At 33.4% G+C, this 71,409-nt stretch overlaps 9 protein-coding genes and 3 pseudogenes across 9 annotated transcripts; 7 read left to right on the top strand and 5 right to left on the bottom strand.

Moving 5' to 3' along the window:
- Positions 1-4,156: 4,156 nt before the first annotated feature.
- LOC131593398 (uncharacterized) lies at positions 4,157-6,976 on the bottom strand. Its single transcript, XM_058865884.1, has 4 exons — positions 6,765-6,976; positions 5,247-5,340; positions 5,035-5,139; positions 4,157-4,625 (listed from the first exon to the last, which is right to left on the bottom strand). The coding sequence occupies exons 1-4, from the start codon at positions 6,905-6,907 to the stop codon at positions 4,356-4,358; spliced, it is 612 nt and encodes a 203-aa protein (XP_058721867.1). The 5' UTR covers positions 6,908-6,976; the 3' UTR covers positions 4,157-4,355.
- Positions 6,977-11,366: 4,390 nt separating this feature from the next.
- LOC131593397 (pentatricopeptide repeat-containing protein At3g24000, mitochondrial-like) lies at positions 11,367-16,772 on the bottom strand. The gene is made up of 4 exons (XM_058865883.1): positions 16,125-16,772; positions 14,204-15,394; positions 14,002-14,072; positions 11,367-13,271 (listed from the first exon to the last, which is right to left on the bottom strand). Exons 1-2 carry the CDS (start codon positions 16,619-16,621, stop codon positions 14,374-14,376), a joined length of 1,518 nt encoding a protein of 505 aa, XP_058721866.1. The 5' UTR covers positions 16,622-16,772; the 3' UTR covers positions 11,367-13,271; positions 14,002-14,072; positions 14,204-14,373.
- Positions 16,773-23,240: 6,468 nt separating this feature from the next.
- LOC131593396 (uncharacterized) lies at positions 23,241-25,504 on the top strand. Its single transcript, XM_058865882.1, has 2 exons — positions 23,241-23,481; positions 24,599-25,504. Exon 2 carries the CDS (start codon positions 24,613-24,615, stop codon positions 25,147-25,149), a length of 537 nt encoding a protein of 178 aa, XP_058721865.1. The 5' UTR covers positions 23,241-23,481; positions 24,599-24,612; the 3' UTR covers positions 25,150-25,504.
- Positions 25,505-25,748: 244 nt separating this feature from the next.
- LOC131593395 (putative disease resistance RPP13-like protein 1) lies at positions 25,749-27,460 on the top strand (annotated as a pseudogene).
- Positions 27,357-28,684, top strand: LOC131659814 (putative disease resistance protein At3g14460; annotated as a pseudogene).
- Positions 28,685-30,205: 1,521 nt separating this feature from the next.
- LOC131659813 (F-box/kelch-repeat protein At3g23880-like) lies at positions 30,206-31,366 on the bottom strand. The gene has a single exon (XM_058928943.1). It carries the CDS (start codon positions 31,364-31,366, stop codon positions 30,206-30,208), a length of 1,161 nt encoding a protein of 386 aa, XP_058784926.1.
- A 7,768-nt stretch (positions 31,367-39,134) lies between these two features.
- Positions 39,135-40,490, bottom strand: LOC131659812 (F-box/kelch-repeat protein At3g23880-like). Its single transcript, XM_058928942.1, has 3 exons — positions 40,003-40,490; positions 39,466-39,811; positions 39,135-39,161 (listed from the first exon to the last, which is right to left on the bottom strand). The coding sequence occupies exons 1-3, from the start codon at positions 40,488-40,490 to the stop codon at positions 39,135-39,137; spliced, it is 861 nt and encodes a 286-aa protein (XP_058784925.1).
- Positions 40,491-41,167: 677 nt separating this feature from the next.
- LOC131593394 (F-box/kelch-repeat protein At3g23880-like) lies at positions 41,168-42,576 on the top strand. The gene has a single exon (XM_058865880.1). The coding sequence runs from the start codon at positions 41,186-41,188 to the stop codon at positions 42,341-42,343; it is 1,158 nt and encodes a 385-aa protein (XP_058721863.1). The 5' UTR covers positions 41,168-41,185; the 3' UTR covers positions 42,344-42,576.
- A 25-nt stretch (positions 42,577-42,601) lies between these two features.
- Positions 42,602-47,333, bottom strand: LOC131593393 (putative disease resistance RPP13-like protein 1). The gene is made up of 2 exons (XM_058865879.1): positions 43,809-47,333; positions 42,602-43,682 (listed from the first exon to the last, which is right to left on the bottom strand). The coding sequence occupies exons 1-2, from the start codon at positions 47,200-47,202 to the stop codon at positions 43,450-43,452; spliced, it is 3,627 nt and encodes a 1,208-aa protein (XP_058721862.1). The 5' UTR covers positions 47,203-47,333; the 3' UTR covers positions 42,602-43,449.
- Positions 47,334-52,429: 5,096 nt separating this feature from the next.
- LOC131659810 (F-box/kelch-repeat protein At3g23880-like) lies at positions 52,430-53,592 on the top strand (annotated as a pseudogene).
- A 3,770-nt stretch (positions 53,593-57,362) lies between these two features.
- Positions 57,363-58,849, top strand: LOC131593392 (F-box/kelch-repeat protein At3g23880-like). Its single transcript, XM_058865878.1, has one exon. The coding sequence runs from the start codon at positions 57,430-57,432 to the stop codon at positions 58,561-58,563; it is 1,134 nt and encodes a 377-aa protein (XP_058721861.1). The 5' UTR covers positions 57,363-57,429; the 3' UTR covers positions 58,564-58,849.
- A 650-nt stretch (positions 58,850-59,499) lies between these two features.
- On the top strand, positions 59,500-63,523 carry LOC131593390 (uncharacterized). Its single transcript, XM_058865877.1, has 4 exons — positions 59,500-60,371; positions 61,017-62,440; positions 62,535-62,934; positions 63,014-63,523. Exons 1-4 carry the CDS (start codon positions 60,333-60,335, stop codon positions 63,476-63,478), a joined length of 2,328 nt encoding a protein of 775 aa, XP_058721860.1. The 5' UTR covers positions 59,500-60,332; the 3' UTR covers positions 63,479-63,523.
- The last annotated feature ends 7,886 nt before the right edge of the window (positions 63,524-71,409 follow it).

The following is a 71,409-nucleotide window of genomic DNA, read 5'->3' as shown; positions in this document are numbered from 1 at the left end:
TCCATGAACAACCATGATATACAAATATGCATATAACTTAGTTTAGAAGCAAGTTTCAATAAATAAGTATTCTTTTTACTAATATTAATTCCTATATATATAATAGTTAACAAAAAAATCTAAGATGATTTATAAAAATGAAAGAAATTAAGTGTTCATGGGAGATTTACCATAGTTGAAGGTGTTGGCTTTAACTAACAATGAATTTCGTGGAGATATTAGGTGTTTTGGGTACATGCAGTGGCGGAGCCAGAAATTTTTAACAGCCTGGGCAAAAATAATTATTTCTACTGAACCATGGGTTATTCATCTATTTTAATTTTTACACCCTATCTTAATTAATTTTGTCCAAAAATCGATTTTTACACCCTATATATACCAATTAATCTTACTAATTATAATATAATTTAAAAATAATTTTAAAAAAAGCAGAGATAATGGGGCGCCTCCCCCTATTATATCTCTTAAATGGTTTTTTTTTGTTGTTTTTTTAAGGGAAAAAAAAAGAAATTAAATGGAATCAAATTGTTGCAAGAAAATAGGCATTTAAACAACCAATAAAAAATCAACACAAATTTAATCGCAAGAAACTTAATTAAGGAAAAAAAATATTGAAATCAACAAACATCATGTGATAATTGCCATCCTAGGAATTCTTTCTCCAATTATTATTTGAATTAAAAACTTAATTAAAACAAAATCAATGATAGAAACTCTCTCTCTTAAACAAAGCGGGTTCTCTAAGCTTCTTTCACCATCGCTATGCTTCTTCTCTAAACCTAACCAAAAAAAAAACTTGAATCTACGGCAACGGAACAATATCCAATTCTAAACCAAAATTTGGCCACAGATTAAAACAAACTCGCATCCGATATTGCAAATTGGTGTACGGATTTGCGAAGAAGCCAAGCCCCCAAACTCAGACAAAGCCAACGCAGAAACAATAGGCAACAACATCGAGCACAAAAACTCAAACAAACAGAAAAAACAGCATGGCTAAAAGGAAACACAGATGAAAGTTCCACAACCGAAGTCTTAAATTAGTTTTCACATCCTGTTTTTACTAATGTTGCCCCTAATTTTGTGTAAAAATCGACTATCAGATTGGAGAAAAAACAAAAAAAGTTAGGGTTGAGCCCGGGCGTGTGCCCAGGCTCGCTGGGCTATAAAACCGCCCCTGGGTACATGACATGGACATTTCCCAAACTTCATATCATTGATTTATCGTTCATGGTTCTAAGAGATATTGACGCCACATATTCATCCGAAACCTTACGACAATGGGGGTATGAGTCACGAGGTATGGGTCACTAGCATTGATCCTTAACTAGGATCCACTTCCACTCTCCTACCGAGCCAACTAGAGCTCTGATATTGTTGGCAAAGTCCAGGGAGCAAGATCTGAAAGTGTCAATGGGTCAAACATTCATGGTTCTAAGAGACCTTGATGCCACATATCCACCCAAAATCTTAAGGCAATGGAAGTATGAGTCACCTCTCTTATATACCAAACATTTCCTCTATTCCTAGTCGATGTGGAACTTTAGCACAATTTTCACACTTGAAACCCAACATAGCCATTGATATGTTAAGCAACAAAATTATTGGAGAGATACCAAAATTCCTAGGTGACTTGAAAGGTCTAATGTTGCTGAACTTGTCAAATAACATCCTTATTGGAAGCATTCCAAATACCTTAGGAAAGTTTACAAACCTTGAAGTACTAGATCTTTCTCATAACAACCTTTTAGGGAAGATTCACCAACAATTAACACAACTCACCTTTCCGGGGATCAATTGTTTTCTTTTTTTGTTATTACTGTCTCTAGTAAGAGTGAGCTTTGTTTGTAGTTTAGTTGTTGTTAGTATGAATTATTATGAAAGCTGATATGCTCAACAAAACGAATTTGCCAACTCAGACAAGGTGGGTTATGAAGGTTTCATTGATGTGAATGAAGGTTCTTTGAAAGGCTTGTGACAAAGGTTAGAAATTAGTCATAATTCAACTAGAGTTAGATATAAATTTGTGCCATACAGAGATCTATAATTGTGAGACTTTTGTTACCTCGTTTGGCATCTTTTTTAGTTAATATACAATGATATCAAATTAGTACAAATATGGTCTCTACCTCTCTACCTCTCTTATGAATATGAGTTTCCTCTCTTTGAAAAGAGAGCCATGGTTTTGTAATTTTGACAACTCGAACTCATATGATGCTAAAAAAGAGAATGCAATTTCTTTTTCCACCTTGGTATCTTCTCCCCCGCCCCAGGCGAAATATAAAGACAAAATATCATTTTTCGTCCCTTAACTTAGCCTCGTGATCCATTATGGTCCTTTAATTTTTAAAAAGTTCAAATCAATCTCTTAAGTCTTAAAAACAAAGCACGTAGGTCCTTTCCGTCTATTTTCCTCAAACAACGTTAATGTTTGTATACGTGGCAGCTGAGTTGGCGAATGACCTTTGTCTTCCTTGTTTTCCACTCTTTTCTACATTTGTGTTATGTAATTTCCTGAAAAATAAAATTAGGGGCTTAGGATTCCATCCAATCTCATTTCAAATTGTTCATCCAATTCTAAAAATTAAATGTTATAGTAACAAGAACACTCTCCTGCAAACTATTCCTCACATTCACATCATCACATGTTTATAAAACTTCAAACTATTTCTCCTTCAATTCCTTATCAAATTTCCCAAATTCTTCCTTCACTCTCAAACGCAACATCACGATACAAATTAAACTTTTCACCTTTTTTGTTATAACAAACCAAGCCATAAATACAACAAATTAAACTCTTCATCTTCTTGTTCAAACACATCTTCCTGTCTTTTGCACCAGCCCATTGGACCTATATTTTTCATGTGTTGGGTCGGACCAAGCGGATTTCGAAGTGGCCCATTGAAAAAAGATTTTGGTAAATTTTGTGGAAAAAAGATTGAGATAAGATATGATTGCATAAATGTGTTTTCAAGTGATAAAGAAAAGTTAAAGAAGATGAAGATATATTTTCAAGATGATGTGATCAAGAAAATGGTTGTGAGGTGAAGAGAAAATTTGATAAGTATTGGTGATAATATTAAATTACGTTGTATTTCACATACGTTTTTGTGGTATATATAGTACTTCATGTACGATTTTGTGGTATATATATATATATATATATATATATATATATATATATATATATATATATATATATATATATATATATATATATATATATATATATATATATATATGTGGGGATAAATATTTTAACCATAACTTATATACATTTATGATTTATATATGTTTATGACGACTCTCTACTTATGTTATGTTACATTTATCTATTACATCCCTTTTTATAAAATTAAAACTATAATATTGAAACACAGATTGGACTGGCCCATCGGACCGCACAGAACTTTGATAAATAGGTCGGGCTCATTTTATGTAGTCCATTAAGCAATCGGGTCGGACCAAACTAACCCATTTAAACATATTAGCCCACCAGGCCGAAGCAGACTCGACCGGGACGGCCCATTTGACAACTCTAGTCATGGCAATAAATACGTAAATACTAAGAATTTCCTCCCTAATGAAAAAAATAATTGAAAAATAGAAAAACAATTAAAATAAAATTATAAAAATCTGAAAAGTACAACTAAAAAACAAATAAAATAAATTAAGTGTCTACAAATTTTTTCGAAAATATGAAAAAAGAAAATAAAACAAAAGTTAGTTCATGTATAGTTGAAACTTAGGCTCCCATAACATATTGACTCTCCTTCACAAATTCTTACTCAAAAGATGCTTGTGTGAAGTGACAAACAAATCCAATAATGGATAAAGAATACAGACGGAGATGAATATGTTTTTCAGTTACACAGAATACAACTTCAAAGTGAAACAAATACAATTTTGCAACGGATATATTTACCTCTGAATAATGATGCAAAATTAAGAGACATAACTCATTATTTACCTAAAGTCCTAAACACTGAACACTTTAGACCTTGATCGTGATATATCGCCAAGTAGTTTTTCTTATTAACAAGGATAGAATCATAGCAAAAAGGCAAAGTGCAAAGAACATGAATTACCCTACTCATTTTTCGTAAAAACAAAGTACAGTCAACCAAAACTTGAGACGTTCGGATCAGACTACTCATCCAAATAACCATGCACTTCCATCAGGTAACAAACTCTTAAAAACACATGTAAATAAATTTTCTTGATATTCTTGTCTATTTTAATCTAAATTGCCTGTGACAAAACAAAATTCATGAACTGCATTTTAGGGTGCCTATGTACATTTCATCGATATTTGTTAGCACAGATCATTACAGAAATGAATCGGCAAAGGCGGCTCACTCTGCTTCAAGTGCTGCAATCTCATATCTGACTTCTTCTAGATGTTCATTTATGACCATCACAGCATCCTGGACACCTCTAATAGCTTCGTTGAGAGCATTATCAAACTCAGCATCCGCTTCTGCTTCTTCAGTCCCAGAAGCTTCAGTGATTTCCTTGACATGAACACACTCATGCTCTGTATGCTTTGTAAATTTGCAATTGTCATGGCTCACCAGTCGTTCAGATGGCCGACCAGCTTTCTTTAACAGCTGAATGGTAGCTGTCTTTAAAGTGAAGTGATAGTCAGCAAAATACCAAACACTTGAATAGAGAGTTAAGTGCAGTATAAAAGCATGAAGAGTTCACAAATATTAAGGCAATTAAGAGCAAGAAGAACAACAAACTGGTATCTGTTGTTTTAGCATTAAAATAAATAAATTTTCTCTGTATTTTTAAAAATTACATATGTTAAAAAACTTGCTCTGAAGCACTGATACGCTTGAATGGCCAACGATGTTCCAATAATACACAATTAAAAAGATCATAAACATACACGGTAGCATGTTTAAGTTTGAACACTAGCATTACCCAAGATAAAAAAACACAATACAAGAAAGAAATTTCATGTGCATCAATACAAACATGTGAAGTTTGTTTTTAAGAAAAAGATATGTACTTAAACTAGAGGCATACCAGATGCAGTTTTTGCTTTTCCTGATCTTGAACAGCTCTAAGGATTTGTGCTAGATCATCGCGGCTATAGTCAGGACTCTGAAATAGTGACTCTATTTCGAGGACCTATGCTAAATCAGAAAAGAAAATAAATGTTAAAGAAATGCAGTAAAATTAGCCATTTTTTTATATATTAAATTATAAGAAGATAATGTTAGGATCAAGTGTCAAACTTGTTTTGAGCAATCATTAAACTCTTTAGTGATTCCACTGCAAAGCTGCTGGTAAGCCAACTCTCCTCCAGAAGTCATGTAGTCAGAAAATCCACTGCCAATAATCAAATTCCAATGTAATAAGGAAATATTCAGCTAGTAACATTGGTACACTATCAGAGATCCAATGACCCTACTGCTACATTCTGATATGAACTATGAATTTTCATAGTAAAAAAATGGAACATTTCTTTACATTAATGGATTTTAATTACATAATATGAAAAAAGTGTTGTCAATAGCATGCTATAGCGGCATAATATACTAGAGCTGCCCTTGGCCGCTATAGGACACAATAGCGGAGAAACTTAGTATATCATCTGATGCAGCAGCCAAAATAGCGCACTTCAGAATGAGATCAAAAATTCCAAAAAGAAACCTCAAAATTCAAATGTCAATTTGACAATTAAAATACACCATAACAGATCGCTATTAGGCTTCTCCTATCTCACAGTATCTCATTACTTCTATCATTTTTCACCGATACACACATATCCAGTTTTTGAGTTTTACGTATTATTATAGTACACTATTGTCAGATAGAGTCGGTAGCGTTTGAACAAGTTGTTATTGTTCCTTGATACACAACAAGTTGTTATTGTTCCTTGATACACTATGCAGTACAAGCTGTTGTCAAATAACAGCAGATGCAGCAGCCAAAATAGCAGTATCCATCCGCAACCACTATTCTACTGCACCTCAAAATGAAGTAATAATTCCAAAAAAGCCCTCAAAAATCAAATATCGGGGCTTTTCAGTCGGGATGTTTCAAGAATTTTGCAATTAAAATATACCATAACAAACAGTTAGGCTTCTCCTATCTCACCCTGTCTCACTCCTTCTATCATTTTACCACCAATAATCACATCTAGTTGGTTGATTTTTTATGAATTACAGTACAATAATGTCGAAATGAGGCCACCGCTTAGCATAATTAGAACAAATTGTTATCGTCCGTGACAGGCTGTTTGGTATAAACTGTCGCCAAATAACAGCGGTAACACGCTATGGCACATAAGCAAAGCACCTATGAAGCCCTGACACCAGAAATACAACACCGACACTAACACATCACATCGACACCAATAATAATTTTAAAAAAAAATAAAAATAAAACATAATTATAAGTGTCAGGGTCGGTTTCAAACACCTACACTAGTCACAAACACCTTTTTTTTTTTACAGAGATAAGCACAAACCGCCATCAACTCTAGCAGTATAACAACTTCAATATATAATAGTTTTGTGATGTTTTCAATTTCATTTTTTTTTTTAGCCTCATGCCTAAACACAAACCCTTGATCACTAGATTCACTACCACGAATAGTAACAAAGCCATAAGTTCCAGATTTAAAAAATCGCAGAAAATCGATACAATCACTATAAAGTAAAATAATTTTTTTTTAAAAAGTTGATTATTATGAAATTTCGCGAATCCAAACAAAACCTTGAATTTGAACAAACTAGTAACGAACGAACCTTTTGAGTTTGGAATAAGCTTGGGCTCTGCGTTGTTGTATATCGAGAAAATCGCGAAGCAGAAGAACGATTTTGGATGGATCAATCACTTCCATTGTGTCGTTTATCGAAACCTTCTTCCCAAAATCCAAATCCTCTTCCATCGATTCGGGTTTTCACTTTTTGTTTCAGTTCGCTTTGTTTTTTTTTTTTTTTTTTCCGTTTATCAAAACGGCGTTATTATGAGATCTAAGTTGTGTCGTTTTTTATGATGTAAACGACTTGGTTTGTAAGTCGTCTTAAGAGAACTTTAGAACTGTTTTGGAAACTACACCGTTTTTGAGCTTATTTTCAAATTAATCAATTAATTGTATTTCATGGTTTATTTTAATAACATTTGAGCATGTTTCAGAGTATTTTATGCAAATTAAAAAGCATAATTACATTTGCGTTAAATAAAAAATTATGTATAATTTTACCTGTTTTTTTATAATTATATATGAAAGATTTTTTTTTGAAAATAAAATAAAGAATATTAAATAATAGAGATATATTCGTAAAATATCATTAATGTTGTATTAAAATTATAAAATAATTTAGTTATAAATACTTTTTGCAATGTAACTTATAATTATAGATAGTGGTATTATTTATTTAAAATTAAAATTATTCTTGGTGAAACATTAAATGATTGTTAAAATAATTCTTGCATGTAATTCTTATCATTTCATATAGTTTAAAGAATGAACTTAATTTTGTATAAAGAAAGAAAAATTATCTGTAATTTTACGATTTTTTGGTTAATGATATAATAAAAAAAAGAAATTAAAGAAAAAGAAGTGAGAATAATATATAGTAAAGGATACAAGAAAAAAATTATTAGTATATTATTAATAATATAAAACAATTTATAATTTGAAAAAAAAAAATTACAAATGATGTAACTTGGCACGGATGGAATATTTTGAAATGATTTTTTTTTTCTTCAATTTTCATGATAACAATACACATATATTAGTAAACTAAGGTATGAAATAAATAAAAAAGCATTATATATTGCAATAATTGCTAAATGAATTTCTTCATTTCAATGTGAAAAATGTAAACAAATATTCAAGGTTCACAGTACAGGTAACGAAGCTTCAATTAACTCTAAGCAGTTGAAACTACTGTAAGAATGGTGCAAAACTCCATTGTTGGAGTGAGAAGCAGTGAAAGAGAAAAGCTTGAAGATGAAGAAAAGGATTATGGATTTCTCTATGAATCAAGTTAGTTACATTATGGTTTATATAGGTAGTTATGAACCTAACAGAAACCTAACTGAAAATATCATGTAACTAACTATTCCACATCATTCTGCCACGTCAGCCTTATGCTTTGTCACCCCCCCACAAGCTTGAGGTTGATATATGTTGATCAAACCAAGCTTGGAAATACAGTCATGGAAAGGACGTGGTCCTAATGCCTTGGTGAATACATCAGCAGCTTGATCCTTTGAAGCAACAGGTAACAAACGCATAACTCCAGCTTGAAGTTTCTCACGAACTAGATGGCAATCTATATCAAGATGCTTGGTGCGTTCATGGAACACGGGGTTAGCTGAAATGTGAATAGCGCTTTGACTGTCGCAGTAGAGAACCGGCAATCGTGATGGATGTTGTTTGAGGTCATGCAACAAAAAACACAGCCATTGAAGTTCCCTAGTAGCAGAAGCTAGGGCACGGTACTCAGCCTCAGCTGAAGAACAACTAACTGTGAGTTGTTTCTTGGCTTTCCAAGATACCAAGGAGTGACCAATGAAGAAACAATAACCAGAAACAGATCGTCGAGTGTCAAGACAACCACCCCAGTCAGCATCACTAAACCCGGAGAGTTGTAAGTCTGAATTCTGAGAGAGAAGAATACCATGAGCAGGTGATTGCTTGAGGTACCGGAGCACACGCATAGCAGCCTTGTAGTGAGACTCAGTGGGTGCACTCATGTATTGACTCAGTTGTTGAGTGGCAAAGGCAATATCAGGTCTTGTGGTAATAAGGTACAAAAGTCTACCCACAAGTCGCCTATAAGCAGTGACATCAGAGAATATAGATCCATCGTCTTGATGCAAGCGAGTGGAAGCATCTAAAGGGGTAGTAACAGGCTTACAACCAGTGAGGCCAGCATCCTTTAGAAGTTCCAAGCAGTATTTACGTTGGCATAGTGTAATTCCCTTGGAAGATCTAGCCACCTCGAGACCCAAGAAATATTTTAATTCCCCAAGATCTTTGATATGGAATGTGCAGTCCAAAGCCCGTTTAAGATCTTTGAAGATGGTGAGAGAAGTGCCTGCCAGGATAATATCATCCACGTATACCAAAATGGCAGTGAATGAAGAAGAATCAGACTTAGTGAACAAGGTATGGTCTGCATGTGCATGAGTGAAACCTTGCGCCTGAAGAAAAGTTGTTAACTTCTCAAACCATTGACGACTTGCTTGCTTCAAGCCGTAAAGAGATTTATTTAACTTACAAACTTGTCCAGGCTGAGAGGAATGAACACCTTGTGGCAGCTTCATGTAGACAGCTTCGTGTAAGTCACCATGTAAGAACGCATTGTTCACGTCTAATTGATGAAGGTACCAACCATGTATAGCTGCAAGAGCCAGAAGAACTCGAATGGTGGAAATCTTTGCTACTGGGGAGAATGTCTCGAAAAAATCTAGCCCTTCAGTTTGATTGAAACCTTGTGCCACGAGCCTTGCTTTGAACCTCTCTATGGAGCCATCAGCATGTCTCTTTATCTTGTACACCCATTTGCTCCCAATAGGAGAAGCATTAGGTGGCAAGTCAACAAAATCCCATGTCTGATTTTGCTCCAAGGCATTTAATTCTAATTGCATGGCCTGAACCCATCTAGGATCTTTAGTAGCTGCTTGATAGCTATTAGGTTCAGTTTCAGAAGAAAGTGACATGATATATGCATGATGAGGATGAGACAAGTTATCATATGCAAGATATTTATCAATAGGATACTGACTGTTAGAAGAGACAGAGGTACATATATAGTCCTTCAAATGTGCAGGTGGACCAGACACTCTACTAGATTTTCTAGTAACATCAACCACTGGTGAGTTAGAAGGATTGAGATCATGAGAAATAGAACCATCCTTAGAAGTGGAAGGATGTTCAACAACCATATTATCAGAATCAGCATTAGATACTTGATCCTCATGCTCAATTGAAGAAGTATGGTCATCATTATCAAAAGATACAGGAATAGCAGATTGAGAATTATGAGTAGAAGAAGAAGAAAAATTTAAAGGAGTATCTGAATGAGAATGATCAAGATATATAGAAGTATGAATATGTTCTTTTGACTCATTGTGAAAAGGAAATTCCATGTCAAAAAACTTGACATTTCTTGAAATGACAATCTCATGGGATGTGATATCCAAGAGGACAAAACCCTTCATACCTTGCTTATATCCCAAGAAAGCACATTTTCGTGCTCTTGGATCAAACTTGTGTCTATTGTTAGGCAAGGTAGATCCATAACTCAGACAACCAAAGACCTTAAGAGAACTCAAATCAGGTACAGACCCATATAAAACCTCATAGGATGACCTGTTCTTTAAAATCTTTGTAGGGATCCTGTTCATAAAAAACACAGCATGTAGAACTGCATATGACCAATATTTCTTAGGCAGTTTAGACTGAAACATTAAGGCTCTACTAATGTTCAAAATATGCTGATGTCTTCTTTCTACTCTTCCATTCTGTTGTGGTGTGTAAACACAACTTTTCTGGTGAATAATGCCTTTTGATGCATAGTAAGTAGGCATAAGCAGTTCTGTCCCATTATCACTTCTAACCACTCTCACCTTTTTATCAAACTGAGTTTCAACCATGGCTATGAACTCTTGTATTCTTTGACATACTTCAGACTTTGATTTCAGCATAACTACCCATACATGCCTACTATGATCATCAAGTATGGTTAAAAAATATCTAAAGCCATGAACAGAAATAGTACCAAAAGGTCCCCACACATCTAGATGAATTAAGTCAAAAACATTCTGTGCATTATTATTACTGATTGGAAAAGGCATACACTTTTGTCTGGATTGTTGACATACATCACAAGCTATATGAACACTCCTAGGTATGAAACTATACACTTTATTCATACACTCCATTCTATCAAAAGACAGATGCCCTAGCCTTAAATGCCATAAAAGGGCAGGAGCTACAACAGTAGAATTACTCTTAGTGAACACACTTGACACAAATCCTGCATCATTCTTTCCATGGACTTTGTGAGCAGCTTCCAAGTAGTATAAACCATCAAGGACTTTAGCTGAACCAATCCTCCTCAAATCCTTCTTTGCCTGTATCACACACTGATCAGATTCAAAACTCAAAATGCAACTTTGCTCCTTACATAGTTTTGAAACTGAAACTAAGTTGACTTCAAACTGAGGCAAGTATAACACATTTTTAATGACCAATTCACTAGACAACTGCACACTACCACATATGGATGAAGTTATAGAATTTCCATTTGGTAGATTAACCATCATAGGGCTTATTCTTTCATATTCAATAAAGGAATCTAAAGAATGACTTATGTGGTGAGTAGCTCCAGTGTCCAATATCCAACTAACACTACTCTTTGTTTTAAAACTAGCAATGAAAGATTCAGAATTACCTCCCTTGGTTAAATTCACAGATCCTGTGCTCTTCTCAAGCAAGGTCATCAAATTCTGATACTGCTCCTTTGTGAGTGTCATACTCCCTCCATTATCACTTGTTGAAGCTGTAGCAGATTTTGAATCTGAGTCTTCAACATCAACTTGATTCGCATATGATGAAGATGCACTTCCTCTTCCAAAGTTTGGTGGATAACCATGTTTTCTGTAGCAGTTATCAACAACATGTCCTGTCTTACCACAATGTGTACACACCTTCACATTTCCTCTTCCTCTCCCTGCAGAGGGATTACCATTACCTCGACCTCTTGCAAATTGTTTTGAGCTTTCAACAGCATTCACCATCCCTGGTGCTTCCTCTGCAACACTATTGTTAGAGAAAGTCAAGCCACATATCTTTCGTTCTTGTTGCATTACCATTGAAAACACTCTATTGATTTGTGGTAATGGATCCATCAACAAGACTTGGGATACCACACCATGGAACTCTTCATTCAATCCTATCAAGAATTGAATAATCCGATCCTCAGCCCTAAAACTTCTGCTATTTCGCATTGCTTGACATGCACATGCAACACGACATGTACAACTTGGCATAGGTCGATACTGATCCAATTCCTCCCATAAACTTCTCAACTCAGTGAAATAATCTGAAATCTTTTTGTTACCTTGTTTCAGATTTGTTATTTCTTGATGTAATTGCGCTACACGAATTCGATCTCCTCTCATGAAGCGATCTTTGAGATCATTCCACATATCTACAGCATTGTCGATGAACACCACACTCTGAGCAATGGATGGTGTTATCGAGTTGATAATCCACGTATGAACCAAATTGTTGCATCTTTGCAAAGGATTTTCTGAAGGATGCACATAATATGGATCGAGATGATTCTGATTTTGATTGTTATTGTTGTTCCTCGTCATCGATCAAGAATTGCAAGATGCAGAGAAACTGAGAGAATAAAAGAAGAACAAAAACACAGTGATTGCTTCAAGAAAGCGATGATCACTATGAACAAGAGATAGCTATGAATCGCAGCGAACACAGAGCAGGATCAACCTGCTCTGATACCATCTAAGCAGTTGAAACTACTGTAAGAATGGTGCAAAACTCCATTGTTGGAGTGAGAAGCAGTGAAAGAGAAAAGCTTGAAGATGAAGAAAAGGATTATGGATTTCTCTATGAATCAAGTTAGTTACATTATGGTTTATATAGGTAGTTATGAACCTAACAGAAACCTAACTGAAAATATCATGTAACTAACTATTCCACATCATTCTGCCACGTCAGCCTTATGCTTTGTCATTAACCAACTTCTGAATAGAAAAATAAGTATAAATCAACCCTGCAACAGGAAGCGTCAGCTCAGATAACAAAGGCTATAAAAACAACAGGGCTAAGTGCTTTAGTATGTAAATTAGCTAAGTTGAGCTGAAGAAGATGAATGACCTAAAGTGCAGTTTTCACAAACCAAGTGACAATCGAATTGATTATGTTTGGTGTGCTTATGAAAACTTTGATCTTGGAAAACTTAAATTACAGATCTCTTGTTACAGCAGAGGCTCGAGATCCACTTATAATCTGAAAAGCACTCGATTTCACATAAAGTGTCAGCAAGGAAGGATACTCTAGTTTGCTTTTTTGACTTCCAGTATATGAGGGAGGAGCCCAAAAGAACGGATAAAACAGTCGTGGACAAGCAGCAGCTAGTAGGCATTGTTCACTGAAGCTGCCAGTAAAGTGCATACCCCAGATAACCGTCGTATATGTTCGGATCCTGTCCACTAGCACCCTCTGGTTTCGATCTGGCTGGCCAGAAACAAAGCATCCGAAGTCACTGAAGAGAATCAGAAAGACATTAATACTAAGTTAGCAAAGAGTTTTAACAATAGGATCCAGTGAATATAGGATTCCTTTTGGCAATAAAACATAAGTATGAAAGAGAGAAGATTCTATGGTGCGAAATTGGATATAAGTACCCATAATTGTATTATTATGGGTCATTCTTGTTCCGTGTGCCTTGAAGATTTTGATATGAGGCAGCATGTTCAAAATAGAAGCTAAGTAAAAGACAGATGATATAAAAATGGAAGGGATCTAGTCATGAACAAGACACCTTGAAAATAGAAAAGATAAATATATAACTAATTTTGTGATAATTAAAGGCGCGGCTTATTTTTTCATTGAAGAACAAAAAGAAAAACCAGACTAACCGAAAGGAATGAGCAATGTACACCTTTAATTACACAAAGTTGTGTCTGGAAATTGCAAGTGACACAGTGAAAGCAGAACCCAATCATCATTAAAATGCGATACTGCTTGATAACATGTAGTTTCTTTTTTTGAAAATCGAAGCAAAAAAATTGGCACGCCATAGAGTGTTTATCTCATGGATTGGAGATTGGAAAAGAAAATGAGTTTTTTTTGGCACAAGGGAAGGATAAAGAAGACATTCAAAGATTTCAGTACTTATGGTATACTATCAAACATAAATTTCTACTACTAGCAAAGGAGAAAAAGAAAACACCAGGAAAATATAATAGACAAGGCATAGATTGATAACTGACCTAAGCAATGGCCATTTCAGCTGAAATCAGTTATGGGCTTTGAGATGGTAGAACTGATAGATGCTGACACCCTGCGTTAAGACAAAAGGAATTCTATTTCTATAAGATTTATTAATATAGTACTAATTTATCTATCATTTTAGCCCAGATTTTTAGAGAACATTACAGGAAGATATTCAAAAGCATAAAAAAGAGAACTAACATTAAGCATACTCCACAAAAGATTATGTCAGACATAAAGCTTTGTGCATAATATTGGCCGACATTCGTAACCCAAAAGAATCATAACTTAAAACCATAACATTTAGCAAACACATTACTTTAATGCCGATCCCTTCCTGATTCTGCTCAGATAAACCTGGCTGCAGTGTTTTACAAAGCCACGACAAAGGTATCATCATTGTGGAGCAAATATCCTACTCCCAAATCATTGGTCGATAACTGAGTATTGTTAATTTCATATAGTAACTGGAAAACCATATGAGAAAGTGGATGAGAAAGGTCTCCTTGGTAAAATTTATGTTCTCTTCCTGCAATATTTATCCAGCTACAGCCAGGAGTTTTAACCAAACCTAAGCCCTTCATCTTTGCTTTAACAGTTGAAACATCACGAATCATACCACGAGACTGATAAATTCCACACAAAGCTACATAGTTGCTGGTATTATTTGGCTCTAATTGAAAGAGACGATGTGCTGCAATTTCTCCAATTTCGACATTCTTGTGCATAGCACAACCAGCAAGAAGAGCACCCCACATGCTTCCTGTCACTGACAAGGGATTCATTCTTTCCAACAACTGAAGCGCTTCCTCAAGACACCCACATCGGCTAAAAAGATCCACCATACAGGCATAATGCTCAGCAGTGGGCTCAAATCCATAATCTGAAATCATTGAGTCGAAAATCTTCTTGCCTTGATCCAACAAACCCGAGTGGCTACAACTAGATAAAATAGCTGTGAGAGTAACAGCATTTGGTCTAAACCCCTCATTTATCATCTTCTCAAACAGAAAAACTGATTCCTCCCCCTTTCCATGCATCCCATAACAGGATATCATAGCCGTCCATGTCACCAAATTTGCACAGCTCACAGTCTTGAAGATATTTTCTGAATCTTTCAAGCTACCACATTTTCCATAATTATCGATTAATGCATTCGCAATGGGAGCATGAGCATCAAAACCAAAGTTCCTAACACTAAAGCCATGCACTTCCTTCACTTTCAACAAATCCCCTTCCTTCCCACAAACACTCAAAATGCTAGGGAGTGTCATGTAATCCAACTCAATCCCATTTTGATGCTTCAACATTTCTCGGAAACAATGGACAGCATCAGAATACAAGCCAGCCTTTCCAAACCCAGAAATAATCAAATTCCATGTGACTGAATCCCTACACAATAAATTGAAAAGTTATTCTATTTATATTGAGACAAATTACACAAACATGTGAAGAGAGAGGGCGACTAAGTAGGGTAATCAAACAATGTCATTTTGTTCTGTCATATAATTTTAACCATTGGATTTGCCAAATGGTATAATCAAATCCTTATGCAATTATTGTCTACATGTTTGGGCATGCAACAAACAGGCATCAAAGCACATTAGACATAAGGCCACAACAAGCAATTGTTGCTGTGCCATCGCATTTCAAATGTGTCCAGCATGTTTGATGCATATACAAATACAACCTACAGCTATTGGAGCATTGATCGCCACTAAGGGAGTCTTTGGATATACAACTTAATTAAGAACTTATGTATTGTTTCTACAATTAAAGAGTGAATAATAAGTTATGAAAATAAGCTATATGGAGAAGCTTATCAAACTAACCTTAAAACAGTTCATAGACATGTATCATAAGCTATTTTATTTTTTCCAAGTTTAACTTATGCAAATAAACATAAAAGAACTATTTTACATATATTATAAACTATTTTCATTAGGTCTTCCAAACTCATTAGTAAGTATATGAGCAAAATGGTAAGTATATTTGGGTTAAATTGGATCAAACACAAGCGGTTTTTTTCCATACATAGAGAGGGAGCATGTTATAAGATAAGTTCAAATAAGACCCTGAGTGGGTGAACCATAAAGCGTAAATTATAAAAAAAAATTCATACCGAGAAGCATTATGATTGTTGAACACAGATAATGCCTGAGACATGGTACCACATTTGACATAAAACTCAAGGACAGAGTTATTCACAACAACAACTTCCCCATACCCAAGCTTTATAACCAAACAATGACACATCCATCCAAACCAACTATCACCTATTCCAATAGAAATCTTAAACAAAGGAGGCAAGGTGTAACGATCAGGCAACGACCCGCATCGTTTAAATTCTTCAAAAACAGTTAAGGCATCGAAATACATCAAACTTTGAGTGTAAGAAGCAATCATGATGTTCCAAGAATGCATGTTTCTCTGTGGCATTCTGTCGAACAGTTTGCGAGCGTGGTTGATTAGGCCGAGTTTTGTGTAGGATAATAAGAGGTCTGTTTCGAGAATGACGTTAGGGAGTAGAGATTGGAGGAGGGTTTGGGCGTGGCATTGTGAAGTGGTGGAGTGGGATGTGGAAGTTCGAAGTAGTGATGATAGGAATTTTCTTGACATTGTTGTTGGCTGTGTTGTGGAGTTGGTTTAGTGAAGGTGACACTGATGATGGTTAATGTTGTGAATTGGCAGTTATTGTTTGGGAATTTGAGTTTAACCAAAGTAGATTTTATTTTGATGGTCGGTTTTCTGGGACAATGTGGTCCGCCGGATGAATCAAACGGTCTAGAGCAATAGAGATGTTAATGACTTTTTAAATTAAATGTTAAAATTTTTAACCACACTAATCTTGTTTTTCATAGAGCGATTAAAAGACCAAAAACAAATAAATAAAAAATATTCTCTTCTTTTATTTTTTAATGTCTACCGTCATTCCTTTACTATTTTATCTAATGGTCAAGAATTCATATAAATTAAATAAAGATAAAATATTTTTTTTGTCCTTTAAGTATACCTCTTAATCTATTTTGATCATTCTGTTTTTAAAAGTGTCAAGGTAGTCTTTTAATTGTTCAAACAATGTTAGAGAAGTCCTTTCCGTTTGTTTTGGTTAAACGTCGTTTAGTTATGTACACGTGGCAGCTGAGTTGACAGTTATCCTTCATCTTCTTCGTTTTCACCCTGAGCTTCGCACATTCTTGTTCGTTTTCTTCACAAATCAAATTAGGATTTGTGAATTGGATGGTTCTCAATTGAAATTGTTCATTGAAATCTAAGGTTCCATCTGCTATGAATTATGGGCACTATTCGAACTAATCTAAACATAAGAGTTGCACAAATTTTTATTCAAATGTATACAAAAGCTCAAATATGCGATGGAAGCCCATTTGTCATTGTGGAGACATGACTGTTTTTCGTAAGGCATCAACTGTTAAGAATTTTGGAAAACAATTCTGGGATTGTCGATATTTCAAGGTAAAAAGGATTTTGAATGTTATTTTCCTTGTAGTGTCAACTGAAATAAACATGTCATTTGTTTTGATTCGCAGGGTTCTACATAAGTTGGATGTGAATTTTTTTATTGGTACTATAGAGATGTGGTAGATGAGAAAGACCAGTTCTTGATGAAGCAAAAATGTAGGTTTGAGAAGCTAATAAAAGAAGTTGATGCAACAAAAATAGAGGTTGGAGAAGCTAGCAAAAGAAGTTGATGCAGCAAAAATGGAGGTCGGAAATCTTAAGGTTACAAATGAGGAACAAAAGAAAGAGATGAGGAAATTTGAAATTCAATCGAAAAAAATGGTGAAAGAGGAAAAAATTCGGTAGATCATGTTTTGTATTGTTGTCTCTGTCGGTATTAAGGATGTTCTAAGATTGAAACATTTTGTGTAATTGTTCAGTTGATTATTTTGTGTTAGCCTGTATCTGTTTGTATCAAGTTGTCACAATTGAACAATTTGATGTTTGTATAAGTGGTTATCACTTTGAATGGAATAAAAGTTTGTATGAGATAATTTTATAGTCATATGAATTCGTATCAGTTAGTATAATGTCTTTGCACCAGTTAATGTTGTTAGAAATTGAGTATAATGTGTTTGCACCAGTTAATGTTGTTAGAAATTGAGTATAATGTGTTTGCACCAGTTAATGTTTGAACCAATATAATGTTGTTAGAAATTGAGTATAATGTCTTCGCACCGGTTAATGTTTGAAGCAATATAATGTTGTTAGAAATTGAATAGTTTATACCAGTATACATCAATTTACATTATGCCAAAATAGATAAGACAATGCTCATTTGCTTTTTACCAAAAACATATACAATAATGCTCATTTGATTTTTATCAAGACACATTACTAGTACTTGATGTATACACCATAATATTTGCCATTACATTGGTTAAAAATACCATTACATCCAAAACACTTTGCATAAGGTTCAACAGATAATCTAACTTAAACTGAGTTCAAAAGGCAGCAAACAACTTTAAATTAAACTAAGTTTTCTTTTTTGGTGTGGTTCTTTTTGTTTGTATAGTCATTTTTGTTGTTGGCCCAACTGCATTCTTAGCAGCACCTAATCTAGTTGTAAGTCTTAACGGTATAAATGATATTGATATCCTCATAACAGGTAGCTTCTTTGGCCCTGGTTGAATAGTTGGTTGAATTTCCCTCTTAACCGTTACCTCCGCTGATTGAGTAAGTTGTTGAGTAGATTGCTGAAATACTTGTTGAGATGATTGACTAACTGATATACCTTGTAAATAAATTTGTTATGACCTACCTTCTTGCACCTAGTGCACTTGAAGGTTTAGAATAGAAAATTATTATTTTTGTTAGAGCATGATTATCAGTTCTTGTTAGGGATTTCTACACAGTTTTTAAAGAAACGGTGTCAGAATTTGATGGATAATTCACTTCATTTTTCATTCCTCAACTAAACTAGTAGAAGACCCGTGTGTCCGCACGGGTAATTCAATTCTTAAGATTAATAATATATTACAAACGCAAAAAAAAAAGTTTAAAAATTCGAATGAAGAATGTTAGTTTAAGATTCACAAAACATAATATAGATGAAATGAATCTATATATAGTAGTTATGTAAAAAATATATGGAAATGCAATAGTCATCCATATCTTAAGTTATTCGATAAGGCTAGGTTGTTGGTGATATACAATTGTTATTATAAAACCACTAATAACTGAAAATATTTAAAACGAACTATTTATCAAATCACCATCATGATAAATTTAATATGTTTAATATCATTGATACCTATAAATATGTACAAATATTTTGTTGATTAAAATAAAAAATGTATTGTGGTGATAGTGACCCGTGGATTTTTTTTTCAAAATAGTGAGTTTTAGTGAAAAAATTCACACGGGTTAGTAAAAGTTACATCAAGTTCAGTACCTAAGAATTTGCGACAAAACTTATAAATTTTCAAATACATAATTGGTAAAAACTTAATACTCTAGCATTTTTTATTCAGTTAAAGATTAAAAAGGTGTGGTTTGATAGTGACATGTACATCCGCACATTAAAGTTCATTAATATCTTACATCATTCGATAAGATTTGATTGTTGTTGATATATAATTATTATTATAAAATCATTAATAACTGCAAATATTTAAAAATAAATATATGAAAAATCACAAATATAATAAAATCTAATATGTCTAATAACCAAGGTATTAAAACCGGATAGGATATTAAACCGGTATAGATAGGAGTTTAAGATTTAAAGGTTTAAACGGAGTCTAACCAGAGTCAGACTGGTAATACTATACTTTTATTAATTTTTAATATATCAGACTTAATAAATATAATATTGAATCAAAATAAATAATATTTATAACTTTATAATATTAATAACTTAAACTATTTAATTTAAAAAAGAAACATCAATATTTATATATTAACAAAGAAGAGTTGTTAATATATTCATTAATAAATAAACTTTTATTAGTTGTTGAAATAAGAATAAAAAATAAATTAATATATTGAACTCAATAAGTGAGATAAGTATTGTTGTATCTCTCTCAAAAGTAGTTATTACTCTATGTTTGTTGAATAGATTTTGTTCTTTCAAGCGAACCTCAAAGTTGCATTTATGCATGCTCTATAGTCCACATCGCTGATAATAAAGAAGAGATTGAAATATCTGGCTATAAAATTAATTTTCTGAGGCTAACATTAAAAATTAAACTTGCATGTTGGTGGCATGACTGTAGTAGTCTGCATAACATTGGATTTTAGAAATGAAATGAAGCTGTTACAATAGCAAACTTAAAAGAAAAGCCTTCATCACTCCAATTCAGTGGTAGTTAAAAATTTATTACAAAGAAGAAATTTATTACAAAGAAGATATTAAGACATTCAACCCAAATTTCTTTATAAAAATATTACACTTTAGTAGTTTAGCATCATAACAAATGATTATATACCATCATCATCATCATCATCATCATCAGTACTCAACAGTTTTACATTCGCAAATCAACATTCACAATTTAACATTTGCATCATTCACCATTTAATTGAGTTTGACAGTACCATTAATTGATACGCACTCCTAAAATATGAATTGTATAAGTTGAAATTTAAAGATAAAATGTCAACTCTTCACAATTTATCCACCAACACTTTAATAGTATCTCTTCTTAAATAGTACACAGTTTAAAATTATAAAATAAAAAGCACCTGAATTATAAATTACAAACTATTTATCTTGTTTTAAATTATGTGACACTTTAGAAATGTTAAGTATATACTATAAGTTACAAACTATTTTTCTTGTTAGTAAATTCTTTGGCACCAGGGACTGTTAAAAGAACTGAAACATTAAGGACTGAAACTATTAATAGAAGAAAACAAAGAGATCAAGCCAAGCATATAAACTAATGTCTGTGCCGGTATAACAACTCTTGTTATTGGTTGAGATACAAGATTACACATCGCATTGTGTATGGATGAAACAGAATCATACAACTTCTTCCACTCAAATTTCATTACCTAGAAAGTGAGAAGATACAACATATTAGCAAATAACAACATAATAGGACATTTTACCTGTAATATGAAAAAGCCATTAATGGTCAAGAAATGCAAGAGAAATTCCAAAAACAAAAGTCTTACACAGTATCTGAGGCTTTACCTTCCCATCCACAATCTCTCTGTTACCAAGCATAAGATTATTTGGATATTTCTCAACAGACATTCTGCAAAAAAGCACTATACAATCATAATTGAAATGAATAATATCTTATGGATGCAAATCCTAAATAATGCTAGTGTTGTTAAATTGTGGCGCTATAGCTTAATAGAATTCACACAATAAAATACTCAAAAGACACGCAATCTCAAAATAATAGTGTCTTAGACATATATCCAACCAATATTGAATTTTTGGGAAATTAGTGATTACTCAAAAATCTCAAAAAGACATGCAATAAAACAAAGAGAGGGAATTATAAAACAACATAAAACTATACTTACTCAATCCTTGTGCTTATGCATTTCAAGGAACTGGAACTGTCTGTAACATTATTCATATATCATTATCAAACCTTAAGAACGAAAGGTGATTAGGTAATCTACAAGAAGTTATCATTTTTCCTTTACCCTAGTTAAAAGGGTTTGAACAAAAGATTAACAAATCAAAACAATGAAAATCAATTGTTGATTGCTTAAACTTACTTATGAAAATCTTGAGGAAGAACCCAGTGAATTCATCAAGTATAATGGTAAGGTTCAAAAAATTCATCAAAAATAAAAGTTGAGACTTTAAACTTACTTATGAAAATCTTGAGGAAGAACATACCTTAAGTTTGATGTTGAATGAGGAAAAATTAAATCTTTGCAAGAAAAAAGTAACAATGTTGAAGACAAAACAGAGAAATATTAGAAAAATCAAAACCCTAAAATTGAAATTCAGAAAAAATCTAAAACCAACAAAATCAACATAAACAACAACAACAAAAATACTCATGGTAGCTATGAATCCACCTTTGTTTCTCTTCCATTGAGCAAGAAGCTTGAGTTCTTCAATTTCCTCTTTATCTGCCTGTAAAAAGAAAAAGCAAGCAATAAAAAAAACTCAGAAAGTTTGATTCTTTAGTGAAAATACCACATACCTAACTTTCTCATGTTAATAGGAATATAAACAGGTTGGAGAAGGAGAAATGATGTCCGTTCTTAACGAACCCGTCGGAGATGGAGTAACATGGTCGACACCTAGGTTGTTCGAAATAAAATTTCAATCGGTTCATTAGAAAGACCGTGGGATGAGGAGTACGAAAATGGCTTAGATTTTTTTATTGGAGGTGGTGGCCGTAGACAATGTGAAGAAAGGGGACAGCGGCGGCGGACTTAGGGTTTGAAGAGAAAAGAGAGCGCAAATCAAAAATAGGAAAGAGAAGAGGAGAGGAGAGGAGAGAAAGAGAGAAACGTGAGAAATGGGGGTTTGGCAAAGTGTTTTGGCAAAGTACAAAAATTGAACAAATTGACTAATGGAAGGTGAACAAATGGCATGGATGAATATTGAATTTGTTAATTACATGAAAGACCTTTTGGTAGTGTAAAAAATATTTGTTGTAAGGGCTAATTAGTAATTTTGGACTACATTTTAGTATTGGGTAGATAGTTGATAACGTTCTCAAACTAAAGGACGCTCCTACACATTTATTTGGCTTTTTTATTTATTTATTTATTTTTTAAAAACTGTAACAATAGATGTAACAATAGATATATTGTATGGTATATTGTGAGGTTTAATGGAACCCATTTTAAAGTATATGATGGGTTGTATGAATATTTAAAAATGTAGATGAATTGTTTAAATAATTAAAAGGAGTGAAATAATATTAAAAAATTGAATGTATTCCATTTAAAGAAACCAAATGAATACAATGGGTGTGGTGTGGGTGCTCTTTAAGGTGTTGTAATTCGTCATCGATATTCGAAATTGCGGGCAAGACCTTGTTAAATCATTAAATTGTTATCCCACCAACAATAATTCTTCAAATGTGTGAATTCGCATTTAATTGCCTCCAACAAATTCAATTTTCTCATAACACTCAATTCTATCTACTGTTTCATTAAAAATCAATTGATTTCGATTTAAACATGACATTTAAAATTGTAAAATTAAATTAAAATTTATATTTTATTAAATCATTAAATTGTGATCCGACGGACACCAATACTTCAAATATTTGAATACATGCTTAATTGACTCCAGCAAACCCAACTTCTTCATAACTCTCGTCTACCTAACCAAATCAACGGCCAAGATCCTCTTTCCCTCATAACATCAAATTCTAGCCTCACGATTACGTTACTCTTCCCCAACCCTTTCTCTTTCATCACTCTTCTTTCTCTCTCCTTCACCCAAACGGCAAAACCGTCATTGCCACCACCGTGTTCCCGTTGCCGAAGTCACATCCTCCACCCTCTCCGTGTCTCCTTCCTCGGTAAGCTCATTCAATCCCCTTTATTCCTTTTCCCCCAAATTTCGACCAAACCCTAGATTTCGTTTTCTATTAATCATGAAATCAAGACTGTTTTAATGCATTTGTTTCATCAATTGTTAAATCCTTAATCCAATTTCACTTCTTCATGATCAAATCTCGTTTCCCCCAAAATTTACTTCGAACCCTAGTCATTTAATTTGGTAACAGATGCTTACGTCAAATGTATCTAAGTATTGTATAATGTATTAGTTTAAGCGGCTTTGGTTTTCTATGCTTGAAAAATTGTTTCTTTACAGTTGCATTATGATTTCTGAGTTGCTTGAAATTTTTACAGGAATATAACTTTAATGTTTAGTGTTCTGATTTCATATACTTATATTCATTTTGAAGATGAAGTGTTTAAGATAGAAGCATTTAACTTTTGAGAAGAATTAGAAAGTTGTCATTTTCTGGGATATATTTCGGAACAGTCCCTTTTTGAAAATTTGTTAGAAAATATTGAGGCTTTTTTTTTTAGTGATAGTTGATTGAATCTTGATTCTTAGATATATGTTAGTGGTTTTCGGTTTAAGTTCCGCGAGTATTAGTTGAGATTTTAGTGCTAAAAAATTATTTTAATTGAGGAATGTGGAGTTTTCTGAAAGATTTTTATAGCAGTCAGTGTAGTCAAGATTGAGTGTTGGATCGCAATCTTGCGTGCTAAGGATGCGTGAGATAGATCATTTTCGTCGTTGGAGTAGTCAAAATCGGGCTTTTTGAAGCAAGATCATATAAAAAAAGTTCTGGGTCTTTTTTTGGGTTTGTATTATGATTTTCATGTTTTTGGGTCTTACATGCCGTGCTAACAATCCGAGTTTTACGATTGGTAGGCTTGTGAAAGATCATAAAACTCGGATTGTTAGCACGGCACGTGAGATTCTAAGAATGTTAAAGATTTTCACCATTTACGAGTGATGATTCTATGAGACTAAACATATGATTCCATGGATTTTAAGACCCGTTCCAAGCAAGAGAATTTGTGGAAAATTGATTTGAATAGTTTTAATTTAAGGACTACTTTTTAGGTGATAGTGTGTGATTATTTGCTCGTTTATGATATTTTCTCTTCTGAATGCAGACAACCTTAAAAAAATGATTCTTGACAAATATGACATTGAGGAAACTCATTATGAGGTTCTCAATATTAAGGAAGATGCAGACTATGAAGAAATTCGAGCTAGTTACCGAAGTGCTGTACTCAGTTTACATCCTGATAAGCTTTTGAAAACATTCGATACATCCGGCAGTAATCAAACAAGTTCAGAGAGATTTCTCAGAGTTCAAAAGGCATGGGAAATTCTAAGCAATTCAAGCTCTCGATTACTTTATGATAAGCAGCTACAAAGTTCAAGGCGGGATGTCTTGGCTGCTGAGGTTGCAGAAGATTTAAGCTTACATGATATGGAAGCTGAAGACGCCGATGAATCATTAGAACTGTTTTATCAGTGCCGGTGTGGTGATTACTTCTCTGTCGACTCGTTGGAATTGCTAAAAATGGGGTATTCTTTGTTGAGAGATGGAAGCAATATATCTATACTCAATAGTGATACTTTACCGGGATCGGTGATTCTTCCTTGTGGATCTTGTTCGTTAAAAGCTCGTCTAATACTCAGTGTGGATAACCATTGAAAATTATCGACATTTTTTGTATATGTATGGATAACCAATGAAATTATTGGCAAATTTTGAAACATTCACTTGCATCTTTTTGATGAAACATGCTAACTGCTAAGTCATGGTTTTGTGCACATCCTTAATTTGTGTAGGGTTAAGGTATGTTTTTCAAAAGATTGGCAGGCTGAATTTCTTTCAATTTAATCAATAATTGAATTATTCAATAAAGAATTATTGTAGGATTTATTTAAAGAATATAAACACAATTTGTAAATTTTATAGAGATTGAAAATATATTCAACCCATAATTTTATCATTTAAAAAAGAATTATGGTAAAAGGTCCAAAATAACACTAGAAGATAAAAGTAAAAAATTTGCCACCAAAAATGTTAGCAATAGTAAAATTAGTTTTGTTTATTAATTTATGGTAAATTTTTATTAGATTTCAAAGTTTGAATTTCAGATCTCTCAGTTTCAACTTCCCTTACCTCACCAACTACCAACTTGTTTGGGACACCTATTGACTTATTCAAACATAGAAAAAAAAAAAGTTTTTCGTTTTAATCAAATGAAATATAATAGCCATAGAAAGAAAAAAAGTGACATAACAGAGTTTACTTCTAAACTTATTTTCTTGTAAACCTGTTCTCACTCTTGTCAAGCATAAAGAACTTCATGGCAACTATTGTTGCAGAAGCATTCCTATCAGCTTTTGTGGAAGTGTTACTAGAAAAAATGATTTCTCACGACTTTATCAACTTCTTTAGATGCAAAAAGCTCGATGTTTCACTCTTGGAAAAGCTAAAAGCAACACTCTTGAGTCTTAAATCAATACTAAATGATGCCGAGGAGAAACAAATCACAAATCATGCTGTCAAACAGTGGCTGGAGAATTTGAGAGATGTTGTCTTTCAAGCTGATGATTTGTTTGACAAAATCAACACAGAGGCGTTAAGATACAAAGTGGAAGCTGAATATCAAAGGAAAACAGTAAGTGCTAAGATGAAAAACATATTCTCTTCTAGTTTCAAACAGATAAATTCTGAAATGCTAACACTCTTTGAAAGATTGGAACACTTTGCACAAAAAGGACACATTCTAGGATTGAAAGAAAGTGTTTCGTGCAGTGTTTGGCATAGAACTCCAACAAGTTCTATTGTAGATGAATCTACTATATATGGAAGAGATTTAGACAGAAAAAAACTTAAGGATTACTTACTGTCAGAAAATGGCAGTGATGTTGGTAAAGAAATAGGCGTAATTTCCATTGTAGGCATGGGAGGGATCGGTAAAACAACCCTTGCAAAACTGCTTTACAATGATTCGGAAGTAATGGAGAAATTTGATTTGAAAGGTTGGGCATACATATCAAAAGATTTCGATATTGTTCAAGTAACTAAAACTCTTGTGGAATCTGTTACTTCGAAAACAAATGATGCAACTAACATGAATACTCCGTATTCTGGATTTGTCACCTCAAAAAGAACCGATACCAGTGACCTGAATACTCTACAAGTGCAATTGAAGCAAAGTTTAAACTATAAGAAATTTTTGCTTGTGTTGGATGACATATGGGATCGGCGCTATATTGATTAGAACAATCTTAAGGATATCTTTAATGCTGGGAAAATCGGAAGTAAGCTCATCATCACAACACGAGATGAGAGAGTTGCGCTGGCCGTGCAAACCTTTCTTCCGATTCACTATTTGACACCTCTAGGAAGAGACAAGTGCTGGTCTTTACTTGCCAAACATGCATTTGGAGCATGTAATTTCCAGCAACGGTCCAAGCTAGAGGTGATTGGCAAAGAAATCGCTAAGAAATGTGATGGCTTAGCATTAGCTGCAGTAGCAATTGGGGGTCTTCTTCGCATTAAATCATCGGAGGATGACTGGAATATTGTATTAAAAAGTAATGTTTGGAGTTTGGAAAATGTTGAGGTGTAACCGGCTCTTTTTTTGAGCTATCATTATCTTCCGGCACCTTTAAAACGGTGTTTTGCTTATTGTTCAATTTTTCCCAAGAGCTCCAAGTTGAAAAAAAAGACGATAGTTGAGTTGTGGATAGCAGAAGGCTTAGTACTTCAGTCTAAAAGTCAGAAAAGCTGGGAAAAAGTAGGAGAGGAATACTTCGATGAACTAGTGTCAAGGTCACTAATACATCGACGACTAGATGATGGGGTAGCGAGCTTTGAAATGCACGACCCTCATTCATGATTGCATGAAAGGGTACGCCATTTGTCATTCAATAGAGGGAAATATGACTCGTACAATAAATTTAAGAAATTGTATGGACTAAAAGGTTTACACACCTTCATGGCCTTACCATTACAAGTATCATCACATTCTTGTTCCCCTCCTTAGAGAGACTAGAAATTAAGGATATGCCGGAATGGGAGGAATGGAACTTGTTTCCACGTACAATTATAGAGTTTCCTAATCTAAAATATCTATCGATGGATAGATGTCCAAAACTCAAAGGAAACATACCAAGCACACTTCCATCCTTAACCGAACTTCACTTAAGCAATTGTGATCTATTGTCGAAAGCAACACATTCACAAGATAGTAGCAACATTATTTTAAGGCCATCAAATGTATCCAGCCTACTGATGCTTTCTCTCAATTCTCTTCAAAAGTTGACATTAGACCGTTTTCCCTCTCTGACATCCTTCCCAGGAAATGATCTACCCAAAACCTTACGATCTCTATCTCTACATTATTGTGAGAACCTGGAATTCCTCCCTCACGAATCCTTGCGCAATTACACATCACTTGAGTAACTGTCAATTGAATACTGTTGTAATTTAACGACATCCTTTACCTTGGGCTCTCTCCCAGTGCTTAAGAGCCTATATATTAAAGGTTGCCAAAATCTCAAATCAATTTTCATTGCAAATGATGCATCAGAGAGTCTTTCATATATTCAAAGTATCCAAATACGGTGTTGTGATGAATTTGATTCATTTTTCTCCGACGGATTGTGCACTGCTAACCTCGTTTGTTTCAGTGTGTATGGGTGTAACAAGCTTCTTACATTACCAGAATCAATCGACACTCTCGCTGGCCTTCAAGAATTGAGTGTTTTCAACCTTCCAAATCTTGAACATTTTGCCGCAGAGGGATTACCTGTCAATTTACGGAAACTTTCTGTTGGTGGGATTCGTTGGAATAGAAAGTGTAGTTTGGAAGGTATGAATAATCTTTCTGATTTGGAGATTGGAGGTGGTGACATTGTGAATAGGTTGATGAGAATGGAAATGTCATTGCTACCGTCTTCTCTCATGTCCTTACACATTTACCACTTGATGATATAGAATGCTTGGATGGAAAGTGGCTTCACCATCTTACCTCTCTCAAAGACCTTGAGATTTCAGATGCTCCGAAGCTCAAATCATTGCCAGAAGAAGGGTTTCCATCCTCTCTTTCCGTAGTGAATATCTCTGACTGTCCATTGTTGGAAGCAAGTTGGCGGAGAAGAAAGGAAAAGAGTGGTGTAAGATAGCCCGTATTCCATGCATACTTATCAACTACAAAATGATCTCATGAGTGTCAAGGTGAGTGAGTCACAATTACTATTTACTACTACTACTACTATCTTTTCCAATGTGTCCTCTATTGGTTTTATTAATTATTTTCATCATCTTTGTTAATCCATGTTGAAACTGGCCCTACACTCCAAGAGTTGATTCCTATTGTAGTTTTATTAAGTTTATCATAATCACTTTCAAGTTCATGAAAACTATTGTATAATGTTCCATTACCTTCTTTTCTGTGATTCAAATACTGCACCGAAATGGCCCGTGGCTGAATTCTTAGTCCTAATCCAATCAGCTAGCATCAAAGGTGTCATCTCAATTGTGTGAGGCAAATAAGGAATAGTTATTAACTCGGTTGAATAAATCGATCTCTGTAACAAAACTATATAATTATTAAATCGGTCAGACCAGATGACTCGTTCTCTATAACAATACGAGATGGGAGTAACACCTATTGTAGACAAAACATTTTCTACAACTATCTTAATCAATAAAAAGTATTATATCCATGTGCATTATACGCTACAATGTATCCACAATTTTAAATTGTGGTTGCGGAGATTCAGATCGCAGTAGTAGACCTTTTCAAATTTTTGAGGCAGACCTAAAATTTTGAGCTTTGAACAAAAAATTTCCACCTGTGTTCCTTCTGCTCGCAAGTTTCTAGTTTCTCTTGAGCAAAACAAACTTACAATAATAGACAAAGACAGCATAATAGAATCATACAAGAGATTGATCAGTATTTTGTAAGTTCTACTATGTAATACTAACAATAATCGATATTCAATGGATTGGAATTCACTGTAGTCAATAATTTCTGCAACAAGTGCGAATAATCTAAGCCATTGGACAAATATCAGATGGCTCACATCGTTGACACATCAAAACATCGATCGTCTTATATTTTATCAATTGCCAAAGATCAATGACTACTAACCGCACCAAATCTATACTCAAATTTTATAAGCAAATGTAGCAAACACGGTATAGTACTTTTGTTATGTTTTGTGAAACTCGTATACAAGATTTTATAATATGCATGGCAGTAAAATATTTTGAGTTTATTAACCATTTTTTTGCCTAAACCTTTATAAACAACCATGAGCGTGCATGATAAAATTTGATTTCTTGCTAATTGTGAAAGATTAAAAGCATATATTATGAAATGTGCACAGTTTAGATACTTCAGCAGAGTTATTGTGAAGGATTTGAAGCATATATTATAAAATGTGTGTAGTTTAGACATTTCAACAGAGATACTAAAACAAAAATTAGAGAAAGGGCAAAATAAACTCTACAAATAAATAAACTAAAATTTCTCAAATTTCAAATTTGATTGATCAGTAACTAACAATATCCATAAGTAACAAAACATAAATTAACATAAAGATTGCATTTGAATCACATGCTCAGTGACATGAATTAGCAGTCTTTTTCCGTCCTAAAATTTTTCAAATGATGGAATGGAATCTTCATTCCGCTCCGCTGAATTCCAGTCCACTCCATTCATTTTGTGATATCCAATCATTGCTTAAGACCAAGGCGATATTAAACTCTCAACACAGACTTCTGGACTTGAATCAAGAGTACTCTTGTTTTTAAAATTAATAAATTTAGTAGTCCCAGTTTTTGGATCATGAAGAATCAACTTTTTGTTGACCCGACTATAAGAAGCTTCAAGCAAGAGTTGGTCATCCTCAAACATATATATTGCCTTAGTCAAGCAAAAACAAGAGTTATAGGTATTAGTGAAAATCTTAGTCCAAGAATCTTTGTTTCCAAATTCCTTCATAATCCAAACACTATGATAAGAAATTAGACACAAACATTCTCTCAACACACCTAAGGATAACAACTCTGCCTCTGGCACAAACTCTCCGTAATCGGGCTGCAAAATCTTTCTATAAGACTCCGTTCTCAAATCAAAAGAAACAATAAAAGACATAACTCTCTTATCCTTAAAAGGCAACCAATTAATCGTACCGCTAACGAATGTCCCCGATCGCCCAAGAGGGTCACAACCAAAAGGAAACTTTTCAACACTTTTCCAAAAATTAGTACCAAGAGTATGAACCATCACATGAGTTTTGTCGACAGAATACGGAAAAACAACGACTACCTTGTAATTATCATTAACATTATCATAGCCAAAACCATATGATAGGATAGTGATATAATAAAATTTTGGCTTGTCAGGATAGGGTAATTCTTTAAATTTTCCAGTGGAAGGATTCCACACTAGAACAAAACAATCATAAGAGTATGCAAGACAAACGATACCATTGAAACAGGCAACAATGGAATATAAACGGTCAAATGCACGTTCGAGAGGGTAGTAATCTACATCAAAACTGTTGGGAGGACACTCGAGCTGAGTGGCATTAGTGTATATGTTAGAGAAAATGGAGTCAAGTGGGTAAGACTCAAAAACGTGCCTGCGTAGAAAATAGGAGTAATAAACGGAGTTGATTCTGTGAGTGGTTGATTGGTGAAGATGCTTGTTAGCGAATTTGGAATCGGAGATAAGAGAATTCCAAAACTTGCAGACGGATCGAAATTGAAGAAGAAACTTTACCGGTAATCTGCACAGTATTTCAACAACCAGATCCGAAGGAATTGACGTAGGAGGTGGTGAGGTTAGGGTTTCGTTTGTTGTTGACGAAGGACACCGTGCGTGGCGTTGCTGATTCATTTTTTTTCTTATTATTTGCATTGTAAATTGGCATAATGTGGAGTATTATTTATAATCATGTGATTGGACCATTTATTTAAATGGGTACCGCTAACTAGTGTGGTTAACAGATTAAAAAGATAATGTATTAAAAATATAAATAATTAATTTTTTTTTTTTTTAAGAATATCGCATGTATTTAATATAATAAATTTATAAATTTTAAATATTTATTTAGAATATTTAACTAGTGTCTGGTGGCACTTATTAGCATGAACATTATTAAATTTGGTCATATTTCCTTGATTATAATCATTAATAAAAATTGATTATAGTCATTTAAGAAGAGTATAGTAAAAAGTGTAGATCAGATAATATCCATTGTTTTTTGTGTGGACTAAGTATATATTCTGGGCCGAGTGGATTGGATTTGAGGCGAGTTGAGCCTTGAGTATTTGGATTCAGTCTGTAAGATAGGTTGGAAAAGCCTTTAGTGATTGGCCAGTCTCCAAGATGTTGTCTGTTGTGAGCTAGAACTGAAATATTTGGGGTCATTTGAAAAAGTAGTGGGGAACAAACGCATTAAATGCATTTTTTTATAATTGAAAAGTTTTGTAGCCTTCTTCTAACATGCGTGTGTTAGCTGGGAATTTCGACAGATAAAATGAGATGAAGATTATTGAAGAAAAGATATTTCGAAGAGATACACAAAATTTAGCTCATAAGGGTTTTTCGAAGTATCAAGCGTGTGGAGAGGTTTTTATCTTGTCAGAGTGCTATCAAAGACTGCGTCCTCGAAGACGAAGATAAAGACTTAGAATATTTTAGAGATTTTTAGAGAATAAGCTTCGACAGTCACGTTGGTTGAGTTTGGCGCCTCGAACGAAATTCAAATGATATGTCTTATCCAAAAAGGACGCATGGAGGCCTTAGAGATCGAGGAGCATGCAAACGAGAATTCATGTTCATGGTTCAAAGCTTTATAACACAACAATCCAAATTCGACCTAAGAAATATATTATGTAATTATCTACTGATATTCTACTGATATAACACTGATTTCATGTAATATTTCATCAATAGACAGATTTCATGTTCATGGTTCAAAGCTTTATAACACAACAATGGAGTCAAAATTCAAATAGACACAAACATAATTTTATACCACATAATTCACACTAAAATCAATCATGAAAACATATTATAACAGTAAGCATGTTCATAAATTCATATTAACATACATTAACAACAAATCAAAACAAAATGATGAACCACAATATTTTTTCTTTGAAAGAACACAATAATTTTTCATTCTTTGGCTCAAAGGGATTTGTCAAAGAATTTTCACTTTCTGTAGGTAGGATTTTTATGTCAAGTAGTTTTTCACTCAATACAAACAATACTTTGATCCTTTCCATGATTTTAAAACATATCAAGTGATTAACAAGACTAATGAAAAGCCTACTTAGTTATTATACCTGTCTAATATCATTATTTGGTAAAACATGATGTTGCATAATTCTTACTTGGGTAGGCTTTACGATTCCTGATTTATGTCAACGTGTTTTCTCTAAACCATAGAAAAAAATAAACTTTAAGAATTCATAATCATGTTATTTTTCACAAATAGTTAGGCATTATGAAGCATTTAAAAAGAACAAAACCTATTTGTTCACGCCATTTGATTTCTGACCTTTTGCAATCAACCTATTGGTGGTTCCATCACTACTACAAATAATACATTTTAAGACAAAACTTTCACCTTACCCAACAAAAATCCGAGGTATAATGCCAAGACGCGACATGTTATTTTTTTTTTAAAAACCCACTTATTCCCTTGGATTTTAATATAACGAAATGGAAAAACAATTCAAAACATGCTTCCAATCCTAATTATTACAGTTTATATTTTTAGGGTTAAATATGTTTTTCGTCCCTATAAATAACTCAAAATTTAATTTTTGTCTTATAAAAATTTCTTTTCAATAATAGTCCTCCTAAAATTTTTAGTCCATAATTAACGGAAGCTAATGTAGCATGCCACGTCACTTATGATCAACATGCAAAAGAAGATTTAAATTGCGAGGGTTATAAACCCCCCTAAATTCTACAATTTCTCAAACTTTAATTTTTTAATTTTCTTTAAATTTGCAAATCCCATATTTCTTGAATAAGAGTTGTGTCACCTGACATTTTTCCAATAAGAGAAGTGTAAATTTAGTATTTAAAAGTTCCAACAATTAACAATCATGCTCGCCTATCAAGGAACTCCTTGGATGCATTATCATCCCATATATGAATGCCATTATCCTAAAGCTAAGCCAAAGAGTGTGAAAACTGAAAACTAAAAAGTAATTTTGTTCTAAATGCTTTGGAACACATTTTGTTTTCACGTTGACAATGCTTTAGAACACAAGAAATCTAACACAAAAATAGTTCTAGACATGCCATACATCATGCTATCAACGTGTGATTACTGACTTTAAAGCTCTAATTTCTAGATTCACAAAATCACAGCTAAATTCTATTGGAAAGTAAAAGTACCACTACTACAAAAAACATATACAACAACGGTCATGAAAGATCTAAAATAACGGTTGAACAACCGTTGTAAGGTATGATGTGGTTGTAAGAGGATTATTTACAATCGCAGTCTATTGCATGTGGTAGTAAACTAGATAGCTCACTACATACAATCATTGTTATATTAAACAACCGTTGTTGTATGTCTTTTAATAAAATTTAAAAAAAATGCAGAATTAGAACAACAATAACAACAGCAAGAACAAAAACAACAAAATAAGAAGAAGAAGAAGAAGAAGAAGAAGAAGAACAACAACAACAACAAGAAGAACAATAACAAGAACAACAATAATAACAACAAGAACAAAAAGAACAACAATAACAACTAACATTGCAAACTTGAATCCATACTTTCCTTGTTTATTGCAAGTTGGAAAAAAATGACGGAGTTCTAAAATTTGTTAATGAAAGAAATGATGTTTTTAAGTTTTGTTTATGAAAGAAATAATATTTTTGAGTTTAGTTTAGTGGAGAAATAGAATGTCGTAAATGAAAGATGACATTTGGATGTAAAATATGAAGTTTGTCTAAGTTGGAACTTCGTCTAAGTTTTAGGTTTCACGCAGATCACTAATAGTAGTATATTGAGAGTTGATAATCACTAAATGGACAGTCAAAATTTGTTTAAGGTGAAGAAACTCAATAAACACGCTGTTGTATGTCTTTTAATAAAATATAAAAAATGCAATAGTAAAATAACAACAAAAGCAAAATTCGAAATTATGACCAAGCGGCACTTTTCACCATGGTTAAAAGTGGGCATAAAAATGAAACTAAAAGAAAAGCGCCTAATTGAATATATTCTATTACGCTGGTTTCTTTGGCAGTGGTGAAATATAATTCGTGGCGTTACAAAAGGTATTTTTTGTTATAGTATAGAAAACACAACGTACAAATATAGGCACATCTTAAAATCTCAATTATTGTTTTTTTTAATAAGCAATTAATTATAAAACTCGTACTAGGAGTGCAACCCTTATAAAAGAACACTAAAAAGTGTTTGAACAAGATAAAAGAAGTTTAAACCATTCATAATAAATAGATCTAAACTTAGGATATCCATAAGACAACCATTTCCAAGAGAGGAAGATGATATTGAAACAAACCACATCATAGCAAAAAGAAACTCCCTAAAAAATTATAGGTTCCTCATAAGCCAAACACACCAAATTATAGTTTGCAAGGTTAATGAACTTATATCATTAATTTTAATTTAAATATAGAAATCTCTAAGATAGAAAGGTGTTTCAATTTTTATATTCATGATAAATAAGAATTAATTATTAATTATTTTAAGTGGCTTTCTTTGTTTTACCATTATCAATACTTTTTTTAAACTTTGTATGCATGATAAATAGAAATTAATTATTAATCAATAAAATGAAATTTAATAAATATAAAATTTATGATTAAATAATGAATTAATGTAATAATTTTGTATGAAATATGTCATAAGCTATTATTATTATTATTATTTTCAGTCAATTTAAAATAGTATAATTCTAATGTAATATGTCCAATCAAATATTTTGTTATACAACAAAAAATAATATATATATATATATATATATATATATATATATATATATATATATATATATATATATATATATATATATATATATATATATATATATATATATATATATATATATATATATGGAGAGAGAGAGAGGGGGTTATATTTACTCCAAGAGTAAGTTATTATAACTTACTCCATATCTTGACCATTTATTATTTTGAATCTAATGGTTAAAAATAATAAGTAATTAAATGTGGAGAGAGAAAACTATTCCTTATTATTTTTAACTATTAGATTGAAAATAATAAATGGTCAAGATGAGGAGTAAGTTATAATAACTTACTCTTGGAGTAAATATAACCCTACTCATATATATATATATATATATATATATATATATATATATATATATATATATATATATATATATATATATATATATATATATATATAAATAAGTGTATTGTTGTTAAAAATATTATTTAGATCAATGCATAAAGATTGGTATATATTGATATTATTAGTTATATATTCTGCTGGTATGTCTGTGTTCCAATTACAATGTTTATATTATAAGTTGTAAAATAAGATTTTAGTATTCAATAATTTATAAATTTTAGAATCTTTGTATTTCATTAGCTCATTAGTTAGAGTATTTCTAATTGGTGTTTAGAATCTTTGTCTTATCTGTTCATTTTGATTGCAAGGTGCGCATTTTGTTTTTAACTGTCTCGCAATCGACAACAGGAACAAGATTGAAGGTGTGAAGATTATGAATCTTTGATGTTGTTTTTTGATATAAAAATCTTGGAGTGGATCAAGTTGTTGTTTATCGTTTTAATTGCAGGTGAATAATGAAAGCCTTATGCTAGTTTTTAAGAATGGGAGGGGTTATAACTTCTAGCTGTTATTTACGTGATTGATGACAAGGAGGTCGCATTTTTCCAATACCATGGTTTGACTTGCTATTTGCATTTTATAGGTATTGAAACATTTGTATTCAATATATGTAAAATTTATGGACAGGGACATGAAAACGAAGTAAAGAGTGTATCTTTGAATGCATCTGGAACATTGCTTGCAACTTGCAGTAGAGATAAGTCTGTTTGGATATGGGAAATGCAGCCAGGCAATGAGTTTGAGTGTCTCAGTGCTGCAAGGACATAATCAGGATGTGAAAATGGTGAGGTGGCACCCAACGGAGGATATCTTATTTCCATGTAGCTATGATAATAAGATTAAGGTAATTCAGACATTGGAAAAGACTTTTGTTCCTTTAGTGCAACCATTTTAATTTAAGTTTTGTTCCTTTAGTGCAGCCATTTTAATTTAATTTCTTTTTTATTTGTGTAGCAGTGTCACTTTTATCAGTACTTATGTAAGAAATAATTTTATTTTCTAAGAATAGAGAAAGAATCATGTATTTTTAGATCTTATTTTAATTATTTTACTTTTATTTTTTCAGATCATGAATTATGATATTGATGGAGATTTAAGATGAAGCTACTCGAAGATGAAGCGGTAAGTGTAGAGAGATGTAGTTGTTTAAGTTAAAATTAATGTTGGTAAAAAAAAGTTAAAATTAATATTGATACTCATTTTAAGATGTTAATATTTTTAGTGAATTATGATTGAAGATGTTATTTTTATACATGCATGAATAAGTTTTTTAATTTAAGATCATAAAAATATTTTTATGTTAAAATGATTATTAAGTCTAATAATAATTTTTTTTAATCAATTTTATCAAGTCAATTAATCTTATATTTTATTATTAGTAATTGAAAAATTTATTTTGTAGCAACGGTGACAAACTGTTGCTGTAGCTATCAAACCGTGGTACTTGCTAAAAAGCGTTGTCTAAAGTGATGCCTAAAAGATGATCAAAAGCGCGGTCTAATGCAAAAGCGCTGCTAAAGGGGTACTGACAAAAGCGCTGTCTAATGCAAAAACGTTGTCTAAAGTTGACATATAGCAGCGCTTTTAAAGTAAAAATGCTGCCTAAAGGGGACATATAGCAGCGCTTTTAAATAAATCCAAAGCGCTGCCTTTACTTATAGCAGCGCTTTTGAATAAATCCAAAGCGCTGCCTTTACTTATAGCAGTGCTAAAGGCCAAAAAAAGCGCTGTCTATGTGCTTCTTTGGCATAGTGTTATGATTATGTAAATTTTTGAGATCCGGCGACGTGTAATATAAATTCAAACGGAATCCGTGTGACAACACACATATCTTTGTAGTGTTATGTGAAAATCAGATAAAACAACTTAAATTGTAATAGTATATTATGCTAAATTGTAAGTGATGAAATACATGTTATAAAATCAGTGAAAGGCAAATCAATAAAATTAGTGAAAGGGAAAAAACTACACAAATAAATAAACAAAAATAATTACAATTTCTCAAGTTTGAGATTCGATTGACAATATCCATAATTAGTTAGCGGAAAAATTAAAAAAAATATATATAAACATAAATTAATGTAAATTTTGGATTTGAATATTATGATCAGGTAACGTTGTCGCATCAATTTTTTTATAAATCTTAGTATTAAACCCAAGGTAAAATTAAACTCTCAACACGGTGGGAATACCCATCCTAGAGTTAATAGTACTCTTATTTTAAAAGGGAAGCAACTAGAAGGAAACCCTTCAACACTTTTCCAAAAATTAGAAGGCAGCGAATAATTTCCGTAAACCATCTTATTTGACACGGTCATATAAAAGTGGTGGCAGAATTTTTCATAAAACCTTGCCTTGATGGGTAGCGGATTATCGATCGTCAACGAAGTTCAAAACACTAGTCACATTAGAGGTTTGTCAAAAATTCGACATCATAGATCCGTAACTCCTATTATTCTTCTATGTGGCATGTACATTAAACTATTGGCTTATACGTTCATTGTGAAGTACATTATGATTCCTTCCTTGAGTTCTATTGATAAGTACGCATGTTTAGTAGTAATAGGACGGATTTACAGATAGTCTATCCTATAGAGGAAAGCGAACCTATAAAATAGGTGGGCTTGTTGAGATTTAGTAATCTCATCTCAATCATATTGTTGTTTTTTCCGGTATGATGAAGAATTGAAAGAAATCACTAAAAGGCTTGAAGAGTAAAGACATTGGTGATCAGATGACTCGAAAACTCGTACCTGGTTTTTATTCTATTGTGCTTATTCTTTTGTGTTTTTTATATTAGATATTCTTGTTGCATACATAACTCTTTTATAATGTATATACTTGTAATATCAATTATCAGTTTTTGTATGTATTCAGTAGTACCCGAACAAAAAGTGCCAGCAAATTATATGATGAATAATTTGTCAGTCTTCTTAAAACATTTTGTAACCTCAACTAACAAATAAACAACATATATAAAGTTTTTAATTTAATAATTTAATTTAACCTCAACTAACAAATAAACAACATATACCGGTATTGAATTCTATATCTTCAATAATGTCCTTATAACAAACTATTTACAGTAGATGGTGCAAAAATGATTGATACTAATCTATTTCCTTTTGATAAAATGAATTGATAGCCATAGAAAGAAAAACTAAGATAAGATAGAGTTTACTTCTATACTTTTTTTCTTGTCAACCTCACTCTTCTCAATAACAAGGAATTTCAAATCATTGAAATAACAAATAAAAAACAATAACTAAAAATAAATATAAATAATTACAATTTCTCAAATTTCACCATTAACTAAAAATAATTCTCACGTAAATAGTAATTCAAACTATAAACATAAATTAACAAATACATTGCATTTGAAACTCATGTTCAAAATCTAAATCTCAATATTAAAACCAATCTAAATACAAACTAATATCAAACTTTCAGTGCAGACTTTCTAGGTTCCATTTCCATGGATGATAAAGATTCTTTTTTCGAAAAGTAAAATTAATATAATTAAAAAGACATGTGTTTAGATCATATGCAGTCAATCTTTTGCCACAGTTCAAAGAAGATTCAAACAACATTGATCATCCGCGAACATACATATTACCTTAGTCAAGAAATTAGAACTATAAGGTTTTGGCCGATAAGAAATGGTTAACAATTTAGTCCAAGATTCTTTATTTCCATATTCCTTCATAACCCATAGTACAGCATAACCGGAAATCATGCACAAGCAATCCCTCAACACGCCCAAACTCAAACTAGATGCATCCACCTCTCCATAATCTGGTTGCAAAATCTCTTGGAAAGACTCATTTTTCAAATCAAAAGAAACAATCAAACACGGAGTTTTTCTATGCCAACTTTTAGAAGCCAACCAATTAATTGCACCACATACGAATGTCCCTGATGGCCCAAACGGGGCACAACTAAATGGGAACTCTCCGATACTTTTCCATAAGTTAGTTCCGAAAGTATAAACCTTTACCTCGGTTTTGAAAATAGAACAAACTTCAGGGTCACGTCGGAGTCCTGGATACTTTAAAACAATCAATACCTTGTAATTATCATCAACATGGTCATAGCCGAAGCCATATGACATCCTCCCAGTATGACCATAGGGTTTTTGTTTTTCAAGAGGGGCAATTCTTTAAATTTTCTAATGGAAGGGTTCCACACGAGAACAAAACAATCTTTCAAGTCGGCTTCATGGTCAAGAGCAAGACAAAGAATACCATTGCAAGAGCCAACAATATAATAGGTAGAGTCTGGCTGATAATAACCTCGATCAAAACCGTTAGGAGGATACTCAATTTGTGTGACGTCCATATAATAGATAGAGAAAAGGGAGTCCGGTGGACGATACTCAAATATGTATCTACTTAAAGTATCTATGTAGCAAACCGAATTGAGGCCGCGTGTAGTTGATAGGTGAAGATGCTTCTTGGCGAATTTGAGATCGGAGATAAGAGAATTCCATAACTTGCAGACAGATTGGAATTGAAGAAGAAACTTTACTGGTAGCCTACACAAGATTTCAACAATGAGATCCCGAGGAAGTGTTGAAAGTGAATCGAAGGTAGGTGGTGGTGATGTTAGGGTTTCCTTTGATGTTAACCTACAAAGCGTCATCTAATCTAGAGAGTGTATTTTGCTTATACATCAAAAGAGCAATGTTATATGCTAGTCGCAAACCCTAATTCGGGTTGCACATTGAATAACCACTAATGGACAATTGATGCAACTATTTGCGCTTAGTATAACGGTAATAAGCGAGTTGAACCTAACAAGATAAACCTAACGAGTTGAATCAAGATGTTCGTGAACTTCTAACAAGTCGAGTTTAACCTGAAAAAAAGTTCGAGATAAACTCGAACTCGAACTCAAACTCGGCCAATTCTTAATGAGTCGAGTTTGAGCTGAAAAAAAAGTTCGTCATGAACTCGAACTCGAACTCGGCCAATTCTTAATTCTTAATGAGTCAAACTGAGATGAGACAAGTTCGACTCGACTCGACTCATTTCCAGCCCTAACTAAGGGTATCGGTACCCAACTAAAATTAAAAGATATGAAAGAATTTGCCTTAACTAATGTTTAAAAGTTGGTGCATATTATTAATTTATATTTGAAACTATGTGAATATTTATGTACTGCAAAATAAATTTTACAACTCATAAATAAAATACCGCAGTTTGTAATATGAATTTGATAAATAAAATACCGCAGTTTGTAATATGAATTTAAGCAGAACCCGTGCCATAGTAGGATTTTAGTAGTTGTCTTATAAATAATAAACATTAGAAGATTTTCAATGCAATTAAGAAAAAATGAAGCAGCAACGCCACGCACGGTGTTATTCGTCAACAACAGAGGAAACCCTAACATCATCACTTCCCACTCTTCCTTTGGATCTCACTGTTGAAATACTCTGTAGATTACCGGTAAAGTTTCTTCTTCAATTTCGATCTGTCTGCAAGCTATGGAATTCTCTTATCTCCGATTCCAAATTCACTAACAAGCATCTTCACCAATCAACCACTCACAGAATCAACTCCGTTTTCTACTCCTCTTTTCTACGCAGACACATTTTTGAGTCTTACCCACTCGACTCCATTTTCTCTAACATATACACTAATGTCACACACTTTCACCTCGATCATCCTCCCAACAGTTTTGATGAAGATTACCCTCTCGACGGTGCATGTTCCATTGTTGCATCTTGCAATGGTATCGTTTGTCTTGCATACTCTTACGACGATAGTTTTGTTCTATTGTGGAATCCTTCCATTAGGAAATTTAAAGAATTGCCCTCTCCTGAAAACCTAAAAGTTCATTTTATCATTACAACATCATATGGCTTTGGCTATGATCATGTTAATGATAATTACAAGGTAGTACTTGTTTTTCGGTATTCTATCAACAAAACTCAGGTGTTGGTTCATACTGTTGGTACTGAGTTTTGGAAAAGTATTCAAAAGTTTCCTTTTGGTTGTGTCCCTCTTGGGCGATCGGGGACATTCGTTAGTGGTACAATTAATTGGGTGCCTCTTAAGCATGGGAGAGTTAAATCTAAATCTTTTATTGTTTCTTTTGATTTGAGAACCGAGTCTTATAGAAAGATTTTGCAGCCCGATTACGGAGAGTTTGTGCCAGACGCAGAGGAGTTATCCTTAGGTGTGTTGAGAGAATGCTTGTGTCTAATTTCTTATAGTAATGTTTGGATTATGAAGGAATTTGGAAACAAAGGATCTTGGACTAAGATTTTCACTAATACATATAACTCTTGTTTTGACTTGACTAAGGCGATATATATGTTTGACGATGATCAACTCTTGCTTGAAGCTTCTTATGGTCCGGCCACCAAAAAATTGATTCTTCATGATCCAAAAACTGGGACTATTAAGTTTATTAAATTTAAAAACGCGAGTACTCTTGATTCAAGTCTTGAAGTCTGTGCTGAGAGTTTAATATCGCCTTGGTCTTAAGCAATGATTGGATATCATAAAATGAAGGAGTGAACACAGTGAACTGGAATGAAGATTCCATTCCATCATATGGAAATTTTAAGACGGAAAAAAAGACGGAAAAAGACAAATTGTTTATCATGCTAAAAGGGAAGAAATACTGCTCATTCGTGTCACTAAGCATGTGATTCAAATATAATCTTTATGTTAATTTATGTTGTTATTTATTTTTTAACTTTTTGGGTAACTAGTTAACTTATGGATATTGTTAGTTAATGATCAATCAAATCTGAAATTTGATAAATTTTAGTTTATTTATTTGTAGAGTATATTTTGCCATTTCTCTAATTTTTGTTATAGTATCTCTGTTGAAATGTCTAAACTACACACATTTCATAATATATGCTTTAAATCTTTCACAATAACTCTGCTGAAATATCTAAACTGTGCACATTTCATAATATATGCTTTTAATCTTTCACAATTAGTGAGAGATCAAATTTTATCATGTATGCCCGTGGTTCTTTGTAAAGGTTTATGCAAAAAATGGTTAATAAACTCAATATTTTACTGCCATGCATGTTATAATATCTTGTATCTGAGTTTCACAAAACATAACAAATAACTATACTGTGTTTGCTACGCTTGCTTATAAAATTTGATTATAGATTTGGTGTGGTTAGTAGCCATTGATCTTGCGCAATTGACAAAATATAAACATTCCAAGGATTTACTTTTACAGTTCAAGCATATTCTCCAATTCTGCTAGCTTTCTTGTCAGAAAGTATAGACCTCATGAATTTCTGATACACAGAAATTTACTATTCCGTGTTTGCCTCATACCATTGAGCTGACACCTTTGATGCTAGCTGATTGGATTAGGACTGAGAATTCAGCCACAGGCTCTTTCGGTACAATATTTGAATCAGAGAAAAGAAGCTATGGAACATTATACAATAGTTTTCATGAACTTGAAAGTGATTATGAGAAACTTAATAAAACTACAACAGGAATAAAATCTTGCAGCGCGCAGGGCCAGTTTCAACATGGATTAACAACGATGATGGAAAAAAAGATAGTAGTAGTAGTAGTAGTAAATAGTAATTGTGACTCACTCACCTTGACACTCATGAGATCATTTTGTAGTTGATAAGTATGCATGGAATGCGGGCTATCTTACGCCACTCTTTTCCTTTCTTCGTCCGCCAAGTTGCTTCCAACAATGGACAGTCAGAGATATTCACTACAGAAAGAGAGGAAGGAAACCCTTCTTCTGGCAATGATTTGAGCTTTGGAGCGTCTGAAATCTCAAGGTCTTTGAGAGAGGTAAGATGGTGGAGCCACTTTCCATCCAAGCATTCTATATCATCAAGTTGGTAGATGTGTAAGGACGTGAGAGACAACGGTAGCAATGACATTTCCATTCTCATCAACCTACTCACAATGTCACAACCTCCAATTTCTAAAACAGAAAGATTATTCATACCTTCCAAACTACACTGTGTATTCCACTGAATCCCACCAACAGAAAGTTTCCGTAAATTGACAGGTAATCCCTCTGCGGCAAAATGTTCTAGATTTGGAAGGTTGAAAACACTCAATTCTTGAAGGCCAGCAAGAGTGTTCATTGGTTCTGGTAGTGTAATAAGCTTGTTACACCCATACACGCCGAAACAAACGAGGTTAGGAGTGCACAATCCGTCGGGGAAAAATGAATCCAATTCATCACAATACTGTATTTGGATAGTTTGAATAAATGAGAGGCTCTCTGATGCATCTTTTGCAATAAAAATTGATTTGAGATTTTGGCAACCTTTAATATACAAGCTTTTAAGCACTGGGAGAGAGCCCAAGGAAAAGGATGTCATTGAATTACAACTGTATTCAATTGACAGTTGCTCAAGTGATGTGTAATTGTGCAAGGATTCCTGATGGAGGAAGTCGAGGTTCTCACAATAGTGTAGAGATAGAGATCGTAAGGTTTTGGGTAGACTGTTTCCTGGGAAGGATGTCAGAGAGGGAAACCGGTCTAATGTCAACTTTTGAAGAGAATTGAGAGAAAGCATCAGTTGGCTAGATAGATTTGATGGCCTTAAAATAGTATCTTCTGAATGTGTTGCTTTCAACAATAGATCACAATTGCTTAAGTGAAGTTCGGTTAAAGATGGAAGTGTGCTTGGTATGTTTCCTTTGAGTTTTGGACATCTATCCACTGATAGATATTTTAGACTAGGAAACTCTATAATTGTACCTGGAAACAAGTTCCATTCCTCCCATTCCGGCATATCCTTAAATTCTAGTCTCTCTAAGGAAGGGAAAGGTTGGAATGAAGGACAGCTACTTCCATAGAACTCAACACCAACACTCCTTATAGATTCCATCCAATATATGTAGAGTGCTTTCAGACAAGGTAATTTTCCTAGGGGTGGCAGCAGTGAGCAATTGTAACAACCACCAATGTTCACTGTCACCATGTTACCAAAGGTAGAATCGCCAAGCCATTTCGGAAAGTTTGTTCCACCATATCTATAAATGCCAAGATTCTTCAAATTTGTGGAGGGTTGCAGTTGCTCTAGTACAGAACCTTGAATTTGTGAACCTTGAGTCGTACTCGTAGCAGTGTCTTGTGGATCCCATTGTAGTACCAAATAATCAATTTTTTCTTTCGTCTTCAAATTTGCATGAAATGCTTCAGAGGCCGCCGTAACATTTTGTAGCTTTGAGATGTAAAGGTTCCCATATAGATCAGGAAATTTTCCCAGCTCTGCAATTTTCAATCCATCATGTTGTTTGCTAATAATAAAGTTTGATAGAGTTTGCAGATTTGTTAGCTTTGCAATTTGTACAGGCATCTCCTTCAATTGCGTGCCTCTGATGTCAAGATGGCGTAGATTTATCAGTTTTCCCATGTCCTCAGGCAATTCAGTGAGATTCCCACAGTGTAACAACAACAAGGTTTGCAGATTGTAAAGTTTGCACGTTGTAGAAGGCAACCTTTCAATCCCAGTGTAAGAGAGATTCAAGTATCGCAGGTATATCAAATTTCCAATAGAGTTAGGCAACTCAGTAATGTTCGTGTAGTTTAGCATAGACAAAACTCGTAACTGTTTCATTCTTGGCAAAAAGTCGCGAACTACCTTGTTTGATAAGGAACAAGAATGTGATGATAGTTGTAATGGTAAGGCCAGGAAGGTGCGTAAACCTTTTAGTCCATACAGTTTCTTAAATTTATCGTACGAGTCATATTTCCCTCTATTGAATGACAAATGGCGTACCCTTTCATGCAGCTCCTCTTCATCCAACATGATACAATACGGATAGGAAACCATTTTAGCTAAATCATGAATGAGGTCGTGCATTTCAAAGCTCGCTTCCCCATCATCTAGTCGACGATGTATTAGTGACCTTGACACTAGTTCATCAAAATATTCCTCTCCTACCTTTTCCCAACTTTTCTGACTTTTAGACTGAAGTACTAAGCCTTCTGCGATCCATAACTCAACTATCGTCTTTTTTTTCAACTTGGAGCTCTTGGGAAAAATTGAACAATAAGCAAAACACCGTTTTAAAGGTGCGGGGAGATAATGATAGCTCAAAAAAAGAGCCGGTTGCACCTCAACATTTTCCAAACTCCATACATTACTTTTTAAGACAATATTCCAGTCATCCTCTGACGATTTAATGCGAAGAAGACCTCCAATTGCTACTGCAGCTAATGGTAAGCCATCACATTTCTTAGCGATTTCTTTGCCAATCACCTCTAGCTTTGACTGTTGCTGGAAATTACATGCTCCAAATGCATGTTTGGCAAGTAAAGACCAGCACTCGTCTCTTCCTAGAGGTGTCAAATAGTGAATCGGAAGAAAGGTTTGCACCGCCAGCGCAACTCTCTCATCTCGTGTTGTGATGATGAGCTTACTTCCGATTTTCCCTGCATTAAAGATATCCTTAAGATTGTTCCAATCAATATAGCGTCGATCCCATATGTCATCCAATACAAGCAAAAACTTCTTTTGGTTTAAACTTTGCTTCAATTGCACTTGTAGAGTATTCAGGTCACTCGTATCGGTTCTTTTTGAGGCGACAAATTCAGAATACGGAGTATTCAGGTTAGTTGTATCATTTGTTTTTGAAGTAACAGATTCAACAAGAGTTTTAGTGACTTGAACAATATCGAAATCTTTCGATATATATGCCCACCCTTTCAAATCAAATTTCTCCATTACTTCCGAATCATTGTAAAGCAGTTTTGCAAGGGTTGTTTTACCGATCCCTCCCATGCCTACAATGGAAACTACTCCTATTTCTTTACCAACATCACTGCCATTTTCCGACAGTAAAAAATCCTTAAGTTTTTTTCTGTCTAAATCTCTTCCATATATAGTAGACTCATCTACAACAGAACTTGTTGGAGTTCTATGCCAAACATTGCACGAAACACTTTCTTCCAATCCTAGAATGTGTCCTTTTTGTGCAAAGTGTTCCAATCTTTCAAAGAGTGTTAGCATTTCAGAATTTAACTGTTTGAAACTAGAAGAAAATATGTTTTTCATCTTAGCACTTACTGTTTTCCTTTGATATTCAGCTTCCACTTTGTATCGTAACGCCTCTGTGTTGATTTTGTCAAACAAATCATCAGCTTGAAAGACAACATCTCTCAGATTCTCCAGCCATTGTTTGACAGCATGATTTGTGATCTGTTTCTCCTCGGCATCATTTAGTATTGATTGAAGACTCAAGAGTGTTGTTTTTAGATTTTCCAAGAGCGAAACATCGAGCTTTTTGGGTCTAAAGAAGTCGATAAACTCGTGAGAAATCATCTTTTCTAGTAACACTTCCACAAAAGCTGATAGGAATGCTTCTGCAACAATAGTTGCCATGAAGTTTCTTATGCTTGAGAAGAGTGAGAACAGGTTTACATGAAGTATGGAAGTAAACTCTATCTTATCTCAAATTTTCTTTCTATGGCTATCAATTCATTTTATGAAAAAAATGTTTTTAGAAGATTGAGAAATTATTCATCATATGATTGTGCAATGTAGTTTGTTGGCACTTTTTGTACGTTAGATTAAGTCAATAGGCGTCCCAAGCAAGTTGGTATTTGGTAGGTTATCAATTATTTCTTCTGTCTCAAAAAAAATTTATATTATTTTTTATCTTAAAATAATAATAATTTTAATATATATAATATTTTTGATTAATATATTTTTATTTATTGAGCTCTATTTCATTTAGCTACTCTATTAATTATAATTAATAAGCACTTTTAATAAACAAAATTAAGTTTACTATTAAAATGAAGGGTTAAATATGTCTGAGCTCCTATAAATATCTCATAATTCAAATTTAATTCTTTTAAATTTTTTTTCAAATAATGGTCATCATAAAGTTTTTCATCTACAATTTTGGCTTTTTTCGTCAACTTTCTCTAATGAAAGTTGATATAACAAGCCACGTGAAAGACAACTTGGTAAAAATATGAAAAACATCTTAGTTTATGGGGGTTACAAACCTCCTCTAAACAAACTCAAAAAATTCCTCATCCTTCAACGCCATCTTCAGACCCAACCCAAACATCATCTTCAACAAGACGTAGTTGACCATCATCTTCAACAAAGAGGGAAACCACGGGAAATACTTAAAGTTGTAGATCGATTCTCCAACTTCCAACTTTTGGATCAGATTCTTGATGTTCCATAAGTCATATTCTTTTTCAATTACCACCAACACTAAATCATATGCTCTATCATACTTACAAGCTTCATCACAAAACAAAAACAAAATATCAACAACTCCCCTTACTGAAAACAAAATAAGACCTTGAGATTTCAGATACTCCAAAGCCCAAATCATTGCCAGAAGAATTGTTTCCTTCCTCTCTTTCCGTAGTGAATATCTCTGATTGTCCATTGTTGGAAGCAACTTGGGGACGAAGAAAGGAAAATAGTGGCCTAAGATAGCCCGCATTCCAATTCAATTACAAAATGATCTCATGAGTGTCAAGGTGAGTCACAATTACTCTTGGACTTATATCTAACCTCTTCCCAAAAATCTCAAACTAACCCTATCTGACCCAAATTAAAAATCTGCAATGCAGTTTGAATTTAATGTTGTTATTAAGAATAATATGTGATATATGGTTCCATGACCTCGTGATATACACATTATTCGCTGTATGTAGATTTACTGTCATAAAAAGAAATCTAACGACTGTTTTGAGCGTTATAAAGCTTGTCTTATAGGTGATGGTAGGTCACAAATTACAGGTGTAGATTGTGATGAGACTTTCAGTCCTGCGGTCAAATCACTAACTATTTGCACCGTTTTCACCATTGCTCTGTCCTAGTCATGGCCTATTCATCAGCTAGATGTCCATATGGTGATCTTCATGAGACAATATACATTTGTGGAAATTTGATATTCCTTAATGATTGTAGCTCCTCATATATAAGCAAGCTAGACAGTGAATATCTCTATCCTACTTATTCAACTATTTTTATTAAGGAAACCACTTGTTGTTGGATCTCTCAGAACAACAAGCTGTAATTTACTCCTAAGTTGATCAGGCAAAGAAGTAAACTTAAATCAGGTTAACATATAATAAAGCAAGACACTTAACGACACATCATATCACATAAAAACAACTTAATATTAATTTCTCATAACTCAACTACAAAAGCTTTAACTCATACTGAGCTGAGTACTAACTACATAAATGGTTATCAAGAGGAACATCTTTAAACACATAATGAAAAAGAGATGTAAACCTAAGAGAGACTTGAGAACTTCTTGAGACGGATAATCTTCAAGAGGTAACTCCAATCGCACCATGGCTTAGCAGTTGGTATAGGATTGGGTGAGAAAAAGAAAACTCTATGAACTCTCCACCATTCCTCACAATTATAACTTATGTATTTCTCTTGAAATTTCTGAAATCGTTTCTCATTCCCATCAAGGTCCTATTTATAGACTTGAACCAGGGTTTGTGTTGCATATTGGATCATAGGCCAAAATTGAGGAAGCCAGTTCAAGCCCATCACAAAATCAGCATAATCAACCAAAGCTTTCTGCGTGGCTAACAAGGAAACGAGTATAGGAAATGTTGGTGGGAGACAAAGTGTAGTCTGACAGACTGCCATAACAGAGGTGCAGGCGGCGCTGCACAGATGACGCAGTGTACTATCGTATTACCTTTTGTCTTCTAATTCCTCTAAGTGTTATCCTTTGAATTTGAATGGTTTTCTTCATTTTTTTCAGCACAACAAAATTTCTCTCCAATACAATATGCCTTCCACGTTGTCTCTTGAAGCTAGTTGTTGGCATTATTGATTTTCCCTTTGCTCTAAGACCTTCTTTTTTCTTTAGTTTGTGCTACAGACGACATCACTCTTGTCTCAGCTTGACCAAATTAACCCTAAAACAAAGAAAAAACATATTAAAACACTAAAAGGGAGCACCTATTGTTCTCAAAGCTAATTCTTGTAAAAATAACTAAAAAGCAATAAAATCATAAATAAATTCTAATTAATTAACAATAACCTAGAAGTTTAGAGTATGTATTAACTCATAAAATGTGTGTTAGCACACGCCTGTTTCTCTGTTTTGTTTAATGGCAGAAGTGTACTTCAACAGGGTGAAACCTCTAGTAGAGTTTCAGTTTCCATAGGGCACCACATGTCTTGTCGTCTTTAGATCCAAGTTGAATGATTTTTACCCGACACCGAGAATAGAAAGGTGGGTAAGATCGAGTTTCGTGCAGACTGGATTGATACTGATGGAAATGTGAAATACGACATTATTGAGTTGACGACTAATGAAGATATGAAGTTTATATGGAGAACATTTCACCATAAGCTAACTAAGGGACCAATTGAGTTTGATGCGACAATTTCAAAATTTGTCAACGACATAATCAAGATGTTGAAATATCCAAAATCATCTGGTAGTGTCTATATTTGTTACTTACTATTGTTGATTTATTGTAGTTGTAATGTGTTAAGTTATGTTCATCTTCTAAACCTGTAATCGATAAAATATTATGTAATAAAATGTACGGTGCTAAATAATTTGAGTCACAAAATATACAAATAATACAAATGTAAGATAAAATAGCTAAATATGTCCCCACATGCTACGTGTGATCCATAATAACATCGATCATTTGTAGGAGCTACTGTTTATTACTTATAATTAAGTGAGTGGACCATTAAATAAATTTGGTGATATTTCCATCATTATAATGTCTGTTTGTTTTAACTATTATTAAATTTGAATTATGACTGGAATAGCATGTATATTATTTATGCCACATATATATATATATATATATATATATATTTATTTATTAATTTTTTTAAAAAAAAAATTACATGGACAACCATGTTGGATTTTATTTTTTATTTTTCATTATGAAAGAAATCGAACTCAAGAAGCCACTTTACAACTAGACAAATCAGTTTATGTTAATATTTAAAATAATAAATACTTAACTTAATAATTCAGAATAAACACTTGCTTATTTAGTAATAAGATTAATTTTATAGTAATAATATTTATAGCTGTAACCTATTGTCGCTCCCGGAATTTTCATCCAGGTACAAACACGAAAGTGACGCAAGAAATAGAGTCGCCATCCATGTCTATTTATCCCAAGAGAGAGTAAGCAAACACAGAATAAACCTGGGGGAAGGATAAGCACGGTCTAAGCGAACCAGAGAAACAGGTAAGGGAGTCGGTTACGGAGGGGAATGTGTTAGCACCCCTCACGTCCATCGTATTCGATAAGATCCATGCTTGTTGTCTAACCTATGGGTGTAAAATGTCTATATCTAAAACTAGATAGGATGCATGCAAAATGTAGGGAAAAGAAAGAATTGTACTCGCACGGGTCATACTCCGCTGTCTACGTATCCTTTTTGAGGAATCAGAGGTACCGTAGTTCGGCTAACTAAAATTTCTGTTTGTTTTGTGTTTTTAGGTGAACATTTACATTCGCATTCTATAAGCAGCTCGACCTTTGGAGACTTATGCAAGGGAGATAGAAAGGAAATAACATGCTTTTAAGCGACATTGAGGCAAAAGAAAATAAAGGTGTGATTTGTGTTTTAAAGATGCATGAAAGATAACCTAAAGCGAAGGGAAATATTTACCTAAGTTAGCATGCAAAAGGGGAATCTAGTAACCTACTGGGGAAAGCAACACAAAAGCAATATCTGACAATCAAGCGCGGCTCGAAAAACAAACAACTACTCACGATGTGGAAATCTAGGTAGTGACCAGGGAACTGGGGTGCTATAGCTGACATGGTCGAATTGGCTGAGGCAACCAAGCGAGAGATAAAGGGGAGAGCTTAGCCTCTTCATAGATACAATACTAAGTAACTTCATAAGGCGTGTAATCTCTAATAAATTAGCATGTAAAATAGAAAATAATGGTCAACAAAAAGTAGATGAGACACCCTAGGTGCCCCCTACATATCTGAACTTCATGAATATCTCCTCTATCCACTATCCATTGCTCTATTAATGAGAGCGTAAAAACCTTCTGCTACAAGGATTAAAAGATAAGGAAAAAGAGAGTCTCCTTATCTCAATCATCTTCCTGGTTGAATTGGTCCTACTCTATATAAATTAATCAAAACAATAATTAACCGAAGTAACACACATCACCATCCGATGTCCAACAAAAACCCATACAGCTAATTATAATGATTTGTCACATTTGGTTACCGTTTATAAAATAAAGGGTTTGAACAAATAGTATAATACTCAAACAACACATTTCTAAAGACTAAATATGGACAATTCAAACTTTCAGATGCATGCATTGAAATTTGTAGGGAGACAGACCGATAGCTTCACTACTTTAGGTGGCACAGGTTTGAATCATTAACGAAAATGAATTCTTATTACTAATGACTATTGTCATTGGAATATGAACATATTTAATTAATCCTCCACTCTCATATAATTATAAATAAATATTACCAATGTGATTTACAATGCAATTAATTAGAAAAAGGAAGCAGTAACGCCATGCACAGTGTGGTACTACTACTATATAATATAACAACATTGCTCTTTTGTTACAAAAGCAATACATTCATAGATGGCGCTTCGTAATCAATACGATGCTGCTGCTTATAACTTATTAACATTAGAGGAAAGCCTAACATCGCCACCACCTACGCCACTTCCTACACTTCCTTTGGACCTTGTTGTTGAAATCTTGTGTAGACTACCAGTAAAGTTTCTTCTTCAATTCCGATCCGTCTGCAAGATATGGAATTCTCTTATTTCCGATCCTAAATTTGCTAAGAAGCACCTTGGCCTATCAGCCTCTCACAACATCAACTCTGTCTACTACTCCTATTCTCGACGCAGGTACATTTTTGAGTCTTTCCCCCCTCACCTCCATTTTCTCTTCCATATACACCAATGTCACGCAGCTCGAGTATCCTCCCAATGGTTTTGATGTAAATTATCATCCAAACTGTGAATATTCGATTGTTGGCTCTTGCAACGGCGTCATCTGTCTTTGCTCTCTTTGATAATATTTGTTCTGTTATAATGTGGAACCCGTCAATTAGAAAATTCAAAGAATTGCCCACTCTTAAAAACCCAATAGTTCCTTTTCCCATTACTACTTCTTATGGTTTCGGCTATGATCATGTTAATGATAATTACAAGATAGTTGTTGTTTTTCGGTATTCTATTCGCACTGAAGTGAAGGTTCATACTCTTGGTACTAATATTTGGAAAAGTATAAAAAGATTTCCTTCTTGTTATTTTCCTTTTACGCGATCAGGGACATTTGTAAGTGGTACAATTAATTGGCTGGTTCTTAAAGATGGGAGGAATCCATATTTTTTTGTTTCTTTTGATTTGAGAACGGAGTCTTACCAAGAGATTTTGCAGCCCAATTTTGGAGAATTAGATTCAGAGGCAGATCAGTTTTTATCCTTAGGTGTGCTGAAGGATTGCTTGTGTCTTTTTTGTTATTATGATGTTTGGATTATGAAGGAATTTGGAAACAAAGAATCTTGGACTAAATTGTTCACTAATGATAATTTTTATTTCTTGAACAAGGCCATATATTTGTTTCCGGATGACCAAGTGTTTGAAGCTTCTCTTAGTTCCAAACACTTGATTGTTTATGATCCAACAACTGGGACTGATAAGTCTATTAATTTTAAAAACAAGGACACTCTTAATCCAATGGACGGTATCCCGGAAGTCTGTGTTGAGAGTTTAATTTCACCTTGGTCTTAATACCATGATTTTTATAAAGTTTAATGTGACAATGTCACTTGAGTATAAGATTCAAATGCAAATTATATGTATTAATTTATGTTTATGTTATTTATTTTTTAAATTGTCCTATAACTAGTTACTACTGGATATTGTCAATTAAATCTGAAACTTGAGAAGTTGTTATTATGTTCATTTATTTATTTAAATAATTTTTTCCATTTCCCTGATTTTTCTATTTGTGTTGATTTCCCTTTCCCTGAGAGAGGGAGTATTTGGTATAAGTTTGACATTAACAATGGATGATTTTGATGCTTTTTAATAATACAAAGGATTTTGCATGATGTGAGATATCTAATATTTACCCAATGGCTTAAATTATTCACACTAGTTGCTGGAATTAAAATTTTATGAGAATTTTTCTCAAGTGTTCTGTTCCTATAATATCTTTGAGATTTTTTTCAACAGCAAGTAACAATCTCCTTATTTGGGAAACTTATCTGTTTATGGCATATCAAAACCTTATTACCGCAGCAAGTAGTAATCTTTTCATTCAGTCCTCGGCAGAGAAGCTTGTTGTGATATTCAACAAATCAAAGTTAACAAAAGTTTATTTTCTACCAGGTTGCTGTCTCTTTGTTTGAGAAGTTTGTTGGGATCCCCAATCAGAATTAAGACTTACTCTCCAACAAGTACTACTTCAGGTTGAGGACCAGAAGTCGGAGAAAACTTGTCTATTATCCTTTTCAAATGGAATACTTGGTTAAAGAAGAAACTGAGACCCGTTCCTGGTGGGAGACCGGAAGTCATGGGAAGTTTATCACCCTTTTTCTAGGTGGAATACTTGGTTAAAGAAGAAACTAAGACCCGTACCTAGGGGAAGACCGGAAGTTTTGTGAAGTTTATTACCCTATCCTAGCGGAATACTAGGTTAAAGAAGAAGCTGGCCCCTTATTAAAATATTGTTTTTTTACCGTCATTTATGAGTCGATATTATCTGTTTTTTTACCTTCATCTATGAGTTGGTAATTTACCGTCATCTATAAGTCGGTATTATATGTTTTTTCACCTTCTTCTATGAGTTGGTAGTTTACCGTCATCTATGAGTCGGTATTATCTGTTTCTATACCGTCATCTATGATTCGGTATTACTTGTTGTTTATCTTCATCTATGAGTCGGTATTATTTGGGTTTCTACCTTTAACCATTATTTGGTAGTGGTTTCTTGTTCCGACTGACTACTCCGGGTTTATTCCCCAGTAAGTTCATTGATTCTTTGCTACATATTCCCCAATGGAGTCTTTCATTGTTGATTGCTTTTTCTTTTACCTTCGGCTATGCTTTGGGTTTTTCTCTAGCATAGGCCCTTGATCAGTGCATTTTGATGCACAATATTTTATTTTTGTACTTAGGCATTTCCATTATTTATTTTGCTTATTTTTCACTTTTGTTGTGTTTTCATATTTTAGTTTATTTTTGCTTTTATTTGATTTTCCTATTTTATTTTCAGCATTAGCAGCTTTCAATAAAATAATCATAATTGGAGTTATGGGAATAGGATCGACGTGTTCTAATAATCGCTGGAAAGCTGAGAGAAAGAGCTACAACTTTCATGTTGGAGTCAAAGTCAGATGCGGAGTGCATAATTCTCAGAAGTTTGTTGAAGTTTCTGACTTTAGAAATTAAGTTGTTTTGGGTGATTTTTATGGGTCTGGGTTATGTTTTCGACCCGGTTCGAATTATTATGAGTGAAATCCTTAGGTTGTTAAAACACTTGTGGCAGTCGCTACAGTAGTCGGCACCTTCTTTTGACGGTAAACTTAGCTTTGAACGTTTGTAAGGGAGAACTAATTCCAAGTCGAAATCTACTGATTATGATTTCCGTCATACTTTGAGGTTATAATAATTTTAATCAAGTTTCTATTCCGTTCAATTATATTTTGTGACTCTTGCTTAATTCGATTTTCATAGAGTATATTGATTTAATTTGATTGTTATGTGATCCTTAACTATAATCATGTTAGCATTTTCTTAATTCGTTATCGTGTTTGATTAATTCGCGTTTCCTTAATCTGCGAGGGCTTAAATCCCTTTGCTTAATTTGGATAATAGGAACTTACATCATATAAAACATGTAGCGCTTGGTAGTGAGCTTTGTAGTCGAATAGGAATAGATTAGGAGATTGAATTTATAATAATCAATGATAAGTCAGAACCAAAATTAGTAGATTAGTCGTTTTAGCTTATTTGATAATCACTTATTTTTTATGTTTTCTTAAACAAAATAAGCACCCCATAATTGATTCAGTCGGTCAGTAATAATTCAAGAGTCATTAAGATACGATACTCGAATTGTCGTTATCGTAAACTACATTTTAAATTACTCATTTTTGACCCGTGCGCGACAGCGAATTAGCCCTCTTGGTGTTATGTCACTCCACAATGAGTTGTGTCTCTTTGTCAAATTCCCTTCAATTTTCTTTCTTCCCAAGCAGAATCAAGTCGTACTTTATTCACGTCGAGTGTCTCCCGCAGCGTATTCCTCGCGGAGTTCGACCATATGCATTTGTATCAAAAGCATCGTTGACATCTTAGGGATAAAAACGGGGTCTTCTGTATTTAAGTATCTTTAATCCCGTCGTTACGAAGAATTTCAATCTTCATATTTCTGGATAAAAGATTCTTAAATAGGGGCAGTTGTGTATCCTAATTTTTACTCCTAAGATCCCACCTAACATATCATTTGCATCTATTCAAAGATCACAAACATGGCATCGTCCTAACCTTTTCCTCTTTTGTTGAATCTTTGTAGGAGATCACCAAACACCCTTTGTATTTATTTTGCATCTTTGCTTGCTTATACTTACTAACCCTATTCAAAATACAAAAATATGTGTTGCTTTCTTTTCTTGTTGATCAAGGACTTACAATCAAAGGATCGAGATTGGTTTCCAAATTAGGGTTTTGGTTCTCAAGGTCAAAGTTTTGTTCAAGAAGTGATTCACAAGAGCTTTTACTTCAAGGCATGACCTATAATATTAGGTCTTATTGGTAAGTGTCGTTTTGTATATATAGTTTTATAGCACTTATTGCATTTTTGTGTAATTTCTGTTAAATAATAATCCCCCACTTTATGTATAAATATGTATAAATTGTGTTTAGTCGAGTTTTTATATATATAATGTACTGTTTGATAGCTTTTTTTTGTCATTTTGTAGGTATTCATGCATGATTGGAGCATTGAGTAATAAAGGTCAAAGGCTAACCTTCTTGAATGTAATTTTTAACAAGTCATCAAAGAATAAAGCTCAAAACAAAGATGAAAAAAATCATCAATTTGGTTGATATGTAAGCATTGTTAAATAGATCATTGAATAAACTTTTAAACGCTTTGAACTAGACGTAACTAAGAATTACCTCTCATTGTCCTGAGTATTCAAATTCGAGTGGTATAATTCGCCCTTTTAAATACTTGTCTCCTTGGATAAAATACCTAAAACTTGATATATTCAAATGCCACGAGCCTTAAGTAGTGGAGAAGGAATAATTGGGTGTTTACCTCCTTATTCTTAATACTTTGAACATAGATCGTATGACCTATGATGGCCCACTCACATAATTATGTGAATATGAATTCTTATTAATGATTATTCGTGCGGAATATGACCAGATTTTATGTGAATGAATTCTTATTAATGATCATTAATATGACCAGATTTAATAGATGGCCCACTCACATAACTATAGTCATGGGAGTATACGATTTACAATCCAAATATGCAATGAATAAGAAGCAGCAACGCCATGCACTACTAGTATATAACATTTCTCTTTGATGCAAATGCTATACACTCATAGATGGCGCTTCCAAATCAAAACGATGCCGTTTATACATCAACATCAGATGAAGCCCTAGCATCACCACCTCCTACTACACTTCCTTTCGATCTCGTTGTTGAAATCTTGTGTAGACTACCGGTAAAGTTTCTTCTTCAATTCCGATCTGTCTGTAAGTTATGGAATTCTCTTATTTCTGATCCCAAATTTGCTCAGAAACACCTTTCCTTATCAACCACTCACAGAATCAACTCTGTCTATTACTCCATTACTCTACGCAAGTACATTTTTGAGTCTTACTCACTTAACTCCATTTTCTCTACCATATACACCAATGTCACGCAGCTCGAGTATCCTCCCAATGGTTTTGATGTAAATTATCATCCAAACTGTGCATATTCCATTGTTGGCTCTTGCAATGGCATCCTTTGCCTTGCTCTCTTTGATCAGATTTGTATTGTGCTAGTGTGGAACCCTTCCATTAGAAAATTTAAAGAATTGCCGAATCTTGTAAAACCTAAAGTTCGGTGTTTTACATCATACGGCTTTGGCTATGATCTTGTAAACGATGTTTACAAGGCCGTGGTTGTTTTTCGGTATTCTGGTGTCAAAACTGAAGTGAAGGTTCATACTCTTGGTACTAATTTCTGGAAAAGTGTTGAAAGATTTCCTTTTGGTTGTGTCCCGTGTTCGCGATCAGGGACATTCGTTAGTGGTACAATTAATTGGTTGGCTTTTAAAGATGAGACAGATGAATCTTTTATTGTTTCTTTCGATTTGGGAACCGAGTCTTACCAAGAAATTTTACAGCCCAATTATGGAGACAACTTAGATTGTTCATCCTTAGGTGTGTTGAGAGATTGCTTGTGTCTAATTTCTTATCACGATGTTTGGATTATGAAGGAATTCGGAAACAAAGATTCTTGGACTAAATTGTTCGTTAATACTGATCCTGGTAGATGTTATTATAGCTTGAGCGAAGTGATACATACGTTTTCAGATCATCAATTCTTGCTTGAAGCTTCTCATAGTCGGGCCAAAAAGTTGATTCTTCATGATCCGAAAACTGGGAATATTAAGTTTATTAATTTTAAAAACAAGTATAATCGTATTGCAAGGCCGGTAGTTTGTGTTGAGAGTTTAATATCACCTTAGTTTTAATACTATGTCACTTGAGCATGAGATTCAATTGCAATGTAATGTTAATTTTTGTTTATGTTATTAGTATTATTCTTATTTTCCTATTATTTGTTGCTTATTGATACTAGGGGTGATCGTATCCGAACCAATCCAAAAGCAAAACCGCAAATCGAACCAATCTAAACCGAAACCGCAAAAAACCGCGTTTGGTTTGGATGATTTTGGATGGTTTTTGGACTGAACCGCACGGTTTGGTTTGGTTTGCGGTTTTTATTTCTCGAAACCGAACGGAACCGAACCAAACCGCATATTTAACTTAAATTTTAAATTTTTATAATTAATTTATTATCTTTCCAAATTCAATTGCACACAGCCACATCTAACGTTTTGAATTTTAATAATTAATTTATTAACTTAAGTTTTGGCATAATCCACTTAGTTTTTTTATTTTATATATATATATATATATATATATATATATATATATATATATATATATAATTCTCTACTGTCTAATATATGTATTTCATTTATAATGTATTTTTAGTTCTCTACTGTTCTTGTAATATAATTTCTTTTGTATGGTATAATATCATATATTATATTGACATTGAATTACTTTCCTTTTTCCTTTTATTTCAGTACATTTTTATTTTATAGTGTAAACCGCAGTTAACCGAACCGATCCTAACCGCATTGATTTGGTTTGGTTTGGTTTGGATGACTTTTTAAAAATCAACCGAACCAAACCGAACCGCATGCATTTTTATCTCGCGGTTAGGATGGCTTTTATGCTCAAAACCGAACCAAACCGCACCGCGAACACCCCTAATTGATACTGTAATTTGATGGTCAATCAAATCTGGAACTTGAGAAGTTGTAGTGTTCTTTCCCTTTCACTGATTTTATTGCTTTTTGCTATAATATCTTTTTTTTTTGAAATATCTAAACTCCACACATTTCATAACATATGCTTCAAATCTTTTACAATAAGTGAGAAATCAAATTTTATCATCCATGCTTGGAGAAATCTGGCTAAGCCTAAGGTTTATGGGGGATTAGGCCTGCGAACGCTGAACGCTGATCACCATGAATCGTGTCTGCTTGGCAAACATTGGATGGAACCTTAAAACCAATCATAAATCCTTATGGTGCGAGGTTTTACGAGATTTCTCAGAGTACAAAAGGCATGGGAAATTCTAAGTGATTCAAGCTCTCGGTTATTTTATGATAAACAGCTGCAATGTTCAAGGTGCATGGGATGTCTTGGCTGCCGAAGTTGCATAAGATTTAAGCTTAGAGGATATGACAGCCGAAGATGCTGATGAACCATTAGAATTATTTTATCAGTGCCGGTGTGGTGATTACTTCTCTGTCGACTCGTTGTAATTGCTAAAAATGGGGTATTCTTTTTTGAGAGATGGAATTCTAGCCACCTCCCTTGCCTCATATTCAGTTATTTTAGATTAAACAGATACTTCAGACTCTTATGATCGTTGAACACCTCAAACCAATGTTATCAAGATCGCGATCCAGATCGTGGAATCGCACGATTTTGCGATCTTAATCCACTCCACCGATCTGGATCGTAAGCAGGATCGTAAGCACAGCGAAATTAATAGTTTTAAAAATCTGAGAGTGAATCCCGCAAAATCCGAAAAATATAGGGCTTTTTACCCGGGTTAACTGCGACCCGGTTTACAACCCATATGTTATAAATATGTAAATACCTACTTTTTTTCCTTGCTCTGAATCCAAACTCGAAGGTTTCTGCAAATTCGGCGATGACTTCAAGATTCACAAATTTTGCTGCCAGAGAAGAAGTAAGCGCTTCTGTGTTTATCGTTTTCGTCCTCTGTTTTTTGTCTTTCCTGGGTTTCATCTTCTACCAAATATATCTTATTTTAATATTGCCTATTTTTTGATTTTGCCTCTTGGAATTTAACGTGACTCTATTGTATTTGTATTCAATGTATTAGCTTTTAAAATAATATAATATTAATGTTAGGTCTTGGAAATATATACCGTCACGTCACCGTCCAACTTTATTGGTAGCTGTTCTGTTCTAAGTTCCAACTTTCAAAGTTTACTAGTAGATGTTTACAATATGATAGCCTTTTAAAATAATATTAAAAAACTTTATAATATAAAATGTTTTTGGATGTGTCCTATCATTGCTATGGAAAAATTGAAGTAGAAAAAAATTATAAATTCTTAACTTTTTCTTCTTCTCACGTGACTAAGAGTGACAATAGATGTTTTTTTTATAAAAATTATGTTTTAAATTTTACTTATTTATTTATATATATTTGTAAGATATTATTCTACATTCAAATATAATGTTTTTAATTTTACTTATTTATTTGTTTTTTATTACTACATGTTTTAATTTTCAAAAAAATATTTGTATTATTAAATTTTTTTATATAAAAATTATTTGTTTTAACTTTATTTTGTTAATGGAACAGATGGCTGGTGGTAGTAATAGTAGTATGTCAGTTCCTGTGAGAAATAAGAAAGTTGCAAAAAATGCTGCTGGTCAAAGACAAGATGTGGGATGGCAACATGGCACTCCCGTAAACGATGGATCAAGAAAGATCAAGTGCAACTATTGTCATACTGAATATACCGGCGGTGTTTTTCGATTTAAGCATCATTTAGCAGGGACAAATAGTAATGTTGAATCCTGCATATCTGTTCCTGATGAAGTTCGCAAAGAAATGTGGACCATTGTTCATAAATTGCAAACCAAACTCATCAAGAAGAGAACTCTAAGTGAAGATGTAGTAGAGGTTGATGTGGAAGATGGTAAAAGAAAAAAAGCTGATTCTTCAAGTCTTGCAAATATTTTCAAGAGGGGGATAACTTCTCAATCAACTATCAACGATGCTTTTAAGAAAAAAGAAAAAGAGGATACTGACCTACAAGTTGCAACTTATTTTTACAACAATGCTATCTCCTTTAATGTTGTAAAAGATGAAGAATTTATAAAGATGTGTGAAATGATTGCCCGGTATGGTAAAGGATATAAACCACCATCTTATCATGACATTCGAGTTAAACATTTAAAGACAAAAGTTGAGTCAATAAATAGCATATTGGTGGAGCATAAAGCTGCTTGGAAAAAATTTGGATGTACAATAATGAGTGATGGATGGACGGATCAAAAGAGGAGAACTATAATAAACTTTTTAGTCAATAGTCCTATGGGAACTTTCTTTTTAAAATCAATTGATGCATCTGGCATTTCCAAGACATCTGATAAAGTTTTCAAAATGTTGGATGACATCGTTGAGGAAGTGGGGGTAGAAAATGTTGTTCAAATTGTAACAGACAATGCTGCAAACTACAAGTTGGCTGGACAAATGTTGATGGACAAGAGGAATATGCTTTATTGGACACCTTGTGCAGCTCATTGTATTGATCTAATGTTAGAGGATTTTGAGAGCAAGATACCTATGCATAAGGAGATTATTGCTTCGGGTAAAAAGATCACAACTTACATTTATGCTAGGACAGGTCTTATAACTTTATTGCATCATTATACGGCAGGAGGTGAATTGATAAGACCTGGTGCCACTCGCTTTGCAACATCATATTTATGTTTGGGTTGCTTAAATGATAAGAAGGGAGAATTGTATAGGATGTTCACTTCTAAGGAATGGAAGGATAGTAAATTTGCCAAGACAAAAGATGGGAAATTGGTTGAAAATATAGTCACAAATAGAGACTTTTGGAAGAATTTGGTTATTTGCCTTAAGGGTGCTTTTCCATTACTTAAAGTCTTACGTATGGTGGATTCTGATGAGAAGCCAGCCATGGGCTATATCTATGAAGCAATGGATCAGGCAAAAGAGCAAATTCAAACTAGCTACAATAATAAGAAAAAAAGGTATCATTTTACAAAATATCTTAGATTGATTTATTTCATATAAACAGTATATAAGTATTTCTTTATGAACTAATTTAGTCTTTTCTTTCTTAAGCTACCAACCTTTATGGAAGATTATAGATCACAGATGGGACAAACAATTGCATAGGCCTTTGCATGCTGCGGGTTACTATCTTAATCCAATGTTGCATTACAAACCTAATTTCAAAGCAGATAATGAAGTTAAACAAGGGATGTATGCATGTTTAAAAAGGATGATGGGAGGAGACATGAATATGGTGAATAAAATTGATGGTCAGCTTGAAGATTTTAAGAGTAAAAAAGGGTTCTTTGGGAGTGAAATAGCTCAACGTGGACTAGAAAACAAGACACCAACTCAATGGTGGGAATCTTACGGTGATGAACACCCAGAGTTGCAAAACTTTGCTATTCGTGTGTTAAGTTTGACCTGCAGTTCTTCTGGATGTGAGAGAAACTGGAGTGCTTTTGAGATGGTATGTTTTCAAATTATCATATATATTTTTTATAGTTACTATATGTTATGCATTTTAGTTTAATATTTCCTCTTTTAAGGTTCATACGAAGAAAAGAAACCGGTTGAAACAAAAGACTATGAATGATCTTGTGTATGTGATGGTAAATACAAGATTGACCAAGAATAAGGCTGAAAGGAAAAAGCGAGATCTAACAATCGATGATTTCCAAGATGATGATGATTGGTGGTGTGTTGCTGAGGAAGAAAATGCAGGTGGTAATCATGTAAATGTGGCTGATTTAGATGAAGATTTGATGCAAAGTACTAGTGTTAAATCAACTACACATGTAGATGAATTTGATGTCCCTGAAACTATAGAAAGTGACAATGAAGAAGAAAATGCAGACGAAGGTGATGGAGATGATGATGATGATGATGATGATGATGATGATGATGATGATGATGATGGTGGTGGTGGAGGAGATGATGAGATTAGTGAAGATGAAGAAGATGACATTATGGGGGATAATCCAAATTATCGTCGTGTTTGTGATTTGTACTAGCCTTTATAATTTTGAGTATTTTATTTTATGAACTTTGTTATTTTAGGTTTAAGATTTGAGACTTTTAATTATTTTATGTTTTCGATTTAGACTTTATGGATTTATATTTAATATTCAAAGTTATGCACTATTAAATATATAATATAAAATATTTAAAGTATTATTTTTTGGTAAAATCTTACGATTTTGGTGACGATCTTATATTTTACGATTTTGTTATCATCTCTCGATCTTATAAAATTAATTGAGTAAGATCTTCCGATCTTAATTACGATTTTATATTTTACGATCTTAATGTCCTCTCCCGATCTTATGTAAGATCTCGATTCTGACAACATTGCCTCAAACCTCGAACCATACAGATAATGTCTCCACGCTTTCAGCGCGAATACTACAACTGCCAACTCTAAATCATGGATAGGATAATTCTTCTCATGAATCTTCATTTGTCTCGAAGCATAAGCTACTACCTGGCCATTCTGCATAAGTACAACTCCCAAGCCTATTTTAAACGCATCACAATATACGACAAAAGACTCCTTCGCATCTGGCAAGATAAAAATGGTGTTGTTGTCAACCTCTTCTTCAGCTCTCAAAATCTTTCTTTGCACTGGACATCCCACACATAAGTTTGACATTTTCAAATAAATTGAGTCAAAGGCAACGCTAACCTCGAAAAGCCTTCGATAAATCTTCTATAGTAAATAGCCAAACATGTAGAACTTCATATCTTTATAACTGACTTAGAAGACTCCCATTATAATATTGTGTCTCCCTTAGACGGGTCAACTGATATACCACCACTGAAGATTATGTGACTAAGGAAATTCACTTCTCAGAACCAAAACTCACACTTGGACAACTTGGCATACAATTGCCTCTCCTGTAAAACGTGTAACACAACTTGCAGATGTCTCGCATGCTCTTCCGATTTAGAATACACCAGAATATCATTTATGAATACCACAACAAACTGATCTAAGTAAGAACTAAAGATCATATTCATGTGCTTCGTAAACACACCTGGGGAATTAGAACACCGAACGACATCATTGAGTACTCATAGTGACCGTATCGAGTTCTAAACATAGTCTTTGAAATATCTTTAGCCTTCACACAAATATGATGATAACCTGAATTCAAATCAATCTTATTGAACTCACAAGCACCAACCAACTGATCTATAAGGTCATTAATTCTCAGAAGAGAATACTTGTTCTTAATCGTAACCTTGCTTAGTTGTCATTAATAATCAACACACAACCTTATATTACAATCTTTCTTCTTAACCAATAACAATGGTGCTCCCCACAGTGATACACTTGGTCTGAAATTTTTTTTCCAACAGCTCTTCTAATTGTTTCTTCACTTCACTCAACTCTACTGCAGACATTCTATACGGTGCCATCAACACAGGTCTAGTAACAGGTACTAAGTCTATGGCGGACTTAACTCCTCTCTCTGGCGGCAAATTACTGATGTCATCAGGGAACACAACAGGAAACTCCCACACCACTGGAAGATCAACAATCACAACATTAGTCTCGACCTTCATAGAAGCGAACATCGCAAATACTTAAGTCGCATCTTTCAAGAACTCCTCCCCTTGATTAGCAGATATAAACCTCAAATCTTCCTCAACATCAAACTCAGGGAACAACACTGACTTATTAAAACAATTGATATGAATATGGTTAAACTCCAACCAATTCATGCCAAGAATAACATCGAGTTGACTCAAAGGCAAACAAATTAACTCAACCCCGAAGTCCTTACATTAATTTGTCAAAGGACAATTCAAACAAACCATCGTAGGAGTCACCGAACCATTCGGAGTATCAATGACCATACTATCATTCATAGAAGTCACACCAATATTCAATTTTTTAACACGATCAACAAATATGAACGAATGCGGCGCACTGATATCAATGATAGCAATCAAAGAGATGCCATTAATAAAACACGTACCATGAATCAGATTATCGGATCTAGAAGTCTCTGCTCCATTCAAAGCAAAGACCTTTTCACCTGATTGAGCCTGCTACGATTTTTGGCACTGAGTACAGATATGACTGTGTTTTTCATAGTTGAAACATGTCACTGCCTCTCTCTTGCATTCATTAGCACGATGTCCTAGTTTCCCACACTTGAAACACTTCACAACAGTACATTCTGAAGCACGATGACTCAATTCTCCAAATTTGAAACTCTTGAGAGAAGCAGGAGCACCTCCCCCCACTTGTTTCTTTCCCACATGAAGTCTTTTGTCAAAAAAATTGTTTTCCCTTATCAGGTGGAGTCATATACGACTTCCAACGATTCTGACTCACATTCTTCTTCTCAGTAGTAGTCTTATAGTGAACAGATCTGGCTATGCTATCTTCATCATAGATTTTGAGTTTGTTCACCAGCATTGAGAAAAAACGGATCTCATGGTAACCAATGAACTATTTGATCTCAGGATATAAACCACTCTCAAACTTCACACACTTAGAACCTTCAGCTTTCGCACCATTATAGTGAGGAAATAATATGACTAGCTCTTCAAACTTAGCCGCATAGTCAGCCACTTTCATATGACCTTTCTTCAGCTGCAAGAACTTGATATGCTTCTTTCTGCAAAGAACAACTGGAAAGTATTTCTCCGAAAACTCAGTCTTGAAATTCACTCAAGTAAACCCAATACCTGCAGCTTCCATCCTCTCACAAGTATTCTCCCACCAATACTAACCTCTTCAGATAACATATGTGTCTAGAGCAACACCTTATATTCATCAGTGTACGCCATAACTCTGAAAATCTTCTTGATCTCCTGAAAGATAAAACAATTATTTCTCCACAACAGGTGTTACACATGCTCAAGAAACATATTCTTCCAAATAAAACATTAAAAAAATAGTGAAACTCAATGATAAACATACTTCAAATTGTCTCAATAAAATAAAGTTCTTGATTAATTAAATAATTCAATAGTAACTCAAAATAATGATAAAACATCTCAACCTTACGTTACTGATCAGAGCATCAAGGAAAACTAAATAACACAGAAAATAGTAAATAAAAGAAGAGGCCTCAACACCATCCTCCAGCTCATATTAATTCAAACGCACATATTAATTCACATTCACAACCCGTTAGAAACTAGACAAGATTTAGCACAAGATAGACTTTGATTTTGATGAATTCCGTTGTGAAAAAACTGAGAAAACTGAACTGCAAGTTCATATAATATTTTGAAAATCCTGCAGCACAATTATTTGACATACTGATAGTAATTTTGATACAACTCACTCTACACAGACCCTTTAAGAGTAAACCTTAAAGGGAGGCAAATCGGTGTGCTGACGCGTTAGTTAAGCTGGGATGTACTCTTAATACTTCATTGACAGTGTTTGAGGATTCTCCTCTGCAAGTTAGAGAGTCGTATGAGGCTGATCTTAGGGAGCATGCTACTCCGAAACATATTGTTTTGTAATTTCTCTCTTGCGGGCTTAGGCCCTCATGCTTACCACAACAACAAAAAGAGTAAACCTTATTTCAAGAAAAAAATATACAAAATTCTATATTAGACTTAATAAGTGTCTCATTTCATTAAGTTCACTAGGAGAAGTATTAGTTAGTTGGACAAAACATTCTTTTTTGTTTCTGCACTTGTTTCTATTGTATGATTAAATGTATTTTTTTTTATTTATCACCACCGGTTTAGTCCGGTTTGGGAGTCATCAACTGTGGTCCTCTCTATCAAATTCAGCGCCAATCACCATTAGACCAATAAACGATTGATTAAATGTATCAGTTTTATAATAAATAAAATATCGGTCACATAAATATTAATTCAACTGCAACTCATGTAATTATTTAGTTATAAGATTGTATTTGATTAAGAATTTTATCATATCTTATACCATTCGAATAAATTATTATTATATATGCCCTTATAAATAAGATGATTTAATATCACAATAAAATAAAACCAAATTATTTCATAATCTATAATTGTTTAAATAAACTATTTTAAATAATTTCAAAAAATAAATTAATTTTTTAAATGATATCACGAATACTTATATTCTAAAAGATAAATTTAAGAGAGGTCTTAAAAGTTTTTTTGGACAATTTCTCATCCTACTCCATGACTCTCTTACGCACCACGGAATTGACCAAATTGTCATCGTGTTTTCGTAGATGCATCTTCGAAAGCATTCTTTTTTTGTTTAACGTTGCTCTCTTCCGTTGATGCATCTACGAAAGTCTTCTGTATGTGCATCTACGACCCAGACTCAGAAAACCAGAACAACAACATGTGTAACGATAAAAGATTCATTCATTGATTAAAATCAGCATTGATTAAAAGATACATCGAAATTTCCATTAGAAAATTAAGAAAACTAAGAGATCTAAGAAATTACAACAGTTAAAACAATGTCATCTGATCCATGCATCATTAGAACGGAATCAACGTCGCCTTCCACTTCATCCCACCAACGTTCCTTTTCTCTGGTCTCAGACGAGGTCCTGGTTCTAAGCCTTTGGATCCTTCTAATGATACTTGCATTTTCTAGTCTCATGTCGTCTCTTTTAAAATCCTTTAGAGGATGATGGTATTTCCCGCTTCTTTTGCACAACATTGTTACAAACGGGTTTCTTCTTGTCGTACCATTATCCGATCTTCCTATTACCACACCAAAACCAAGGTTAGTTGCATTCCTACGAAACCATGTTAGCATGCTTTCACGATCATCAAAGTCTTGTTTGCTACTAAAGTCACCTCCTACATCTACCATCTTTGCGACTACTCATCAACACTCGTACAAACATCGACTAAAAGAGCTAATTCTCTTGAAGTATTATCGGGGTGCACCATACGTATTTGCAAACAATTGCCAAAATAACACAGAGTTACATAACTGCTGGAAAAAACAACACAGGGATTGTTCCGTAGATGCACCTACGAAAGTGTTCTTCCTCAACATGTTCCGTAGATGCATCTACGGAAGCAGCGTAACTTTTTTTCAGAAAATTAGTTGGATAATGTAAACAATGTAGTGGTTGAAGATGGATATTTACCTGAAATTCAGACTCCTCTTGCTCCCTATGATTTGTTGCAACAAAAAGTTTGAGTCTTGGAGTGAAATAAGGGATTGATGATGTATGGTTTTTAGAGTGTGGAATATGGAGAGTTTGAAGAAATGAAATGATGAGGGGAGTTATCATACTGGGTTAAGCTATATCAAACACTTTCGCAAATGCATCTACGGAATAATATGGTGCTAAGTCATTTCGTAGATACACCTACGGAACAATCTCTAAACTGGTTTTATTTTGACTTTTCCACATATATAGTAGTTTATTATATTTCCATTATCTACAGAACTAATCAATTTCTTAAAAAATAAATAGGATACTTCTGGAAGTGCATCTATAAAAGTTGGGGTAAAAATGAAATTTCGTCCGGTGTGTAAGAAATCTATGAGGTATTGAGAAATTGTTTTTTTTTTCAACATTCATTATAACACTTTTTTATTAAGTCAAATTAATGCGAATCTCATATTTTAAAAATGCAAATCTCATATATAAAATAATGAGATTGACGTGAATTTTATTTAATACAAAAGTAAATATTATATTAAACAATTCTAAAAAGAGACTATTGCAACTTGCAAGAGAGAAAAAAAAAACATGACACATATGTCATCCTATCAAATGAAGAAACTATAGCAGCCCCTGTTTTGTCATTCTTCATGCAATAATTGAAGACAACAAACCCCATATCATAGAATCAATACATGTTATTAAATAGTACAACAACTATCAACTAATAAAAAAATACTCACATTTATAACAAAACAAAAGTATTCATAAAAAATTGTTTCAATTAATATAATATGCTCAAAAAGTTATGATCATCTTAAACTATATATTATGTCAAAAATTATAAATATTGAAATTTTATTTTAAAAACATTTTTTTAATATATTGAAAAAACCATTTTAAAGATAATATATTTAAATTTTATTTTTTATTTTTAGATACTTGAGTACAGTAATTATTTAAACAATTAGAATTTGTGAGAAGAGTTAGAAATCATATTTTAGAGTTCGATTTGAAGTCAACACATCCCAATTAATATAAAGATATAATATTATCTCATTCAAATATTTTTAAATAATTAATAGTTCACAATGTGTTAAACTAGTGTAACGCTTTGATTTACTTGACATATTCAATTTCTTAGAATAAATGAAGAATTGTTATAAGTAACACTATTTTATTCAATAGTATACTTTCTTCTTTCTAATTTATTTTTAAAAGCAAAAACAAAAAATGTAACTAAGCCACCAATAAAAAAATAGTACAACATCCAAAAAAATCATAATTAAACATTCTACTTGAGCTACTACATCCATCCACTATATGCCTAAGGCTACGACCACACCTTTCCAACTAACTCGATTAATTAATTCAATAAACATATATAAACACCAAATGATGTTTCTCACCTTTTTTTACTTTCCACTAAGTAGCATATATAAAATAAGATGGTATTATTTAACTAATTAAAAACTTTTAAAATATTTATTTGGATTAGTTATCCTAACAACTTTCTTTTACAAAAATCATATCTATATGAATTTTACTAAGGGTGCGTTTGTTTGACGGATTTAAATTACAATCTCACGAATGTTATTTCTTGGAATGGTAATTCCAGGAGTTTTATTCCAATGAGTAATTTTAAATTTTATTTTATTTATAATTTTAAATTTTTAAAAATATAAAATATTGTGTTAAAATGATATGAAAGTGGGTAGTTTGAGTTGGTTATTTTTTATTCCCATGGGAATATATAATTCCCACCCTTTGACATGGGAATAAATAGTTAAAATTTTGTGAATAACTTATATTTCTGGGAATTATTTATTCCAAGGCATTTTTTTTCTTTCCCATCTACCAAACAAAAGAATAACTATTTCCAGCCTCAAGTTCCCAGGAATCTTTTTTCTAACACCGAAACAAACACACCCTAAGATTCTATTGGTAAGATCATTTCAAAAGTAATGGTTTATAATTTACAAATTTATATATTTTAAAATGGTTTTATTTATGGTAAATCAATCAAGGATACATTTGTCTTACATCTTAGTCATAAGGACAAAAAGAGTTTTAAATTTTGGAGGTAATGTTATCCTCAAATTTCTCATTTCTAATTTTTTTTACACTATTCAATATTTTTTCATTGAAGTGCTAAGCACATCTTATCCTAAGTTTTATAACTCGGATCCATGCCATCTTAAATGTGTTAGACAAGTGGATCATTTGTCTCCATTTCTCTTTTGTCTTGTTGAGGATATTCTTAGTAGAAGAATTTTTAATCTATTTTTTATTATTAAAATGGTGTTAGACAATGAGATCCTTTGTATCTTCTCTTTTGCCTTGTTGAGGAGATTCTTAATAGAAGAATCTCTAATCTGGTTAGAGATGGCAATCACAACCTCATTTCAGCCGCTAGGCGGGTCAAAGTTCCCTCTCACATCCTGTATGCATATAATATTATGGTATTTTACAAAGGTGATGTCAAATCCATCAAGGTCATATCTTATTTGTTAGCTAGATATATTGCTTGTTCTTGACAGATTTGCAATGCTCAAAAGTCTATCCTTTATGCAATAGCTATGAGTATTTCTAGACAGATCCAGTTCACCAGGATTCTTTGCTTCAAAGTTACTAATCATTATTTATTTATCCCGGGGTTCCAATATTGAAAGGAAAGCCTAGACTTAAGCATTTCCAATTTCTTGTTGACAAAGTTAAGTTGAAGTTATTTGCTTGGAAATCTTCCTTACTTTCCATTGCATGAAGATTAGAATAAGTTAAATATGTTGTTCATTGCATGCTCCAACATTGCTTGTATGTTTATAATTGGCTTGTGT

The sequence above is a fragment of the Vicia villosa genome, linkage group LG3, assembly GCF_029867415.1.
Source record: "Vicia villosa cultivar HV-30 ecotype Madison, WI linkage group LG3, Vvil1.0, whole genome shotgun sequence".
Lineage (NCBI taxonomy): Eukaryota > Viridiplantae > Streptophyta > Magnoliopsida > Fabales > Fabaceae > Vicia > Vicia villosa.
Note: the sequence above shows the minus strand (reverse complement) of the source record. Positions and strands in the feature narration are given on the sequence as shown.

Excerpts from the sequence above, each read along its gene's own strand:
- LOC131659812 (XM_058928942.1), bottom strand. The coding sequence starts at position 40,490 with ATGACGCTTTGTAGGTTAACATCAAAGGAAACCCTAACATCACCACCA. Across the intron at positions 39,812-40,002 it reads ATTAGAAAATTTAAAGAATT|AAGTATCGGAGAGTTCCCAT; the intron begins GCCCCTCTTGAA and ends TAACTTATGGAA. Across the intron at positions 39,162-39,465 it reads GTTCTAATTTCTTGACTAAG|TTAATGGTGAAATTTGAGAA; the intron begins GTAATATGTATG and ends AATTATTTTTAG.
- LOC131593393 (XM_058865879.1), bottom strand. The coding sequence starts at position 47,202 with ATGGCAACTATTGTTGCAGAAGCATTCCTATCAGCTTTTGTGGAAGTG. Across the intron at positions 43,683-43,808 it reads TACACAGTGTAGTTTGGAAG|AATGCTTGGATGGAAAGTGG; the intron begins GTATGAATAATC and ends TTGATGATATAG.
- LOC131593398 (XM_058865884.1), bottom strand. The coding sequence starts at position 6,907 with ATGGAAGAGGATTTGGATTTTGGGAAGAAGGTTTCGATAAACGACACA. Across the intron at positions 5,140-5,246 it reads TTAATGATTGCTCAAAACAA|GTCCTCGAAATAGAGTCACT; the intron begins GTTTGACACTTG and ends GATTTAGCATAG. Across the intron at positions 4,626-5,034 it reads AAAAGCAAAAACTGCATCTG|ACAGCTACCATTCAGCTGTT; the intron begins GTATGCCTCTAG and ends TTCACTTTAAAG.
- LOC131659813 (XM_058928943.1), bottom strand. The coding sequence starts at position 31,366 with ATGAATCAGCAACGCCACGCACGGTGTCCTTCGTCAACAACAAACGAA.
- LOC131593390 (XM_058865877.1), top strand. The coding sequence starts at position 60,333 with ATGACTTCAAGATTCACAAATTTTGCTGCCAGAGAAGAA. Across the intron at positions 62,441-62,534 it reads TACAATAATAAGAAAAAAAG|CTACCAACCTTTATGGAAGA; the intron begins GTATCATTTTAC and ends TTCTTTCTTAAG. Across the intron at positions 62,935-63,013 it reads ACTGGAGTGCTTTTGAGATG|GTTCATACGAAGAAAAGAAA; the intron begins GTATGTTTTCAA and ends TCCTCTTTTAAG.
- LOC131593396 (XM_058865882.1), top strand. The coding sequence starts at position 24,613 with ATGATTCTTGACAAATATGACATTGAGGAAACTCATTATGAGGTTCTC.
- LOC131593392 (XM_058865878.1), top strand. The coding sequence starts at position 57,430 with ATGGCGCTTCCAAATCAAAACGATGCCGTTTATACATCAACATCAGAT.
- LOC131593394 (XM_058865880.1), top strand. The coding sequence starts at position 41,186 with ATGAAGCAGCAACGCCACGCACGGTGTTATTCGTCAACAACAGAGGAA.
- LOC131593397 (XM_058865883.1), bottom strand. The coding sequence starts at position 16,621 with ATGTCAAGAAAATTCCTATCATCACTACTTCGAACTTCCACATCCCAC. Across the intron at positions 15,395-16,124 it reads AACAATCATAATGCTTCTCG|GGATTCAGTCACATGGAATT; the intron begins GTATGAATTTTT and ends TTTATTGTGTAG.